Genomic DNA, 72,089 nt, shown 5'->3' on the forward strand with positions numbered 1-72,089 from the left:
GCTCAAACAACATATATACTTTTTGATGAACAACATATATATATATATAATAGAGAGAGAGAGAGAGAGAGAGAGAGAGAGAGTATAGTTGGTAGCCAAAGAAAATTGAAGATATTTGGAACTAATTCAGAGGTAAACCATGGAATGCCATGGCTAAGGATACATATTGGGGAAAGGAGGTGCTACCAAAAGGAGAACATGAAATCTTGGGGAAATAGTAGTGATAATCTACCTCTTCTCATCCAATATATAATATTTATCTATATATATGTTTTCAGTTTTTCTTCAATGTATCATAAATACTTTTACACAAAGTTAATAAAAAAAGAAGACAGTTGAAAATAGTGGCTTCTCTATCTCCAATATTGCCTCTCTTGCCTTATGCTAGCTAAATCTTCATAAAACCTCAAACCTTCAAGCCTGAAAAATCCCAACTGTGTGGTTACATCTTGATTCACTAGCATTGTGCATTTTGTTGGTCCAACATGAGCAGTAAGAAACAAGTAATATTGAAACCCCAATTACAACATTAGGCTAATTAACTCACTAGCTCTTTTTGTCTTTTGAAGATCTTCTTTGTGCTTTAGTCTAAGCAAGCTAGCTTAGATATCGAAATCAAAGGACATGGAAGCCTTGCCTTTATTGAGAAAGTCGGTAGGAACAGTTGGCAGTGGTGTGCCATTGTAGAGCCTTAATTGGAGAGGAGACTGAGACGAAGAAGAAAGTAGTGTTGAAGGCTGTGAAGGCATACTAGTATGAGCTATTGTGGTGGAGGACAATATGTCACATTCATCTGTTTCCGATATGGGACACTCCATGTTCACACCAAATAACCTCAATTTCTTGGCTGCTACTTTTCCTTGTACAACCGGCACTGACTCAAATACCATAGGTGTCTCTACCCCACTTCGCATCTGCACTAGTTGTTGCTGTTGATGCTGCTGCTGTTGTTGCTGTTGCTGATGATGTTGTTGTTGTGACACAGTGGCCGCTGATCTCAGATAAATCAGTGAGCCGGAACAGTACGGATTCACCACATTACAATAAGGAGTAGTGTTCCTATAAGGATGAGGATGAGGATGATGATGAGGATTGAGGTTGTTATTGTAATTAAGGTGGTGTGGAATATGAACCCGGTCCCCAGGTGGCGGCCGCATTTGCAAAGGACTCCATGCTTGGTGATGATAAGAGGGAAAATGATGGTGATGATGAAGAGGAAGAGGAAGTGAAAGATTGGGATCAGGTGCATCAGGTCGACGCCTCCAATCAATGAAAAGACGATCTTTACCAGGCTCACCAACGCCACGCTGAAACGAAACTATGTCACCGGCATCAAGCTTCTTCTCCTTCACAAAACGGCTCCAGCCTTTAGTCATAACATAGCTTTGGCTACTGTTCCAGTAAGAGTAACGGAAACGCCAAGGCTTTCCATTTCTGTCTTCAAAGTTCAAGAGGAGACCCTTCTCGTTTGTTGAAGAATCAAGTGGGAAATACTTCTCGGCGTGCTGTTTAGGAATGACTAACCGATTGAGTTTTCCCACATCGCTTGGAGTCACAACCTTGTCGAACATGTGCTCTCTTTCCATCATCATCATCATCATACCAGTGCTAGAACTAGTACCACTTGTGCTTCCACTTCCAGTTACTACAGCTCCAGTAGGAGCAAGCCCATTTTGTCTCACCTCATCAAGGTCATCCTCATTTCTAGGAGAGGATTCCATGAGCTCAAGCTGTTGCTTCACATCGGAAGCGTCATGGGAAGAAGAAGAAGAGTAAGAGAAAGGAAGCTTACCTCTCATCATCACCATATGCTCAGCTTCTTCACAAAACCCTTCTCTATGTGCTCCGATATTCATCTTTTACACCCTCCAATTTCAACTCTTCTTGCTGGATCTACAATAAAAAAAGAGCTGATCCTAAAAATTTTAAGGCTAAGGTTCGATTGTAGAAAAAAAAGAAAAGAAAAACGACCCAGATGGGGATTGTAACTAGTAAAGTCCTATGAGGGCACAGCAACACGGTCGGACCAACTATAGTTTGTTCTTTCTTCTTCAATTTAAAAAACAAAAAGAAGAAAAAAGAAGAAAGAAGAAAATTTGGTTTGATGTTACCTAGGGTTATTAGGATTAAGTAGAAAAAAAAAAAAAGCTGAGGCTGAGAGAGAGACCAAAGAGAGAGAGAAGGGTAGCTCTCAAAACAATGACGGTCGGTGCATTCTTGTTTGACCAAGAGACTCACTAACACGAAGCTAAATTAAGATACCCCATGGACGTTTCAAAGGAGTGTAAGATTCTTCTTGCTGTTGACCTTGGGAAGGGAGAGACTAGTTTCATTTGTGAGAGATAGAGAGAGAGAAAGAGAGAGTGTGCGCGTTTGATTATTATTAGTATTATTTTTTTAAAAAAAATAATTAAATTATACTAAGCTAATGGGTGAGGGTGTGATTTTCTTAGAGGGGGTGCCTCACTGGAACTTTCTCAAGTTAGGCAAATTTCCCATTCTTTCTTTCTCTATTTATTTTCTTTCTTGAATATATTTATATATATATATATATATATATATTTATATTCTTTAATTGTAGAGAGAAAGAGAGAGATGGAAAGAAAAAAAAGTATACGTAGGGACCCCATGTAATATCTGGTTGGGTTCATGTGAGCTTGTCACTATCATCATCCTGGGTGTTATTCACACTCTTTTCTTATTTCTATTTCTTTTTTTTTTCTTTTTTCTTTTTTCTTTTTTGTTAAGTTTAAAATTATTGAATTGAATAGTGAAATACTATAGTTTTTTTGTGATAAGGCCCAAAAAGACAGCTGTTTTAGAGGCCACGAGCCTGTAATTGAATTCCACAACTAGGATTGGAGAGGACCATTTTTCATTTTTCTTTTTCATCCTTCTTAATTTTGGAGTTTTCTTTTCAACTCCAATGGCTGCTTTTTTCTTTTATTTTTGGGCTTGCTGGTGGTTGGCTCGAAATGAAATGAAAGTACCATTTTTCTCCCAAAAGAAATGAGGTACTGTTTATTAAGAGTAACATTAGCTCCATAATATTTTCACAATAAATTTTATGCGATAAATTATTACTAGTTTTAATGTGGGCTCACCACTAATACCATTTTTTTTACCCACCATTAATAACAACTTATTACTTAAGATTTATTATAAAATTATGGTGAAAATATTGTTTTAATTCTTGTAAAAAAATATTATGAAATTTTGTTGTGATCATAGGACAATTTTTAACTTTTAATTTATGGTATGTAAGGGTTTTGACTTGCTTTCAATTATTCTGTACGGACCATCCCTCCAGTGACAACCAATCGGATGAAAAAAGGATTTTTTGCATTACAATTAGTAATGTCTTGACTCTTTTCCACTCTATCTTCAATAACTTTCAGTCGTATTAAGTCCATTTTTTTTATAATGCGTATTAGGTCCATTTATATCGTAGCCCTCTCCATTTTTGTATAAGAGTAATGACTCACTGCCGTATGCCTTTTTCGAAAAGATAAACTTAACGAAATTTGCACTATTTTCATTGAGTCTCCATCATATAGCATTGTACCCTTTTTTTTGTTTTTGTTTTCCAACTTTCATATGATCATTTATAATGTTTGGAGGTATTGAAGAGTTTTTTTTTTTTTTTTTTTTTTTTTTTTTTTTTTTGAGGAAGCGGTATTGAAGAGTTAATATCACATAGTTGTGTTGCTAATTAACCCCCACTCTTTATTCCACACACCCAAATTAAAGAATTAAAATAAAGCTTCACAGAGCTAATCAATTAATTGGGACCATCAAAATTGGCCTTCTCATTTCCTCACAAAAGAAAGGTGTTATGTAATGTAACAAGATCGTAAGTGACACTCGTTTAATTTTCCCTGCAATTCAAGGTGCAGGTCCCTTTGATTTCCATTCTAAAATGTTTGACTTTGGCTCTTGAATCAAGGTAGTTGATACCAGACTATCCAAATGCCAACGTTTTATATTGGTTTAAATATCGAGTATACTGGCCATATACTGGGCATACCGGTCGATACCAGGCATACCGGCTGGTACACAAAAAAAGCATTTTTTTTTAATTTCGTAATTTTTGAATTTTTGTAAGGGTAGAATGGTAACTTATTTGCTTTAACTTATTAATATAATTTGTTTTTTTTGTATACAATGAACAATTAAGATTTCTGTTTTTTATATTGTGTTTTTTTTTTTTTTCTTTTTGTTAATGCTAAAGCCTAAAACCATGAATAATTTATTTTGAATTAAGATAATATTTTATGGTAAACTTCTATATTTATTATAATATATATATATATAAATAACAGTAAACCCAAAACGGTACACTGGTATTGACCGGTACCGAAATATATCGTTCCACTAGTCAAACCAATACAGCTTCCAGTACGAGATTGACTCCCTTATCTTGAACTCAGCTGTTTCTCAAAAAAAAAAAAAAAAAAAAAAAAAAAAAAAAAAAAAACTCAGCTGACCATTATCTAAGTTTGCTAATTTCACTTATACGGATACATATATATTAATTAGTTGTCATCATCTATATCTTCTTTGGGAGAGAGGGGCCAAGTTCATAGAAATACTCCCCTTATCTTGTATAACAATGAGTCTCTCGTGTAGAATCCACCATTCATAGGAATAGAGAGAATCTTACCCCAAAAGGATTGGATAATTTTCTGATTCAATGTTTACATATTTACATGGATTGGCATAGACCATAATATAGACAAGCATGCAGGCCATTCAAGATCCCACAAATTAAACACCTTCACTTATCCTAGACGGCAAAATCAACATATATAATCTTGTTTGCTCAAATACACAAACCAGCTTAATTAACAACGTGGCTATGTGAGGCATGAGTGGAGAACTTAGGCACCAATTGTTTCGCTTGAAAATGAGAGGTAGGAAAATGATGGCAAAACTAGTTCAGTCGTACGTAGACATTTGATAATCCTTATTGTCCATATTAATTGTAATATTTGTGCATTATGGTTAATTACTCTGTTAGGTTTTTAGACATTGGTTGATTTTACAGCAGAATTAATCTATTTTAAATAATTAACCATTAATAAATTTAGATTAATTCCAAGTCAATTGTCACATATTGAATGTGTCACCAATAAAGCAATAACATAGTAAGTGTAGCGAAAAATACATAACACAGCAATATGGCTACCTAAGGAAAACCAATGGATTAGAAATTCCACAATATAAACCCAAGAGGGATTTAACCTATCAATCACACAGTAAACAGATTCACAAAATAGAATAGAAGTTTATATATTAGACATAATTTTAAATCTACTTCTACCTTATCTAGTAATTACTAACTAATCACACGCAACTCCGAATCCACAAACTCTTCTACTAATGAACTATGTCACACGAGCTCCCTACTTTGTGACTCCAAGAACATTTTGAAGATTTGATCTCCATAGTAAACCCTAGATGGCTCCACACAGTGGAAGATGGATCTCTATATGCTTCTGAACTCATGGATTGAATAGGTGGAGGTTAGGTTTTTCTCTCTGAATAGCATAAGCATTTTTGCCTTTCCAACCCTCTTAAAGTCCGATTTAAAGGATTTTTATATAGACCCTCCATTAGGGTTACAAAAACCCACATGTACAACCAACTAAATAAATCATGTCAAATTTGAAGAACTGAATCTATGATTCTCAATCAATCGTATTTATCTCGATTAGTTGAACTTGTAGGTAAGATTATAAAAAAGTTGTTTTTCTTTAGCAAATCTTGGTTGGTCTTGGACTTATAAATATACATCAAAACCTTATCAAAACTTAACATTTTTGTCATGGGTTGCTAACGTCTAGTCCATTGGATCTAGCACAATAATATAATTACTGTTAGGATCATAATTTTAGACATTGGCAAACACATTCCAAAATACACTTTTTATATATTTCGAGTCTTAAGTTTTTAGTGTCCAAAAATATATTGAAAATATATTTGAAGATACAAGAAAATAGCTCAAAATTTTACTTGAGAATACTGTTGAAATGGGTCTCTTAATACCTGTTTACTAATCACAGTTTACTGAAGCTCAATGCCTTGCTTAACACCTCTCGACCAATCGAGCTATGAGATTTCTAAACAGATACATTTGCTCTAGCCATCATAACACAGAAAGGAGACACATATACTAAGAAGCTGTTGTGACTTTGTGCACATAGGGTTTGTATCGAACTACTACTAGTTCATATTAGAACGTGTTGCTATGAAGAATTTTGCACCAATCTACATCAATCATGGATTGCTATAGGGGTTAGCCACTGATTCGAGATTTGTACACAAAATAAGTCTACTAAATAGAGAAATCCAACTGGGTTGGAGCTAAGTTTGGATAGATTAGTAGGTTCTACAGTAGGTAGGTACTTCGAGATAAGGTAAGATTCAATGTATTTGTAACCTCAATCTTTTATGGTGAATTCTTCATGAGTGGTGACCTAGATAATCACTAGCTAGGGTTTTTCCTGTGAATATTTTTCTCATTGTAACCATATTGCTATGTCGATTTAATTTCCACTATATTAACTCTAGATTGTCAATGCAGTTGTGTCTTGATTGAATATTGCATGTAACTAGATTAATTAATCAACTTGAGTAATTGATTAATTTAACTGGGGTCAACTTTTAACCCAACAATTACAAATCTTTTCATGCGATTTCAAGCCCCTAAACATCAATTAGTTTGTGTGGAAATATATGAATAAAAATCCTATATTTCACTCTTAGCTTAGTGTTTATATATATAGTGAATCACAGTATGTCCATTTTACATTTTGGTCACTTTGTTAGAAAAAAGAAATGGAAAAGAAAAAAAAAAAGTGGAACATTATTCGGTATGAAATACATGATTTTTATTCATGTATCGGCGAAGGGAAGGCGAACAGTCAGTGTGGGTAGAAGTCAAAGGGTCGTGGGAGCTTAATCGGCGAAGGGAAGCCGAAGCGTCGGTGTGGGTGGGAGCCGAAACATCGTTGGGGTTTGATCGACGACGACAATCGAGCAAAAGCGACGACGGCAAGCAAAAGCGACAACGGCAAGCAAAAGTGACGCAAGCAAAAGTGACGATGGCAAGCAAAAGCGACGATGAGCAAGCAAATAAGACGGCAAACCGATTCGGCGGCGACAGCAAGCAAAAGCAAAAGCGATGATTCGGCGGCGACGGTGAGTCGATTTGGCGGCAACGGCGAGCCTAATCGAAGGCTGAATCAACGATACGCGGATGGGCTGTGAGGGAAAGAGAGAGTGAGGGAAGGAGAGAAAAAAACCAGAAAAAGAGAAAAGTGAAACAAAAAAAAAAAAAAAAAGGGTTGAAGCTCATATTAGTATAAAACTTTTAGTGACGAACTCAGATTCGTCGCTATTGGATACCTTTAGTGATGAACTGGGATTCGTCACTGATAATGTACCAATATTTATGATTTTATTTTTAGCGACGACTTATTTTTGTCACTATATGTTATATTCAGCGACGAACGTTTTCGTCGCAAACAACTTAAACTTTTAGCGACGAAACGGTTCGTTGCTGTAGCTGAATTTAGTTTGGCACCAAAAATTTTCACTTGGCGCCTGAGTCATATTAGTATAAAACTTTTAGTGAGGAACTCGGATTCGTCGCTATTGGCTACCTTTAGCGACGAACTTGGATTCGTCACTAATAATATACTGATATTTATGTTTTTATTTTTAGCGACGACTTATTTTCGTCACTATATGTTATATTCAGCGACGAAATATTTTTCGTCACTAATAGTGTTCTCACTAACACCTTTAGCGACAAAACGATTCGTCGCTGTAGCTGAATTTAGTTTGGCACCAACATTTTTCGCTTGGCGCCTGAGTTCATATTAGTATAAACTTTTAGTGAGGAACTCAGATTCGTCGCTATTAGCTACCTTTAGCAACGAAATTGGATTCGTCGCTGATAATGTACTAATATTTATGTTTTTATTTTTAGCGACGACTTATTTTCGTCACTATATGTTATATTCAACGATGAAATAGTTTTCGTCACTAATAGTGTTCTCACTAACACCTTTAGCGACAAAAGTTTTCGTTGCAAAAAACTTAATCTTTAGCAACGAAGAATTTTGTCGCAAAAAACTTAATCTTTTAGCGACGAAGAATTTCGTCGCTGTAGCTGAATTTAGTTTCGCACCAGCATTTTTTGCTTGGCACCTGAGTGCAACACAACATATAGCGACGAAATCTAATTTTCATCGCTAAATATTACTAATTTTTTTATAAATAGCAACAAAATATAAATTTCGCCGTTATATAGTACTTTTTTGTGAGGAAAAAATTTTCCTCAATAAAATTCGTCACTGAAACTACATTTTATTGTAGTGTCAAAATAGAGAGAGAGAGAGAGAGAGAGAGAGAGAGAGAGAGAGAGAGAGAGAGAGAGAGAGAGAGAGAGAGAGAGAGAGAGAGAGAGAGAGAGAGAGAGAGAGAGAGAGAGAGAGAGAGAGAGAGAGAGAGAGAGAGAGAGAGAGTTGTTATGAAAGTAGGGCAATGCACCTGGATTAAAGTACGAGACAATTTGGCAATGGTTTACAATTAGGTTCAGATATAAAACTGAAATAATGGTTCCTACTAGCTTCCAGTTGGTTTTAAAATGGTAATGATGTTCATGAAATTGACAAGCAGCAGCATCTGAATGGTAGACATGAATGTGGGTTATTGAATAGCCACCCCAAAGGAGGTAATTGATGAACATCACCTACTCAAGTTGCAAAGATGGGGATGCCTTAATACATGACACTTAAATGTGAGGGTTTGGTTTCCCTCTAGTCACTTTCCTCCAGCTTTCTTCAATTATATATTCCGGCCTGATATTCTTTTCTATATTATTATTATTATTCTTTTTAAATTTTTAGACTGATTTTAATTTATTTAAATTAAAGAGATCCCAGCAGAGCTAGGCCGGTGGATCCTATCCTAGTAAGCTTTGCTTGGACAAACCCGTGACCACGATGGATGGAACACATAATACAGCATCATCTTCATCTTCAATATTAAGTGTTGATTTGAGGGGAGTTTAAGAATTAATGCCACGTTATGCTTAATTAATGATCCTTCATCAACTTTTTTGGTTGTTTGTGATTTCTACGACTCATTTAATATTAAAAAAAATTAAAACCCCGTTTCTCTTTCTTAGTTCTCACTTCTCAGATGCAAACGTGACAAATAGGAATTAAATTTCTTTAGATAATTTGAATGTTGTGATGCTAACATGTCTGTCTTGTGGTGGGGATTCGAAACTCGAAACTCTTCCACTTGGAGTATTGTGAGAGACCACACTAAAAAGTCATTATTAATTGTTTATATTAATATTAATATTAATATATAAGATAAGGGAGTCCAATTGTACTTATAAACAGATTACGCGACATTATCCTTAAAATAATTAATTAATTTAATACTTAATACTAATAGTAAGTGATTATCTTCCAACCTCAGTCGAAGGTAAGAGGTGGCTTTCGTCATCTCTCCTGATTACAGTGACGTTTACGTTTGTATTGAGCTAATCAAACAAGGGGAATCACATATTCTAATTACTCATTAATGTTGCTTAATTATTTTATATGTGTGTGTATGGTTGTTTTGACCTTGAAGAAAAAAAAAGGGCTTAGTACACACCCCTGATTTCTGAGCCAGCTTGCAACTTTCGCATCCCGAAACGCAACACCCCCACTTGTTTAAGAATTGAGCCATCCATCCAACAATGTTATTATTCTCTTTATATATTCAACTCTCTCTACTTTCTTAATTACTACTATTATTATGATTAGGACCCGAGTGACATATAGGGGTTCCTGGAACACGTTACTTCTCTTATTTTAGTAATATATATGAGTAAAAAATCAAGCTAGTTCTAGTAATTAATTAATTATTAATTCAAGTTTAGCTGTAGTCCATATATTTATAATATATATATCTGCATTAATTTTAACTTTCTCTTTAAACTGTTTCTCACATTGTAAGACTAACTAATTAATGTGGCTCAACTTACATGGTTTTGTGACAATAATTTGTCAGGTACCCGTGCTATACTATCTGAAATTGGAGATTCGTGTCTTAAAACAATAATGAAATTCTTTTCATTATTTTTGCAAACATGGATTTTCAAGGATTTAATTTGATGCTGTGGCATGATTAGAAATTAATGCCCTAGATATTATTAAAATGAAATACTAAGTCTCCCTCTCTGAGGAAAAAAAAAGCAAAAAACAAAAAAGAAGAAAAAGGAGGGCTAGCTGTGGGTAACTGTGGGACACATAGCTAGGCAAATAGAATGGAGGAAGTTGTTAATTATGCCAACTCTCTGGCAGCCAGTATATATGATAAAGGGATTCTTCGGTACACATAAAATTTGCTCCATGCCAAATAAAACAAATAATATATGTACAAAAAAAAAAAAAAAAAAAAAAAAAAAAAAAGGGTCCCACAAAGGAAATCCACGTTTCCCATCTTATACAATCAAGCCTTTTATTTATATTTAAAAATCACATGTCTTTAATAGTCAATTAGTCATCTTCCCCCTATGGAGACACTAAAAGCCTTACTATGCCTTTCTCTTTGTCCCCCACTCCTTTAATAAATCTCTCATTCATTTCCAGGGGTCATCTTTCCTTTTCAATTTTCTTTGGTAAACATTTGAAAGAAACCCATAAAACCGAGGGTAACTAATTTATCACAAAAGATGAGCTTTGGTCTAAATTTCTTAGCTAAATAAATTAATAATAAACTCGCACATAGCAGAAGGATTTTTTTTTTTTTTTTTTAATAGCTATTCAACAAAAATAAAACTTCATTACAGTTCACCAAGTGTAGTATATTAGATTTTACAATTAAATTAAAATATATAATTATATTGAATTTAATTGTCCTTCCAAAAAGATAACTATATGGTTGTATTGACTAATGAAACATATAAATAATGTAATTTTTTTATGGATAATTATCCAAATCTAAAAGTATATCCATTACCACATGGCACCTTTTATATTGTTAAATTCAGAAAATAAAATCTTATCTTTGAAATAAACTCCCATTATTTTGTATTAGAATTCTCTCTATTTAACTGTCATTGTTTCTTTTTTAAGATACTTCCTCCAAATTCTCTCAATCCCTTTCCCACCCTTTTTAATAAAATACCCAAAATCCAAATAAGTTTAATAAACCACTCTATTCCCTCTCCTTTTATTTGCTCCCTTCTCCTCACCCTCCATCCAAAAACATGCTGTTAGGAGAAGGAGGATTAGAACCTTGAACGTCTTTGTTTAAAATATCAAAAAGAATTAATTGAGTTATAAAACTTTTATAGAAAAGGGAAAAAAAAAGAATTAATTGATTTATATGCGGCCAAAATAAGCTCAAAAACTCCAAAAGCTGACTAATGTTATTGTAAGTAATTCATTCAGCATTGATTACACCTCAAACATGATCACACAAATCCCCATTAAGAACTAGAGAAAAAAGATTGGGAATGTGATTCTGATTAGGGATGACAATGGGGCGGGGTGGGGTCAAAGGATGGGGTTTTCATCCCTGCACCGCATGATAAGGAAAACTTTCTCACCCCATCCCTATCCCTTGGGGCCTCGCGAAGCCCCACCCCACCCTGTAAAACTCTATTTTTTGTTAATTTGCCCGGCAACTAGTACAATTTCTTTAATGAAATCTATTTCATTAATAAAAATATACTTAAAATTACAACTAAATTTATCCTATCAAATTAAATTCTAAAAATTAAATAATATATCCAAGTGTTTAACAAGACAATAAAAAAAAACAAAAAAAAAAACTCATAGTATAACACATAACAAAATAAAGACAGAGAATCATATTGGATAGAATAAAATAAGCTAATATTGATATGTTTGTTTAAATAATAAAGTTTTTTTCTCCAAAAAAAAGTAGGGTTTTAGGGTATAAAAAATTTACAATTATAATCCTTAACAACATAAAGCGGGAACGGGCAGGGGCGAGGCAGGGCGAGTCTAAAAAATCTAAACCCTTCCCCGCCCCACCTCGTGGTGCGGGGCTAAAATCTTACCCTATCCTCACCCCACCACCTTTTCAGGACAGAGAAGACCCACGCAGGGCGAAGCGGGGAGAGGCAAGTTAAGTAAGGCAGGGCAAAATTGTCATCCCCAATTTTGATTAGTAAATTTATGACCTAACAGCATCCATCCCATTTGTGAGGTTTAATTTAGAGGGTCAAATCCCCTTAATTACTTTACATATATAGTTACAGTTGTTAGACATCATTAGGCATTTAATTATATATAATCTAGGTAGGGGGTTTAGGTTCATAGTGTTGAATTAAAACGGTGAAATTAATAATGCCCATATACTCAATAGCGTGACTGTAACTCCATGCCATATATTTTTTAAATGGTCTTTGCGTTTTTCACGTTATTTTTTCCTTCCGTTTGACGTAGAGAAATAGAAAATACCAATTATTATTTCATTAAACAAGTGGCAAATATTATAGGAAAATTAGCAAGTGATCTAGCTGTAGCGTTATTGTTTGACTCCTTAAGGTCCATATCTTCTTAGGCTGGAGGAATATATAACTACACACGAGACTACTTAAGCCACGGTACTATACAATACTAAAATAGTTCATTGTTTCTAACTTTCTATATCTGTAGTCCACCCTGGATATACTCAGGGATCTTCCCACTTTGAGAGGTGGATTATCATAATCCTCACCATTTCTATACTTTAACAAAAACTTGTACTTATTTAATTAAAACTGAACTGAGTTGTAATATTCTATATATTTTTGTTAGGGCTTACGCCAATTCCCCTTTGGACTGAAATGGGTTTCACTAATTTAAGAGAAAATTGAGTTTCCAGCTTGAGAATCTACTCACTCGTTATATACTAAAACAGAAATAAACCAGCTAAGAGAGTTTCATTAAGCTTAATTAGAAGAGTTTTGGATACTCACGATAAGGGGAAAAGAGCAAGGATAGATGTCGTAAAGTATTTTGTCGTCAAATAAAAAATTTAATTTGAATCTGGCCTAATAAAACAAAAAACAAAAAAAAGCTAAGCATACGTGGATGGATTAAGTAAAACGTGGAGAGGGATGGGAGAGGTGGACTATGATGTCTCACCAATTGGAGTAATTACTGGACCCCTGTCTAAGCTCATTGACATTGCATATGCATATATAGGGTTTTAGTAGGATTCCATGTCTAGCCCCTTGCAGCTTACCAGTACTTGTCCTCTATTCTTCTTTTCCCCACTTTAAAAAGAAGGTTGGGGTTGGGGTTGCGTGGTAATTAATAGGGTCGTTTTAGATGGGGCTCTGTGGCTATAGGGTCATATTCTCTTTTATCCTTTTAATTCTTCCTTTCGGTAGGTACAACATGGAGATAATATACAAATTAAGTGGTAAGAAATAAGACAATCCTTAATGGAATAGGTTGAAATGAGTGAAATTGAGGTACAAGATCATTCCCTTTTCATTTGAAGTAGAGAGAGTCCATTTTGTATATTGTTAGAGAGAGTTTATTTTTATTTTTTTATCTAACAATAAACAAAATGCCATATGGTAATAGATATAGCTTAAGATGCTATGATATTTAATTTAAACAATGAAATGGGTTAGTTTGAAATTAAATATATATATAACTATATATATATATATATATATATCATCATCATCACTCAGTTTAGCCTTTTAGGTCAAAATCTCAATTGGTTGTGGAGTTGCCTTCCCTGTATTCACGAAGCTTTTAGGAGTTGGGGACCTCTTTCTTTCACCCTCTCTAATTAAAATTCTACCCACTTAGTTGAGCATGGGACTGTATACATGGAGTACTGAAAAGAAATGAAAAATCAAGACTATAACAGTTGAAAAAACACCACAGATGTGAATAATGCAAGAAACAAATGAAATGAAAGCTCAAGAGAGAGAAAAGGATGAGGAAGTAGAAAATATAAATCCAGTGTATATATATGTTCAAGTTTATCAACATATAATTAGTCAATAGCTCCTGGTTCCGACAGAATTTTGGAAGGAAAAAAAAAATGAAATAATGAAAAAACAATCAAAGAAAGATAAGAAAGTAAGATTTATGGTACTTTTGATCTTAGCTTAGGTGTATGTTGTTGTAGACTGTAGAGGCACAGGACCACAACCCCTCAAAACTCAATTGGACCACCAAGCACACCCTACCCTCCTCCAGTTGGCGGCTATCTTATCTTTACATTTCTGTTGTCTCTGCCTGTGTGTGGGTACCTTAGTATAGGGATTGCAACAGGCCCTGTTTCGACAACTTTTTCTAGGCCCTAACACATTTCCGAAGCCCCAAATCCCTAAACAGTTTTCGAAATTTTCTTGTTAGTAACTTTGGGTGGGGGGTATATTGTTGTTTAAACAACCATTTTTAATATTTAAATAATATTACACGTATTTCTATATATTTTTTCACTTACATGTATTTTCACAAAACAATAACAACGTTATTATAAATCTCTTATCAAACAGGACATTTGTTTTCCGAAAATCTTGTGTGTTTAGTAACTTGGTTGCGTAGGAATAAGGGTCTAAATCCTACACAACTATCCATAATATGAAAAAGATGATAAATATATCCGATATATGAGATAATATTGATATTGTGTCGGTGTCTTCGAGTAATACACTAATCCAAAGAAAAAGGTTACTAGTTATTGACTAGTTTCCACTTTGTGCCAGGTGTGACTATACAAATATATAGTTGTAATTCAAATCATTTTCTCCAACTTGAATAATCATGACATTAATCTTCAATGGGGAGAAGGAAAGTGACTTAGTAGGGATAAACAATACAATACAATACAGGGGGCTCTAGATCTAGAAAATTTTTAGATTGGGCTGGCGTTGTGTGGGCATTGGTGGTGTTAAGGGCGAGCAATAGGTATTTAGTAGTAATTAGGAGCTCCATTATGAGCACCTCTTGTGTTAATAATGTAATTTGGGCCCATAAATAATTGCATTTATTACTAGTTTTCAAGACTTGTAGATAGTTAACCGCTTCATGATGAAGCCAAAAAGAAGCAAGAACCTACATATATAATGCAAAACATGATAAGTGAGACTAGGTACCCTAGTGTTTGTAACTTTATATAATGTGATGCAAAACTTGAACAAGTCACTATGTCCCATACCAAAAGTCACAAGATTTGATGAGATAATGCTCTCTTTTTTTTAAGGGTAGCCCTTGAACATCCTTAAATTTTTTCCTCACACTGTTGGATTGGGAAAAAAAGGCAATTGTTTTAAAACTAGACAGCCAAACTAGAGCCTTATAGGACAAGATGACCTATTACAAGTTTAAGCTAACCAAATTCATCTTTATATAGCTGGCATTTGGCAAATAATTCAACCATTAACATGCATTGTATCTGTACTTAAGATTTGTAGCAACATAGCTATCCGATTCTTGGATTGTGCCATCTCTGAAATCTTTACACTAAAATTCAGAGACATACACAGCAAAAGATAACTTTCGAGAATTACGGCCATCCTTTTGATGCCATGTAAACATGTCTTGGTTCCATTCTCTATATATTGTGTCAAATGTACACACATGGACCCATGTTTTACACGTAAAAAATACGTTAATGTTCCTAGCATGCATCCTATTGTACAAAAACTCTATATACGGATGCTTGGAAAAAAAAAAGTCTAGGGGTGCTTGGAAATCATAAAACTAATTTAGTTTTATATCACTTGAACCAAAAAGAAAGCTAGTTCAAAATTAATTTGGTTTTTTTTTTTTTAATTTAAATTGAACCAATTTTATGAGAATATATGTGTCAATTTAAAACTAGTTTTTACGGAAATTTTCATATAAAAAACATAAATTTTAAAACTTGTTTTTAGAAGGAATACACAATTAATTAACTAAATTAAAAATTATCCATTATCAATTTTTCTGAAAACTTAAACTAGAAGAAAGGGTGAATTAAATTATTTAACTATAATTTTAACAATGGAAATATATTTGGTCTAGTTTTGAACTAGTTATTTGATAATTTTTTTTTTTTTTTAAATGTTTAAAATCAATTCTATGATTCCAACGACCAGGTTAAACCCACCGCTTGAAGGAATCAATTTTTACACCCATACAAACACATAACCAAGTTTTCCCTTTTTCACATTGAAAAAAAAAAAAAAAAAAAAAAAAAAAAAAACAGCTTTTCCCCTGGTAAGTGCAGCTCATATCTTTTAATAAATACGGGTTAGGATTTAGGAAACCGAAAGATCCAATAAAAAAATGATGTTCACCATGTCCAAAACCCAACCCAGTTGGGCCCATTTCAGCCTAAAATTCCCTATTATGATTAGGCCCAAACCTAAACCTAATAAACACAAAGATCTATTGTAGTTCTAGCAGTTGGGCCAGAACAAGTTGGACCAACCAGGCCCAGCATCGAGCAAAGTTAGTAACGTTGTACTGTTTGTATCGCTGTGCGTTTGGGCTTTTACGTTTTTATTTTTGACAGAGTTGGGGTTTAAGTCAAGTACTTACATAGGAACATACTCATACTAGGTTATTGTTCTGTCTAGGGTTTAGTAGTGGCAGTGCGTGGCTGAGAGAGAGACACACACACACACACAGAGAAGAGCAATGGATTCGTTTTCATCATCGCCGTCAAGCGGATCCAACTCTCAATTCCAATCCGAACAGTTGAAGAACCAGCTCAAGGCACAATTAGCTCAGGCTTATATTGAGCAGTTCATGGAGGTAAACTAAACTAAAACCCTTCCTTCTTTTTTCATTATCAATCCTTCAAGATGCCATCTTTTCATCTTCTTCTTCTTTTTTAGTCTGATTGGTAAAGCCTTACGCCTTATCTGGCTTCTGGGTATTTGTTAATTGTTTTATTCTTGTACTCTTTTGGGTAAAAATTGAAGCTTTTTTTTTTTTTTTTGTCAATTAAAGCCTCATCTACTGCAAATTCTTAGGTGCTAGTGCTAGAAGAGTTACCTTAGATTATATTGGTTGGCTAAATGAATCTCAAGACATGATGAAATCAATAGACTTTGACATTCATCACCCAGATGCAATGTGCCCATTTTGAACTTCCTAAGCTATTGAGTTGATGAATGTAATAAAAGCTTATAATTAGCTTCAAAATTAAGTTCTTTCCAATGATGCAATAAGTGTATTTCCCTTTTGACAGTAAAGTTGATACTTATTTTAAGTGAACGATCATGAAATAAGTAGGCATGCATGAAAGTTTCTTCCTGGGAAGACATTCCTTAAGCCATTTCCAAAATCCTTTTTAAGATTTTGTCTATGGAACATGTAAAGAAAATATTTTTTTATTGATACAAATGGGACTACAAGACAGTCTCCAAGGCAAGGTTGTATTTGAAGTTGAGCTCACTAAATTGCGTGTGTAAACTCTGCAACGTTATTTTAATAGTCCTAATGGATTTATATGAAAGAAATTATTTTATCTTCCAATAGCTTGGTGATTTGGGGTTATTGAGGTTCTCAATATAAGCATTTACAGTTTTAATTCTTCGCTCATAGCTTTTAATTCCTAGTGTTTATTGTTGATGAGCTCGAGCTCAATTGGCACCTTCTCCCCTTATAAGTGCTTGGTGGAGGGTGAGGTTGTGGGTTCAAGATCCACTGGGTGCGTGTGTAATAGTGTAACTTACAAATTTAAAAGGAAAAAAAAATCCTAGTGTTTGTTATGTTTAGCCATTTATGCCATAGGGAATTACATGTATAATTTTAACCATTTTACTTGATAAGTTAGCTGATGTTAGCTGTACATTAAAAAAATTTCATCCATATTTATGTGCACAGGATGGCCAATTACGATTATGTGGGTTTAGCAAATTGATCTTATAATGTTGCCTCGATTAGATGAATTGTATTTCCTATATTATAGAAGCCTTAGCTGCTATGGAGGGTGCAGGTACCTAATTTACAGGGTTGTTCACATTGCACAAAGCTTCTACTTTTTGTGGGGTTTATAGGAGGTTTTTAGTAAGTAAACTTGAACACCCCCCCCCCCCAAAAAAAGTGAGAGGTTGATTCTCGAACCCCAACCCAAACCTGTAACCCTTCACTTTTTGTGGAAGGCACTTGCCATGGCACCAAGACCCAACCTCTCATGAGTACCAAATATATACTCCAAAATATATAAAGTATTGCAAACTTCATTTGATACTTAATAACTATTTTTTACTTTGCTACCTAATTAGGTTTACCTTATTGACTGTGTCACACATTACTATCCTAAATTCTTATTTAAGACATAAAAATTGACATCTCTTGCTAGAGATTAAAAACTACTTTGGACTTTGCTAACTAATTACATTTAATTTATTGACTGCATCGCAAATTTCTAGCTTAAAATCTTATTTGAGAAATGCTTGTGGACATTTCTTACTAGAGAATAGCTTCTAGCTTAATTTCTTTTTGCAGTTTATATTTTACTTTCTTTGACATTTTTGGATTATTTTTTCTTTTTTCATGCAGACAATAAGCACAAAGTGCTTTGACAAGTGTATTACAAAACCAGGGTCTAGCATGAGCGGGAGTGAGAGTAGTTGCATCTCTAGGTGTGTGGATCGCTACATTGAGGCCACTGGTATTATTACCAGTACTCTCTTTAGCTCACCACACTAAAATTTTGGAGTGGAGGATTTCTTGAAGAACGTCAGAGTTGCTTCATTTCAAAGAAACTATAGATAGACGGGTAGAGATTATGTGTGGTATTGCTATCTCAATTCTGATTTTTATCATGGGGACAATTTTCTTCACGTTAAGTACTGATTTATGTACTTGATTTTTTTTTTCAATGCAAACTCTGTAACTCTCAGCATTTTGCTGCTGCTGTCTAAAGATTTAAATGCTTGAACCATATAGAACTGTTGTGCAGCTTAGATGTTTTACAAATGTTTTGAGCTGATAAGATTGCATTGGATTTGGAAGAGAAATGTTAGAAAATAAAAAAATAGTAACAAAAAACAACTAAGACGGTAATCTCAATTGTTACACAAAAACTGTCAATTAATGTTTCTCTGAATTGTTTTTTCTTCATCATCTCTCTCCTTTTCTTCTCATACTGATGAAAACCCTGTTCAACTTCAAGGTGATTTGAACTCTGCAAGCAGTTTAGAGCATGATTCAGGACCATCAAGCCCTTACTTCCACTAACACTTGCCCCTGTCAAGTCCTCCATTTGCATGCTGATTTCCATCCATTTTGGACACCCTTCACCTTCTGTCATCTTGCATCTAACAATTATTATGCACTTGGACAACTTGTGAGGCAGCAAGCTCTCCTCTACTGCTACAATGCTTCCAAAGTGAATCAAATAAACCCCATGAAAAGGCCAGGTTTTCTGTACTAACAATGGCTTCCAGCTTGAGAGATTAACACTTCTGCCGTTTTTCTTGTCGAGCAGCACCCAACTTAACCTGAGGCTCTCCATCAGCTCCATGCTGTAATCATGTCTCAAATTTTCATCATCAACCCCTGATGTGGATGGAAAGCCTCTTCCTTCATCATTGGCATCAAGGCCATGGCAATGATTGTCGTTTTCGTTGTTGGCATAGCTTTCATTGTAAAAGCCTGTGAATTTGTCATAATCAAGGCTCAACAGCTCTAGTTTAAATGGGCAATTTGAGTACCATCTCCAACAGTCGTTAGAGTTCATGTTCCAATTGTATTCACTATCTTTGGCATGGCTAAAATTCATAGCTTCAGGTATGCCATCTAATACTTTAGATAGAACACACTCTTTCCTGAAGTAGACATCTACTAGCGATGCAAGTTCAGAAGGGGAAACATGGGTTTTTAGTTCTGGACATTTGAAGGGCATAGGTTTGGTACCTTTGGCATGTAATATTAGGGGATAAGAGTAGGCATAGAACTTGTCAAAACCACCAATGGGTGAAGATGAAATAACATGTTGGGCTTCTTCAAGTGCAGTAGATGGCCATGTGGCCCGACATAACTGTCTCCATAAGCTTTGGTCTCGGGCAACATCATGGAGTTCACAACAAGCACAGGCAGCAGAAGCCAGGGTTGAACCATCAGTTCTAACAAAGATATCTGCCAAGATATCCCTGCTAAGTTCCTTTAAATGACACATATGGTGCTCCATTTCGAAAATAGGTTTGTGGGATGGGGTTTGGAATTTTTCTGTGTGGATAAAGAGTTCATGTAGTCGATTTTATATATAAATTTTGGCCCCCATCCCCCCCTAATGAATTCTCTTATATATAATATGGTTGAGCAAATTGTCAATCAGATGCATGCATTAAAATAACAGTTCCCTGATTGATTAGATTTTTTTTTTTTTTTTTTTTTTTTTTTTTTTTTTTTTTTGGAGAGTCACCATGATTGATTAGATTAATACAGCCAACTTTCACCAAATTCAAGGATCTGTAATAGACCCTAAAATATCAATATCTAGTCAGCTGCAATAGCACCAGCTGGCAATTAGGAATTTTTCTGTGGGGATAAAGAGTTCACGTAGTCGGTTTTATATATAAATTTTGGCCCCATCCTCCCCCCCCAAAATGAATTCTCTTATGTATAATATGGTTGAGCAAATTGTCAATCAGATGCATGCATTAAAATAACTGTTCCATGATTGATTAGATTTTTTTTTCTTTTTTTCTTTTTGAGAATCACCATAATTGATTAGATTAATATAGCCAACTGTTACCAAATTCAAGGATTTGTCCTAGGCCCTAAAATATCAATATCTAGTCAGCTGCAATAGCACCAGCTGGCAATTAGGAAGGTATGCCAAAGCTTTGGCGTACTTTTCAAATCTCAACATTTCAATCCTAATAAGTTAAGAGATGTTTGGTATATGTATTTAAAAATTAAAAATATGTTTAAAAATATATGTGGAAATACATGTGAGTGGAAAAGTATGTTAAAATATGTATAATATTGTTTAAAAATTGAAAACATGTATTTGAATGGGTGTACTATACGGACCTAAATATCCTTAATTGCTCTCTTAGTAAAAAGTTGGAAAATCATGTAATGGCGGTCACCGTGGCTATCAAGGCAAACGACAGGTCATTGCATGTAGATGTAGTTTAGTACAAATATTGTCAAACGATCATTAATATATAACATATCCAGAATGCAAGGTGGAGCACTTCCTTCCTCAACACATTCGTTCTTGGAAAGCAGCCAGTCATTTTCATCCCACGTACCAACGTGCGTGCATATATGAAATTCAAAGTACAATGAAAATTGATACATAACCAAATTCATTAAGTATCTTGGTATGACGACTGAGACAAAGGAGGTACCAGAGGGGAGGGGAAAGCTCCATAGGTCCAGAATGCTTAAGCCCTGTAAAGACGGGCCCGAGGGGTTCATTTTCATCACAACTAGGTTTGGCCCAAGACTATGTAACCCAGACGACCCTATGACCGACGAGACTGGTTGAGTTTACAAGTCTGGGGCAAGGCTACGAAATAGAATTGGATCAAAGAAGCCTACTTGGAGGTTGGTGGACCAAACTCCGCTAAGATCATAACCACCGTTTGCATTTATTACTTCCCACGTCTTAAAGTATTTGACCATTCATTTAGATGTATGCAGTCCTTCCTGTCCTACACACACCGAGTTATTATAATGAAAAATCTGTTGGAGTGGCCTTAGGATGCTAGTAAGAGATTTCGAACTTAGGATCTCATAGATATCATAAGGCCTTACGAATCACTAAATTAAACCCTTGAGATTAGGAAAGAACATTCTAATATCATGTTCCTTTAGCCAGCTTGAGGGGATGGTATATTGTCAAGCTATCTTCCTGACTTTATGCCACCACCAACAAAACCTATAAATATCACTTAAGACTTGTAAAAAATGTATGTATTCTTAACAATTTTGTAACTTAATTCACACTTCTTAGTATTTCCAATAGATACGTTCAAAGTCAAATCCCCTTCTCCCAACTATTGAATTTTCAAAGGAAAATGTATGCATTTTTATCTGTTGTTCCTCTACAACTTTTCTCTTAAGACTTCCTCTCTGAATTCCTTTTTTGATTTGATTTTTGGAGTGTCTCCAAGCAATCCCACTAGTTTGTCTTCGGCCTAAGTAGTAGGCCTCTCTCTTGTTACGTCTTCCTAATTGGTGGACTCTTGGGAGTTCGTAGTTCGAACTCCATTCTAGTTGGAATCCTTATTGCGATTCATGTTTTTAAATCCACTATCAACAGCTATAGTTACAATTTTGTCAAACAAAATTATGTAATACACCACAAAGAGAAAACCAAAGTTTTAAACCAAATTGGACGCTTCTGATGAAGCCAAAATCGTCAGTTGGGTCACTCGTCAAATCCGGAGCTTTAGACAATCTTGTAGGACCTGCAAGATAAAGAGAGATAGATCGAAGAGACCACCGGGTTATGCCCGATAAGGGAGCCTCCGATTCTTAAGTTAGTATCACCCCATATTTCTCATATTTAGATAGTGTTTTGTTGTAGCTTTTGACATACCTTAGCAAGTGAGACAGATTGTCCCTTTTATAGGTGACTTAGGTAGCTATTGGACATAAATAAGGGTGATTATTACCCTAATTGTAACGTTCTTTGTCTTGATAAGAGGGTTTAAGGCATTTGATGATCATTATTGAATGTATTGGATGGTTACTCATCTATCTTTGATGGCCTACTAATGACGCAATGACCGTCCATTAAGATGGACGACCTTAATAATTTTCATGGACTCATCAATTGCCCCCCATTCCCAAGTCTGATTTTGCTTTGTGCTAGTCAGGCTTTGGGAATATTCTTGACTTGTTTAGATTCAGACTTCTTTATCTTCAACTACTTTCTTCTTCAAGAATGGTAGTATTTTTGCAACGACTTCTTAGTATCTGCCTTTTGAAGGTCTTTTTGGACGTTCGAGGGATCATAGCTTGATCTTGAAAGTGAGCTTTGGACGATCATTTTTTTATCACTACTGAAGAGTAAGGTAATTTCTTTGGACAACCATTTTTTATTACTGCTGAGGAGCGAAGTGATTTCTTTAGACGACCACTTTTTATCACTGCTGATACTTCATGTCTAAGGCCTAGATCTCTTTTGCTTCAATTTTTTGAAGGCGTAAAAACTAGGCCACGTTTTTGCCTCCGTTCAAATGTGAAAAGTACAATTCTCGTTTGTTGACGACTAGAGGAATGGTCTATCATGATTGGAACTTTTTTTTTTTTTTGGGGTGTGCTTTGATGACTATGGTCATTGCCGTTTGTAATAGCAATTTCCTCTTCCTTCTTCTTTAATTGTACGCTTAAGTCACTTCAATAGTGCTAATTGCATGACAATGTAATGTGCAATTGCGTGCTATACAAGACGAAGTGCATTCTATATGAATCAAAGAGAAGTATAAAAATTGAAGCTATTTGACTATATGCTTCTTTAAACTAGTCTTTGTTAGGCGCTTGCACCGTATATGATTTTTAAAGCGATTTAAAAAGATTTTGGTGAGCGAAAATTTATTGAAACTTAAACTCATGGGCATATTGTGAACACAATCATCTAGCATTTTAAGTTTAGGAAACTTAATAAAACTTCTCAGATTCATGACAATGAAACATATGCTACTAATAATGTAGTCGTATTGATTGTGATAATTGTAAAAATTTTATGGCAATATTTTCAACATGTTCCACATACACATTTGTAATAATCATGCAAGCTTGATATTAGTTAGTTTCAATAAAATAATCTCATGGATAATTAAAAAGAAAGAAAGAAATGAATTACCTCAATAGAAGACCTTAAATCTCAATACTATATTGTACATACCTTGATTTTTTCATTGTTGTAGTCTTCTTGACGAACTCTTTGTCATTGAACTCTTACTTATAGAGCTCTTCCTCATTGGATTTGTACAACTCCATAATTTACAAGAGTTAAACTCGGCATTTGTGATGTAGGTGGAATTTTCACAACTTTTAGCTATATCTTTATTTTCTTCTTAAGGGTTTTTCTTCGTCAAATTATGACATCCCCTTAGAAAATTTGGAATATCTGTTTTTTGCATTTCTAAAGCTAGTAATCTAGCAAACCTCTTATAAGTTTACATATTATACAAAATTTTGGGTGAATTGATATAGCTTACCTCCAAACAATATCATTTCATGTAAGAGTATGAAAACTTAGTGAGGATTAAAGCCACACTTAATGCCATGCAATCAAACCAAATTGTCTTATTTTATGTATGAAGCACATGCTCTATAGGCAATTCAACCATTTCCACTTTTTTCTTTGTTTTGACGATAGTAGAATAGCAAAAGAAACGGACGAACTTAAGATTATTTGATCGGTTAGAGATCAAAAGTCTAAAATAGGTCGCACTATCTAGAGTAGATATTACTAATCAAGCCTTTTAACTTTAGCAAGAAATTATCTAGCATTTTGTGTCAATTGTGCATGTTTGTACTAATCTTGTGATTTAGGAATTTACCTTTCTAACAATCGTTTTCATAATCATTATCCTATTCTCATGCAACTAAATAATTCTTGGCACAAAATGTTTAAACTTCTTAAAGAGTGTTGGAATTCGGTGTGTTTAATGATATTTTCCTTTATGATAAACAGTCAAAATATTTATCATGGTAAATAGTTATGATCTTATTTTAAATTTATAGCTGGTTTTTTATATGGCAATAATGATATTTGTCATAATACCTAAAACTTGACTTCAAACGTTGTTGCAAATGAGCTAAAAGGAAAAGAAAATTTTAAATCTGACCTTAATGCCCAAGAATTGGGCAGTATCGTTGCTATATTTTGTTCCAACTATTTGAAGATGTAGATATATCCAGAGGGTTTGCCTCCTACTCAGACATGAAAGGTGCAATCCTTATCTGACAACGACCAAAGGAATCACCTATCATGGTTTGAACTTGTATTTTCCTTTCTTTGGGCTTAATCTTATTTTTGACGGGAGCGTTTTGACCATGGTCATTTAAGATGACTCACTTCGATAGAGTTAGCTGCATTTCGTTAGGAATGACAATATACAAATAGGCAATTGCATGTTGCACAATAATTGATGTCATTCGATAAAGCGTACTCTATATAAATCACAAAGAAGTATTATATGATGTATAAAGAATGAAGCTATACTATAGGCTTCTTTAAAGTGTCGAGACTACAGTAGAGATCGTCAATTATTTTGGATACTCCTATTCTTGACAGGTTTCTCTTTGTTTTTACAATTTTTTTTTTCTTTGGTAGGCTCACATTTAGCAATCTTTATAAGGCTATTTTCCACGTAGTTGACCTTTGTCATAAGATTACTATTAAACTTGGTAGTCCACTGGTGTTTCGGGTAATTCAACCAATTGGTTGAACCCCTGATGCACGTTCTGTTTGAATCTATATGAGGGTAGATATATATACTCCTTTTTGACCTTGCTCAATGGGTATTTAACTTTCAAAATAACACAGCATTGCAAATGTTAAAAGGAAAAAAGAGATGAATTATTAAATAACACAATCCATCACTTTCCGCTTTTGAGCACATCCAACAATCATCTTAGGATTTGGCTTCTCTTTCTTGACATCCATATATTATTATGGTATTTAGAGTAATGATGCCAAAGATTATGCAATGCCTTAAATATAAACTATATACGTTACACTTAACAATTAAGTTTTAGAAAGTTAATAGGAGGAAGAGTAAGGTTTTAATTACCTGTCAGCCTTAGAGACTTTTTTAGAAATTGAATATCTGAGCCCACCTTTGCAAGGATGTCAGAACATTCATGCTTGGCTTGGAACCACTTTGTGCACATGACAAGTGACTTGGATGTGTGTACTGGATTTTTGGTATCCTTTCAAGTTGATTCCTCTTCAACGAGCTTTTCTTTGTTGGGTTGATATTAGCTTTAAAGCTACTAGGGCTTGATTCGCCATTTGTGATGTCAAAGGAATTTTCACAATCTTTGGTTGTATTCCCCTTTTCCACTTAAGACTTTTTGATCTCTTTCTTGGCTATTTCTTTTTGACAAGTTCTCATTCTAAAGCTTATGAACTTAAGAATATAGGTACATTAAATAATCTAGTACTTTTACTGTGCAAAGTGTTAGACTGGGAGTAGCATTGTCAAGTAAGAAATTCACAAATATTATTAACCACAAATGTATAAAATTTGTTGTGGCTTAAGGACGGTATATGTTGATGCATCTATGGCATAGTTTTTAGCATAGTATCCCTTAGTGTGTTTACGTAACACAAATATGTATGTGCATAAAATGTAATTTATTTCGTACTAAGCATTAAAATTATGGGTCAATTTATGAAAGTATGATGCATAAGCATATAGATACCACCAAAGTTTTCATGAATACGTGTGGTGAGATTTGTGTATAAATGGAAAAATTTTCGTGCTCTATTTTCAAAGTCAAAGCAACATGTATATATACATGGAAAATTTTGAACAATAAACTTTGTTCATTCTATGGTAGAACATTTCAAGATATTGATTCTAAATATCTTTATATAGATTGGCATAAAATTTACGATTTTTTCAATCACAAACTTGCATTCCTTTTTTATGTGATATAGATAATCAGATCTTTTGACCCAAAAACAACATTTAACAAATTTGACTAAAGGCCCTAAGGAGCATTCATAGGAGGATCCTTAACACCCATTAGGAAATTCACTACCTTTCTTTAGGCAAAATTTTCTTTGAAAACCTTAGATTTAATTTCAAAATTCTAAAAATGCAACCAAATAACTTCTGGTTTTAATGCCTAAACCTGGGGTTTATAAATTTGGAAAGGCAGTAAGATTTGACTCCACCTCTTTAATGTCCAAAATTATGAGATAAATTTTGGTTTTGTTTTTTATTAATACTCAAAATTAATATCTTTAAATTTGGCAGAAAAACAAAGGTTAGGAGTTTTTACTTTAAACATTATTGTTTTTTCGTTTTGTCTTTGTTGGTAGATGTTTGCATCTTATTGTATTTAGAAACAACGATTTTATGCATTTATAATTTTTAAATACTATATGGATGTCTATTTAGATTTTTTTTTTTCTTTATACTCTGGCCCCTGCTAGTTTAAAATCCTGGGTCTGTCCTTACATCAAATGGATGCAAATTTATGAATGAATGTATAATTTATGTGATTATTTAACATACTAATGTTTTTTTTTTTTCTCAAATAATATAGGATCTTACGATCTATGATTTGATCATACGATCCACGATTCCACCTTCCTCCCACTATCCCACGTAAGATCCCGATTTCAACAACCTTGCTTATATGTATCTAATGCATAGAACTTGTGATCGAATGAACTTATTTTGCAATTTATTTAGCTTACGTGAAAAAATTTTAAAAACTCATTTTTTTATAGATATAATTTTTTAGAAATTTTTTTAATTAAACATATAATTAATTTAAGAATGTAACAAATAAATGTTTAAAATTCAAAAAGTAATAAATTAAATCATGAAGTTTCAAAAAAATAAAAATAAATCTCAACCCAATTAAATGGAATGGCATCATAATTTGTACTACATTTTCGAAATTATAGGATTTAATTTATTACTTTTTGAAATTTCAAAATTGAACTTATTACCTTTGGAATGAAACTATATAATTTAATTTATTACCTCTAAATTATAATGCTTATAAATATAATTTCCTCTGAGATAATTATATTCAATTTATTTTTCAAATAAAAATAATTAACTCTTCTAAATGAGATAGTACTTATCAAATATATGTATTCATTCTTTTACATGAAGATAGACTCTACACTTATAAGATTCACACCCTTTTTTATGTGAGAAGCTAAATACATATATAAGATATATGATAAATTTTCTTTCTTCCTCAACGCTGTCAAACCACCTAACGATCATCATTGCAGAGTGCCAAAGGAACACTTTCTAATTATTGCATTCGGCAGCAAAGGTAATATTACCTTTCCACTTATAGATTTGTGTACAACAGCTAAAAAGGTTGCACGGTTGGCTTTAACTTAAATTAAAGTACTTAATTAATTAGTTGATCTATCTTTCCATAGCACTTAAAAGGTGGGCATCCTTTTCAATTCCTTGAGTACCGACAATCAGAATTCAGACTTGATTCGCAATTTGATCATTTAACAAATAATAATAATAATAATAATAATAATAATATAACGGCAATGATTTGTTCCAGTTGTGAATCATGTTGCAACATTTTTTTTTTTAATTCTCTTCTTCCAAGTATAAATTTTATTCTAATCTCTTTTTCTACATTAAGCTAATCAACTTTGAATATATCACATGACATAAACCCAAAAAGTTTTTGACTCATGTGATTCCTTTCACTTTCTCCCTCTTTTAATTGAAATGCGATCCCTTTCTTTTCTAGAAACATCAATCATATTAAAATTAGTATATGGTACAATTAACCCTAAACGTGAAGTGTGTTGTGTGGTGAAGTTCCTATCGTTTGTTCTTGGTTGAAAGAATTTATCCTATAAAAGTAGTTGCTCTCTTTTTATATATTAAAAATAAAAAATTGAAAGCTTAAAATGTACTCAAACAAAAAAACGGATAAATTATATCTCCTTACGATTTGCCTTTATACAGAGCTCCGAAACCTTGAGACACTTTTGTAATTAAAGAAAATGAGAAAATAACCATGATTTTAAGTAACATTAATAGAATTAGAAGTACTATACCCTTATTTTATATCTCATTGTTGTTATATTCATCATAGGCATCTCACTCATGCTATCTTTTCAGCACTAAAATATACCCAAGTTAACCACAAGAGATATGTAACTATCACAAAACAAACTATATAGGGGAGATTCGTGTTTTAAGTTTTTTTTTTTCTTTTTTTTTCTCTTTTTCTTTTCTTGATAGAAGTCACTGAAATTTCTTCAATATATAAATAATAAAATATAAACAACAAAAACCCGTTCTCATGGACTTCGAAAACAATATATACTGTATTATTCTTTTCTTTTTCTTTTTCTTTTTTTTTTGCCCTCTGAACATGGAATTCTTTATTTACTAACTAAACTTGTTACAAACCATGGGAGGGGGTATGTTAATGTATCTGTCTTCTAAGATTAACCCCTTAAGTCCCATACAAAATTTTGCAACAAAAAACTTTGGAATTTATTCAATTCCACTAGTGTCAGTGTGTGTGTGATTGTGATCTTTCCCTCTTTATCAAAACGTTGGCACATTGATTGGTCTCACGGTATATGTGCCAAGGTATCACCCTCTATGGCCAGCTCAGTAATTCATTACAATCCAAAATCAAAGAAAGCCAACACAGGAAGAAAACAATTTCTATTAGAGGTGATAACATTTAGCACAATATAATAGAATCGATTTCCAAAATTACATTTCTATAACCCAGCTGCCAAGTCGTGTATAATCATTCTCTTAATTAACTGCCCTAAGTCTGCTTGTGGATGTTCCAATGTTAATAGCAAAGCCTTTGTTCCAATATCAATTTGCACCCTGAATAAAAAAAAAAAAAAAAATGGGAGGCCACTTGCCCATGGTTTTTCCCACACTTGCTCCCAATATCCATTTGCATCACTCACAAATAAGGGATGACAAATTTTATCCAAATCCATTAACCCATTGATTACTTGTCTAATTTAGATAAGTCTTGATTCAACCCAATTAAACATTTGGGTTAAATGGGAAAAGACCCATTATTTAAATGAGTTTTAATGGTTAAATTCATTGGGTACCCACTAAGCCATGTAAAATTTAAAGTTTAACACATTTAAATAAATAAATAAAAGATAAAACACTAATTTAACCCAGTTACAAACCTAGCCGTCAAACCAATGTGGTCAATACCGTACCGATACTGGCCGGTATGTACCATACCGGTATCGAAACACCAACATTTTGTATCGGTTTAAATACCAGCCGACGCAGTCGTACCAGCCATGTACTGGCCATATCAACCAATTTCGGGTAATACTGGCCGGTACATAAATTTTTTTTTTTTTTAGTTTTATAATTTTTGAATTTTTGTAAGAATAGAATGGTAACTTACTTGCATTAACTTATTAATATTATTTGTTTTCTTAGTATGTAATGAACAAATAAGTTTTTTATTTTTTATATTATGTTTTTTTTCTTTTAATTGATGCTCAAGTCTAAAATTATGAATAATTTGTTCTGAATTGAGGTAATTGTTTATGGTAAACTTTTATATTTATTATAATATATATGTACACACACACACACATGCATACATATATAAATATAAATATATATATATATATATTTATAAATATAAAAAATAACAGTAAACTCGAAACAGTACACTGACATTGATCGGTATCGAAATATATCGTTCCACTAGTCAAACCGGTACAGCCTCTGGTACAAGATTGACTCCCTTTTGTCAAATATCTCTGTTCTTCTTTCTCATTGATTTTCTTGGGGTTTTCTTCACATTTTCTTAGCTACCAAACTTCTCTCTCTCTCTCTCTCTCTCTCTCTCTCTCTCTCTCTCTCTCTCTCTCTCTCTCTCTCTCTCTCTCTCTCTCTCATTTTTCCAACCAAGAGACTTTCAGAATCTCAGTTTTCTCAGAAACTAAATAGTGGGTGAAAAAAATGTGGGTATTTTGGTAATTTTTCTTTTGTTTTTCTTAATTTTTTTGAAAACATATTGGTTTACTAAAAAAAAAAAAAATTAGTGGGTGTTTTGGTAATAATTCCTTTTTAGTGAATATATTTTGGTAATTTACTAGTTTTGGGTATTTGTAAGTATATATAAATCTAATAATGAGTTATATGGGTGGGTTGGGTCCCATCTAAATTATAATGGTTTGGGTGGGTAATAAATATTTAATTTATATTTATATGGATCATAAATGGGTGATTGTGTATCTAACCTATTTATGATCCAACCCAAAATTTACTCAACCCATCTAATTGCCACCCCTTATCACAATATAATTGATACTTGATAATTGAGTGTGTACCTAAGTATCTACACATTCATAATGTAATGTTTCTACCCAAAAAAAAAAAAAAAATACACATACATAATGTATAGATCTCACAAATGAGTAAGTTCCACGTGTTGATGATTGAGTGTGTACCTAAGTATCGAAACACCAACGTTTTGTATCGGTTTAAATACCAGCTGTACCGGCCATGTACTGGCCATATTAGCCAATTTCGGGTAATATTGGCCGCTACATAAATTTTTTTTTTTTTAGTTTTATAATTTTTGAATTTTTGTAAGAATAGAAGGGTAACTTACTTGCATTAACTTATTAGTATTATTTGTTTTTTTAGTATGTAATGAACAAATAAGTTTTCTATTTTTTATATTATGTTTTTTTTTTCTTTTAATTGATGATAAAGTCTAAAATCATGAATAATTTGTTCTGAATTAAGGTAATGTTTTATGTAAACTTTTATATTTATTATAATATATATATATGTACACACACACATACATACATATATATATATATATATATATATATATATATTGTAGGGCCGGGAAACTTATGATCCGGCCCACGCACTATCCGGGCTTAGGGCCCGTGCCGTGGACGAGTGATCAAAGGCCGAGGGGTTAAGGGGAACAGCTGAGGACGACCCTGTCCTCGGCACTCCAGGACTCTGATGAGAAGAGCAACGTCTTAGTGAAGGCCGCCCCCGAATAATCCCCTGAAGGGGATGTGAGTGGAATAAGGCCCATATGGGGGGGGCGGTGCAAAGTAGGTTCAAAGAAAATACGTCCCCTTCACATTAAATGCACTGGCCAATGTTCTGATCATATTAATAAGAGAAGACGCTTGGACGGTGTAACCTTGATCCTCACGACTAAACAGAAAAGTAAGAGGGGACAGCTGATGGGACAGGTACAGGACTAAGTACTTGCCTGACCTACAAGTGGATGGCTAGGATCAACCAAGAAGGACTATATAATGTAAAAGTGAGTGTGCAAAGAGGGGGCTGGGAAAAATGGCCAAAAACCAGAGCCTCCCAGCCCGCCTCCAGGAGAAAGACTCCTAAGGCGAGGACGACCTAACCATGTATGCATATCACGTAAAACCCACCGTTTGGCGACCAAGACCTAACCTTTCAAACCCACGCTCTACAAATGATGTTGTTTGGGCCTTTTTACGTGCGAACCCAACACTATTACGGTCCGCCACGAATCATGTCCTTACAATTGGCGCCGTCTGTGGGAAGGGCTTGTGTCTTGGCACTGGTGGTGGGTTGATACCATCCTTCACGTCATTTTCAGTAGTTGAATATAGTGTTTTAGAGTAAAGTCCCACTAGGGGCTACGTTTCTTCACTAGAGGCTGCGCTTTGTAGCGTCAATAGCATGGATGGTTCCAGGGCTAGGCCGAGGGGCTGGTCCCTTTAAACCAAGATCCTACGCCATAGCCGAGGGGATAATTCCCCCAACTACTTATCAAAACTAGGTTTTGGACAGAACCAAGGCATTGCATGGTCCTCGGACTCAAGCCTATGGGGAAACGAACTACTTGGATGAAAAAACTGAGTTTTGGACAGAACCAAGGCATTGCATGGTCCTCGGACTCAAGCCTATGGGGAAACCAACTACTTGGATGAGAAAACTGGGTTTTGGACAGAACCAAGGCATTGCATGGTCCTCGGACTCAAGCCTATGGGGAAACCAACTACTTGGAGAAAACTGAAGAGAAACATGCATGGTTTTATGGACCAGGATGAGAAAACTGAGTTTTGGACAGAACCAAGGCATTGCATGGTCCTCGGACTCAAGCCTATGGGGAAACCAACTACTTGGATGAGAAAACTGAGTTTTGTACAGAACCAAGGTATTGTATGGTCCTCGGATCATGCAATATTCATACATGGGGAAAACAACCACTTTCAGGGAACCTGGGCACTAAGCAAGACTTAGTAGCTACACGTGATATCTAGAATAATACCTATATCTTAGTTGAATGAGGGTTAGAAATGAGTCTAAAGACTCTCCGGGTGCAAATAAGCTAGGGTTTTGAAGCATGATGTTAAATGTATCGCATGCACAAATATTCATACATGTTAAGATAAATTAGTGCAGGATTCATAAACAACATTAAGTATCAGCGAGGACAATTATCAGTTAACCAGAAGGAAAAAGGAATGAAAGGATTTCATATATACATGTTCAAACGGTTTCAAATTATCAACAGATTAGAAAGTTTTCAAAAAAAAAAAAAAAAGCAAGTTGATCGTTAAACTCAAAATAAATACAAAAGCCTAGCCAAGATTTCTACTTTTTTAGTTTTGCGTCGGCCACATCCTGGGAAGAAGGAACAGGATCAACTTCGACGCCCTGGAGGGTAGTCCCTTCTTGGGAAGGTTGAACAGGGTCAGCATTGGTACTCTGGGGAACCACAGTAAGGGGAACTGCCTGCGGCGGCTGGGCAAGTGCGGCTGGCTCCTCAATACTAGACACCTGAATGCCAACCACGGGCTCAGTAACCTCTCTAGGTGCCTCAGGATCTGTATGCCGAGATATTTCTATCACATCTTGAAGTTCTCCCTCTTTGAGCATCTGGCCAGAAGAACCGCTGACCTGTAAGTCTTCCGACGGGGTGACCCCTTCCTCAGGTTGGACATCCATAGTCACGGAGCTGGTAGAAGTGGCCTCGCGGATGGCAGTAGGGTAGAATATATTCTCCGCCTTCCACAAATCAGATGAAACATCTACCCCAGCTCGCTTCAATGCCTCTTCCCAAACCTGGGAGCAATAGAACCTGCACACTCCAGGAATCTGGGTTTTAAGGATGGCTTGGGTTTCGGTCACCCCCGCATTATAATCGTCATCCTCGGCCGTTTCCTTGGCAATCTCTGCCACGTTTTTGGCAAACTCGGCCTCCTTCTTGGCCCTTTGGGCTTCATCACGGGCGTATTCTGCCACCCCTTTCTCATGCACGGCCGCGGCCAGTTGCTTATTTAAACCCTCGATCAGATCTTTGGCTATTCGCAACTGATCCTCGGCTTCAAGTACGCGCTTTGTTTGGTCCTCGGCCTGTTTTTGGGCGCTAGCTAGGCCCGCCGAGACGTTATCCCTCTCATGGATAGTTATTGTTAAGTCAGCCTTGACTTTGGCAAGTTCATCCTCAGAGGCTTCGAGAGTCTTCGAGGCCGTTATGCGCTTCTTGCGTTCGTTCTCGGCCGCCTTACTCCTGTTATTCACCTCTTCCTCCATTCTATAGGTTACCTGGAGAGCCTAGCAAGGGAGATGAGCGTGTAGTTAATGACAAACCGGTGACAAGAGTTAATAAGGTTTTAGGTTTCGAAAAAATCTTACCATGCCCAAGTACCTCTTAGTACTGAGGAAGACCTCCTGCATCCTAATTTTCCTCAGTTCATCCATGTCATTAGGGAGTAGCATGGTTCTCCCTAACGCGTCAGCCACGTAGCCACCCTCACCATCTCCAAGGTCCCTCAGGGATGCCGTTTCCAGTAGTGGACCCCCGTGAAGCATTGGGGCGGGAAGCCAGGCACTCGGCAGGGACTAGGCCTCTATCCCCTTTCCCTTGCCTTGGGTGGATTGGGCTTCAGCTTCTTTGCCTTTACTCTGGTGTCCAATCTTCAGTTGTTTAGTACGCGGGGCCTCCTCCTTCTCCTTGGAAGGTTGGGATTTTCCCCCGTCCATGACTCCCTTACCCTTGGGACTCCTCTTTCTCTTTGGGTCAGTGCCTTCAGGACGAGGAGGCCGGGCTGGTTGGGAGGAAGCAGGAAGTGCGGGGTGGGGGGATTGTGGCTGTGACTTGGTGGAAGATGATCTGGTCTGGATAGTTAGAGGCCGAGGTGGTGGGGAAGGAGCATTGGGTTGTGGCGTTCCCTGTATATCCTTCCCAGGTTGGTCCTCGAGGAGTTCGAGAAGGGGGGTCAGTGGTATTCTCTTGACTCCCATCTCGGTTTGAGAAGAGGTGCCTACTGACGACAATTCCGCCTCGGATAAGGCTGGGTCGCCTAGGTCACCAGAAGGATCCTCGGATTGGAGGGCTTGGTCAAATACCCCAAAACCTTCCTCGGGCCGATCTGGCTCGCCTTCGTCCTCTGCTACTTGATAAGACGATGAGGGGCCCACCAGTGGGGTGTTCTCAGGGACAGCTGGTTCCTGGGAGATTAAAAATCCCGTCTCAACCACGGTAATTTTTGGAAGCCAAGGGCAGCTAGCGCTGATCACATGCCTTGCGTCCGCAAATGACTTCTGAACAGGGGGGTACCCTAATATCTTGTGAGCAGCTCGGACTTGACCATCTCTGTCATTTACAAAAACTGCTGCTTGCAAAACGGTCTCCAAGTCCGCCCGATTGACTAAGTGAAAATGCCGTGTGTAGGCGTGTAGATCTACAAAAAGACAAACACATACGCATGGTTAGTTACCGAACAAACATTAGATTAGAATGGTGTAAAGGGTCATCTCCCTTCCATTCCCAGTACCCCACCTGGTTCTCCTTCTACTATGGGGCACGGGTCGCCATCGTGCCATTCCCCAGAGACGATAAGGAAATCCTTGTTCAGTCTTTTGTTGGAGTCAGGGAGGCACTGGATTAACCGAACCCTTTCGTCCCTCGACTTCAGGTAGTAGGTTTTCCCCTTCAATTTTTGGAGGTTATAGCACCAGTTCACGTCATGATGGGTCAGTCTTAACCCCATCTTCTCATTTAAGGCATCCACGCAACCCAGAATCCTCAAAACGTTGCCGGCGCACTGGGTGGGGGCTAAACGGAAGTGCCTGAGGTAACCCCTCGTCACTGGCCCCATAGGAATTCTCATACCTCCCTCTACAAAGGCGAGGACGGGAATTACTACCGCGCCCGTTTCCCTCTTGTAGTGCCATTCCCCCATCTTACAGTGCTTCAAACTTACGTTGGGGGGAATCCTATAATCGACGATGAACTTATTCATCGCCTCTTCAATATCGACTAATTTCCTCAGTCTCAATTTAGTCATCTTTGTGATTTTCTAAACAAACCCAACCCGCGACGAGAAAGAAAAGGGAGCCAAAAAGAAATAAACCCAGAAAAGAAAAAGCACAAGTTAATGGAGGTAGGGAACTTACACAAAAGAAGAAAGACGCTTCGGATAGGCTTTTTGTGCTGGAGATAGACTTGAATTTGGACGAAAATCCAGGTGAACCCAGAATATACGCGCTAGAGCTCTTAAGTGCAAAACTAAAGAGACAGATCCTTTCCAAAAAATCTCTTATACTTTCTAGGGTAACTGCACAAGTTTTCCCGCCCATAAAAACCAAGGGATCACGACCGTTCGATCTTCATCATACCGTTGAACGTGGGAAATACAAAACCGCCCGCATTTAATGAGGCCACGTTTCGCCTTCCAAGGGCTCTAAGAACGTATCTAGGGTAGATAAAAAGTCTCGGGAACCGATAGGTGACAAGAATGGACAAGCATTAGCAGATATGTGATGTCATCAAAACCCCCCTATCCGTCCGAGGAGTCGGATAGCAGGATTTTGAGGGGCTATTGTAGGACCGGGAAACTTATGATCCGGCCCATGCACTATCCGGGCTCAGGGCCCGTGCCGAGGAGGTAGTGTGCCGAGGACGAGTGATCAAAGGCCGAGGGGTTAAGGGGAACAGCTGAGGATGACCCTGTCCTCGGCACTCCAGGACTCTGATGAGAAGAGCAACGTCTTAGTGAAGGCCGCCCCCGAATAATCCCCTGAAGGGGATGTGAGTGGAATAGGGCCCACATGGGGGGGGGGGGCGGTGCAAAGTAGGTTCAAAGAAAATACGTCCCTTTCACATTAAATGCACTGGCCAATGTTCTGATCATATTAATGAGAGAAGACGCTTGGACGGTGTAACCTTGATCCTTACGACTAAACAGAAAAGTAAGAGGGGACAGCTGATGGGACAGGTACAGGACTAAGTACCTGCCTGACCTACAAGTGGATGGCTAGAATCAACCAAGAATGACTATATAATGTAAAAGTGAGTGTGCAAAGAGGGGGCTGGGAAAAATGGCCAAAAACCAGAGTCTCCCAGCCCGCCTCTAGGAGAAAGACTCCTAAGGCGAGGACAACCTAACCATGTATGCATATCACGTAAAACCCACCGTTTGACGACCAAGACCTAACCTTTCAAACCCACGCTCTACAAATGATGTTGTTTGGGCCTTTTTACGTGCGAACCCAACACTATTACGGTCCGCCACGAATCGTGTCCTTACATATATATATATTTATATTTATAAATATAAAAAATAACAGTAAACTCAAAACAGTAAACTGATATTGATCGGTATCGAAATATATCGTTCCACTGGTCAAATCGGTACAGCCTCTGGTACAAGATTGATTCCCTTGCATCAAATATCTCTGTTCTTCTTTCTCATTGATTTTCTTGGGGTTTTCTTCACATTTTCTTAGTTACCAAACTTCTCTCTCTCTCTCTCTCTCTCTCTCTCTCTCTCTCTCTCTCTCTCTCTCTCTCTCTCTCTCTCTCTCTCTCTCTCTCTCTCTCATTTTTCCAACCAAGAGACTTTCAGAATCTCAATTTTCTCAGAAACTAAATAGTGAGTGAAAAAACTGTGGGTATTTTGGTAATTTTTCTTTTGTTTTTCTTAATTTTTTGAAAACATATTGGTTTACTAAAAAAAAAAAAATTAGTGGGTGTTTTGGTAATAATTCCTTTTTAGTGAATATATTTTGGTAATTTACTAGTTTTGGGTATTTGTAAGTATATATAAATCTAATAATGAGTTATATGGGTGGGTTGGGTCCAATCTAAATTATAATGGTTTGGGTGCGTAATAAATATTTAATTTATATTTATATGGATCATAAATGGGTGATTGTGTATCTAACCTATTTATGATCCAACCCAAAATTTACTCAACCCATCTAATTGCCACCCCTTATCACAATATAATTGATACTTGATAATTGAGTGTGTACCTAAGTATCTACACATTCATAATGTAATGTTTCTATCCAAAAAAAAATACACATACATAAAGTATAGATCTCAGAAATGAGTAACTTCCACGTGTTGTAACCGAGAAGTTACGTTTATCGAAAAAAAATGATTACTTTTTGTGCCCTTAAGCTAAAAAACCAACTTAGTCATTGGAAAAGCTCTCTTAAAAATATTAATCCGAGACTGGAACTTTTCAAAAAGCCATTTAAACAATTGGTCAAAACTTAGTTAAAGAAGTTCCTACAATATAATGTTAATAAAATATATTAATAGCAAGTGAACAAGACTTCCATTACGTTCATCGGAAAAAAAAAAACAAAAAAAAAAGACTTCCATTACCTGGCTTACTCATTTCTTTTTTTCCCCCACCCCACCCTTGAAAATAGTTTGCTCTTTCTAGCTGAATGCTGGTTAGTTGGACCTAAAATTCTGATTTTTACCTACCCCTTTAGACATTGAATTCTTTTCCTTTTTTTTTTAAGTGAACTTTAGAGTTTAGACATTGAATTGAATAGTGATTTTTCAAAGGTAGTTACTGATTTGAACCTTAAATATTAATTTAAAATAGAACCTTGAATAAGAAAATTTAAAAAATGAGGTGCATCAATCTTACCAAAAAGAAAATTAGATAAAAAAAAGTACATCAAATTTATAATATTATAGTAGGTGAACAAGTTAGTTCAACTATTAAAACTTCTTATGGTTAAACAAAGGATTTAAGATGAGAACGGTCTATACCAAAAATCTTATAATAAAGTCAATACTTTACAAAAGAATCTTTTAAATATGCAATTTGGAGAAGATACTTATTATATTATTTGTGGTAGGAAAATTAGAGGGGTTATAAAAGAAAAAGTCTAGGATTACAAAAAAATTTACAATTTTATGTCACAACTGTAATGTAACAAAGTATGATTAATAAAAAAAAATAATAAATTTTTATATAAATGATGATTAACTACTCAAACAAACTATAAAAAAATTTGTGGAATAATTTGTCACTATAGAATTTAAGGAAATGGAAAATGGTTTACGTTTGGGTGAGTGATGTCATGTAGATTAGGTCATGAAAAGGGAATTCCCTATACGTCATCTCTTCTTAAAACGCGTGCCTAGTGACTACTGGGTAGTTGTAATAATGTAATCCAATTTAGATCCGTGTCAGCCTGACTCGTTATAATTATGTATATATCTTGTCGTTGATGAAGGATGGCCAGCTCGTACCGACTCCTCCGATTTATTCAAACGAAACGGCACCGTCCAATTACTCCAGTCAACTCCTGACAACTATATATATATATATATATATATATATTTAAGGCTCTCTCAAGTCTGAATGCCAATCAATCTTTATAGCAGTGGATAACACACGGAGTTATGCCGACATGATATGTGTCCGATTTTGCCACGACTTCCGATCGTGTCGACTCCTCATAGTCTAGACTAAAAACACAACATTTTTACAACAAATTACAAGTAATTAGTTATTATTTGTTCAAATTTGAACCTAACACTAAAATTATTTTTTTACTCCAACAATAACAATCAGTAATAATCTGCCACTTAAAATTTATTATAAAAATGTTGTGAATGTATCATTTTTTTTAAAACCATTTCTTATATATATATATATATATATATATTTTTTTTTTTTGGTGCATTACAACACATATGATATGAGATATATATGACTAGATTACCATATGACAGTACATAGAATATTGGATTTGGTTTCAATCACATCTTGTTTATATATTCTCCTCTCTCTCTCTCTCTCTTTTCTAGTAAAAGATTTCGGTTAATGTATGATTGATCATTCTTTTTTTCTTTTTTTAAGTTTTGTAAAAATAATTTACTAAAATATGCTCTTAAATGCCATAGTAAAACCTATAGTAAAAATATCTAAAATTCTTCAAATATTTAAAATAATTTGTAGATATAAAAAAAAAATCCTTTGTCTTTCTATATATATATATATAATTTCAAAGACATACGTCTAGAATTCATGTATTGGTTTTCTTGTTTATATTCTACAAACAATATATCCCGAGAAAGTTTGCTTCATACTATAAAGATTAAGTTCAGTACCACAACTAGTTTTATAATTTTATTACAATTTTGTCACGTGGCAACTTATAGTGGTGAAATTATGAGTCCACCATTTTTTTCCCACCACTTACACCTCATCAGGTAGACAAATTGCGGCAAAAATTTTAAAAATGATTGTGGTAGTAGACTTACTCAATAATAAATTTAAATTGGCCGGCAAGGAAATTTAGGAACATATGCCAGCGAGAGCTTGATCCAATAAAGAACTAATAAATAATACAAAACCACATGACTCCTTAATTAATTTAACAATTGCTAAATCATTCCACTTAATAATCAAAATCTTCAAATGACTCGCATCAAAAAAAAAAAAAAAAAAAAAAAATCTTCAAATGACAATACGTCTTAAGCTTTTAATAATTAATTTAAAGGCTTACTTTAAAAAAAAAAAAAAAAAAAAAATCAAGCTATTTACCCTATTTATTCATTGTCTTCTATACTTGCATTTGCAATTGTTTTTTTTTTTTTTTTTTGGGTAAATTTTACTAAACTACCCTGAGATTTGGGTTAATACCACTCAAGTCCACAACTTTTAAAAAGTGACCAACTTGGTCCTTGAACACCATTTAGTCTCTAGACGTCGTTTAAACCCGTTAGTTGTTCTCAGTCTATCCTCTCTCTTTCCATTTCTCTCTTCTCTCTCATCCCTCTCACAAACCCTTATCTTCTCTCTCATCCCTCTCTGACTCTCTCTTCTCTCTCTCACCCACAACGGTAAGCGACTGAAGACTTCCTCTCTTAACCTTTGGCCATGGCCGAACCCATGTTTTGCTATTAAGATCTTGCACACACTCTCTCTCTCTCTCTCTCTCTCTCTCTCTCTCTCTCTCTCTCACATCAATGCCATGAAGACAATTGGCTAAGGATTTTCGAGCTTCTCCTTACCACTATTGCTATTGTTCCTCGTTGAAGGCTCTGATTGAGTGCTACCAACACTAGCTTTGGTGTTCCTCAACAATATAAGAAAAAAGTTTGTATTTGTGCTTTTGTTTGGGCTTGGGTTTCTGCGCCAAACGTCAAAAAATTGGTGGAGACCCATGAGCTCTACCACTGCCACATGTGACAAATCACACCAGCAAGGCCACCACTAGTGGTTGCAAGTCTTTCTCCTCATTCTTCATTGGTTTGGGTTTTGGTGAATTTAGGATTGAGTTTTCTTTTTTTTCATTTGGGTTTTAAATAAGGGTTTTGGGTATGATCATTTGTGAATCTGTGGGTATTTTCTGATTTAAGTTTTGTATCAAAATGGGTCTAATATAGTGTTTTTTTTTTTTTTTTGGTATGTATGATCATGAATTTGTGTTTGTAATCTGAGATTTTTGGGGGTTTCAAGTTTTATATGGCTATGTGTGTATGTTTGTGTTCTATGACACGATGTAGCCATGTAGTGTGATTCTTACAAACTTAAAGATCTTAGCATGAGCTAGGCATTCAGTAAAGGAGAGAGAGAATGGGAGAGAAGAGGTAAGAGAGAGGAGATGCTAAGAATAACTAATGGGTTTAAACAGCGTCTAGGGACTAAATGGTGTTCAAGGACTAAGTTGGTCACTTTTTAAAAGTTGTGAACTTAACTGGTATTAGCCCAAACCTCAGGGTAGTTTAGTGTAATTTACCCTTTTTTTTTTGGGTGCCAAAGATTTAGATTGTGTTTACATGCCCTGAACTTTGCGGAAAGCATAAATTGGCCATGTATGCCATTGTGATTTTAATTGTTAGTCCTACAATAATCCCACTTTTTGTATTCTTGAAAGGGAAAGGTTAAGGGGGGCCAAAGATTTAGATTGTCTTTACGTGCCCTAAACCTTAACGAAAGCGTATATTGGCCATTTTTGCCACTGTGATTTTAATTCTCAATCCTACTCCAACCCCACTTTTTGTATTCTTGAAAGGGAAAGGTTAACGGGGGACCAAAGTTTAGATTGTGTTTACTTGTCCTAAACCTTATGAAAAGCATATATTGGTAATGTTTACCACTATGATATTAATTCTCAATCCTATCCCAACCCCACTTTTTGTAGTTTTGAAAAGGAAAGGTTAATAGGTATCATAAGATGTTCATTAAGGATGATTTATTGTGAGATTCAGCTAATAAAAATTGGTATAAATTAATGAGGGGACTGAAAAATCCCCACCTTTTGTATTCTTGAAAAGGAAATATTAACGGGTATCGTAAGACGTTCGTTAAGGATGATTTATTATAAGGTCCAACTAATAAAAAATTGGTATAAATTGATGAGGGGATTGAAATATTACTGAAATAGTAAGTGGAATTCAAAAAGTTAGTTTCATTGGCTCTACACCATATAAATCTAGTAAAATTTTTGATATAAAACAAAATTAATGTAACATAAAGTAAAGCTAGGAAAAATTTTGATATAAAACAAAATGATATAACATAAAACAATTTCTTAATGCACCTTACCTTACGATGCCCCACTAATACTACCCATGTGTTGGATTTGATGGATGGGGATGTAGGTATTCTCTTTTCTTGCATTATTACGTAAGCATATCTTTTTAGTAATTTTTGATATAAAACAAAATTAATGTAACATAAAGTAAAGCTAGGAAAAATTTTGATATAAAACAAAATGATATAACATAAAACAATTTCTTAATGCACCTTACCTTACGATGCCCCACTAATACTACCCATGTGTTGGATTTGATGGATGGGGATGTAGGTATTCTCTTTTCTTGCATTATTACGTAAGCATATCTTTTTAGTAAGTATCACATTTATTTGTAGAATCAACGAGTTTTTCATCATTCACACGGGAATCATAATAATATACATTCAATAAGTTTTGGAATATGACAGTTTTTACATTTTATTTTTATTTATATTTTTTTGTAATGGTTTTTATTTTTAATTTTTTTTCCATTTGATAGATTTTTTTTTTTTTTTTTTTGTAATGGTTGACATAATTAAAATGATATAAGTAATTTCTTTATATAAGTGATGTTGGACCAATGATAATTTATAACATTGATAACTATTAAAAAATTCCATCTCAAAAAAAAAAAATATTAAAAAATTTGTGAAAATTATTATGGATCTTGTATTGTAGTAAACCATCAATTGTAAATACATTTTATGAAAATTTATCAACTCTTCATACATAAAAGATGAGTTTTGAAGAAAAATTGTATTCCAATTTTTGAAAGTATACAAGGTGACAAGTTTACTCTATAGTATATACATGTACAAACAAATATCCAAATAGCATCTTTCATTTATGTTATACTTGACGGCAAATTTTCTCATAATAAAATTGCTTTATTATTGTCTATATAGTAATATTTTGAAAATTTTTATTTTTCTCTATAAATGACCAAATTGTCTATCAAAAATAGATAAAACATTTAATCTCAATAGAATAATGAAATTTTCAAAGAAAATTAAATTCAACATATGCCAATAAAAAAAAATTCCTTGCCTTCATAGTCAATGAACTACACCATCAAGTCATTTTCTCTATAGATGACTAAATTGTCTATCAAAAACAAATAAAACATTTCAATGGAATCAAAGTAAAACAACACGTGTTTACCAAATAAAAATGCCATAATAATTTTTTTTTTTTTAAAAGAAGGTTCCTTACCTCTATAGTCAATGACCTAAATCATCAAATCTCTTTTGAGGGGAAGGGGATTTAAGGAAACCTCTTATTTTCGAGAACCCAAAATTTTAATGGATAAATTTGTAACAAATTTTGAGGCAACGCCCATAATTGCTTGCAAGAAAGAAATCAAGAATAATAAAATATGAAAATTGTTAATTTATTTCCCATACTTATTGTTACTTAAACAACGTTCCCTTGTGTGTTGATCAATCGTACCTCCATTAGTGTGATGGATGATTAAGCTAATTTAAAGAGTTGAAATAAGGTTGGTTTGGGTTAATTAAGTCTAAGGTTGGTTTGGATTTTTTTTTTTTCTAAAAAAAATTAAGATATTTATTTGTTTAAAATTTTTTATAGTTTATTTTTAATACAATTATACTTTTTGTTAGTAATATTCTACCCAAGTACAACTTGCTACCAATTCATCTAATTAAGTCCAAGTAGTTAATTAGTTGGATTCATTAATACCGATAAACAATGAATAAGCATAATAAGAACAACCACACAAACACACAAAGAAAAAAGAAAAAGAAGAGGAATTGTTCATGAAGTGAAAATCAAACCCCAAAAAATAAACACTGTGACCTAGCCCAATCTCGTCAAATCTACTATGAATAGATTGTGATACAATTGAGACTTACATGACCTCCAATACATATAACCTGACTTGTATATAAGCTCCCAGCTTCTTATTGCAACCGCTTCCTCATACTTTGTCTTCATAGTGATTTGTCATCTTAAGTTAAGATGTTGACCATTAAATCAAGCTCTCAGTTACTTTAAGGGCACTTGAAGATTTGTGGTAGTCTTTATGATTTCAATGTCTCGCTCCAACAACACAAACAATGATCTTTGTGTTTTGAGTGATTTGATTATTATCTCAATGGTTTTATCGATTTAGTGAGGGTTGGAAGACACACTAGGGTTAAACGGTGTTTTCATTCGATTCTAGATGCCATCTTCCTTCTCTAGAGATTATAATTAAGGTATGGTTTTAATACAAATAGGGTTTGAGCTAAAGATTTGCACAAATCTTACTTTGGAAGCAAAGCAGGGAAATTCCCATAATTAGATTTTGTTCAACTGGGTGTCTAACAAATATCTCAGTCGCGAGAGTTTTTGCTAGACTTTTACTTGATCAAAAATTGACTTATTCCATTGAATTTTGATTTTGCTCGACCCAAATTTCGATTTCCCTCAATCATATAGCTTGATTAGCGCTCTTTTTCCAGTTCCAATTGTCACATTTATTACCCAAAACTTGGTACATGTAAAACCCCAAAATACATAAAAATTTACCAACACTAAATAAATATCCTAATAGTTTTTACATCCCAAAAAGTTACCAACACGAACTAATAAATATCTCTTGTGATCTTTCGGTGCGAGCATGTGCAACGACCAGTAAGATCTAGAATTGAACAATCAGTACAAACAAATTAAATACGAACTTTTCGTATCAACGTGGCATCACTATGAACAGAGAGCAGAATCTATCTCAGAAAAAAAAAGACAGCAGAATCATCTATTTTCTTCAACCTTTCGATTTTCCCAAACATTATTAGTATTTTATAAATAAAACAAAAATAGAGATTCTCAAATTTACTGCAGAAGAACCAGAAAAATTAGAAAACTATAAATTCGTATAGTATGCCGTCACATGTTCTATGTCAGAATGTGATGTCATTGTTGATTGTGCGCGTTATATGTGTGTGTGACTGTGTATCAGTTAGTTTATATATAGGTTCACAATGTTCCCTTTCCAACTCACAAAATCAGCAAATTTGCATCATTATAGATAGCATTACCAATTGGCAATTGGCAATTAGCAATTAGCAAAACATGGCAGCCACCACCACCACCGCCACCGCCACCAAAGTACTTCTAACCGACCTTGCTTCAAGTGTGAACCATGTTCCCTCAAACTACATTCGACCCATTTCCGACCGACCAAACCTCTCTGATGTTCAATCCTCGGATGCCTCCATTCCTCTTATTGATCTCCAAGGCTTACAAGGCCCCAACCACTCCAACATTATCAAACAGATTGGCCAAGCTTGCCGACAAGAAGGTTTCTTTCAGGTACTTACTCTAATCCTTTGTTATTATTGTATTTGAACTTCGTTCTTACATTAATATATATATTCTGCTGAACTTTTTGTCAGATTAAAAACCATGGAATACCGGAGACACTGATTAGTACAATTATGAACATAGCAAGAGAATTTTTCCGATTGCCAGAGAGTGAGAGGATGAAGAGTTACTCGGATGACCCAACAAAAACCACCAGGCTTTCTACTAGTTTCAATGTAAAGACTGAGAAGGTATCAAACTGGAGGGATTTTTTAAGACTCCATTGTTACCCTCTTGAGGACTACGTGAACGAATGGCCTTCTAATCCTTCTTCCTTTAGGTATGGTGGCCGGCTCACTCGGACTCATATGCGTCCTCGCGTTAATTATGTGTGCCTCTTTCCATTACTTTACTGTCAGTTTATTAATCAATTTAAAACTTGGTTAAAACTTAAAAATATGATTTTGATCCTTCCCCACATGTGAAGCCACAGGTTTCGGACTAGCTTATGTCTGAGCATCCCTAGATGATTGAGTCATTTTATCTCCTTTTCTGTTATTTTCTTATTAAAAAAGAAAAAAAAAACTTTTAATTTCGTACCTAAAGTATATATTATATTAATTTAGTGAGGCTTTGGGATTGGGACTGGTTGAATTTTTTTTTTTTTTTGGTGACATTATTTTATTTTTTCAAATAATTTAGGGACAGTTTGATTGAAAAGTTTGAGAAATATTGAAATATATGTGGATAAAAAAGTGTGTGAAAATGTATGTAAATTATTTAAAAATTGAAAATATGTTGTTTAACTACTCTATCAAACGGGGCCTTATATTTTAACTTTTTAAACACATTTTTAGAACACATTTAATATAAAAGTTACAAAAAAAATTAAATTTTTAATAAATACCATACAAATAAATGAGTGAAAACAAATAATTCCTAACATGCATTTTGTTACTGCTTTTCACTTTTTGCTTTTTGCTTCTTTTTTTTTTTTTTTTCCAATAATTTAAATTTTTTTTTTTTTGGTGTGAGAATAAGCTAGATTTTTTTTTTTTTTCCTTTTTGTTATACTTTAACATAAAACCTACTAAAAACTAGGATTGTAAAAAAAAATATGTTCATACCTGATTGACCGACTGGAACAGTTTTCTGAGGTATCCAGTTTGGTTCTCCATTTAAAAAAAAAAAAATATGGGTTTTAATTTGGTATCAGATTTACAAAAATAGTCCAAACCAAGCAAACCAATTCTATATACATTTTTTTTTTCATATTATATTATATATAAATATATATATTTTTAAAAAACCCAAATAATCTAACTCTCTCATTCTATTTTAATAAAATTGAACATATATTTGGGTCTTTAAAAATCAATTAGCTTCTTCTCAAAAAAAAAAAAAAAAAAATTCAATTAGCTATTTTTTTATAAAAAAAAAAAAACCCAAAATTATTTGCAAAAACTCGAAAAATTGGAAACCCAACAATACAGGCCCAAGATCAAAATTCGAACCAAATTGATCAGGACCAATTAGCCTAGAACCACTAGAAACCGATCAATTGTCTGGTCATTTTTTTTTTTAAGCTTTTCATAGACTGAACAGACAAATTTGGTCGCAAAAAATGCAAAAAAATTAGACTAGACCATTCCATTTTCACCCTTACCAAAAACTATATCTTTTAACAAATACAATGCAAATAAGCTTATTAAAACAAGCAAAAACTAAATGTAGTTGTGATGAATATTTTGAAAACTTTTCAATGTCGCCCTATAGTCCTTACCATACGATATCCCTTTATTTCCTATTGGTCCTTGTATTGTGAAAATGACACTATTTTTATTTTTTCTTTTTTATTAATAATCCAACGAGACACATTTTTTTTAGTAGAAGAACAAGACACGTTAAGTCACATAAATCCCCCAAAATTTTAAAACAGATAGCACTACCTACGCTACGTTACGCACACGCATGTAGCACCACATGCGTAATCGGTGACTTCAATTTCTCTAATTTTGTCAAAAATACTATGGCCACTGGCCAACACGGTACATCAACAATACTAGGTCGGTGAAAAAATACCCGTCACATCAAAAATGGTCCTTTGCACAGTAAAATTAATAGAAACATTTTTCAAATGGCCACAAGGATTATACAAGGCTAAAGAAGTTAGTGTACTGCCATGGTGCACCTTTTTTCGTTTATTAGAAGGAAAAGTTTATAATTGTAAAATTTTTCACAACTTTTTATCAAAACTGGAATGTGATAAAGTGTGATTGGCGGAAAAGAAATGGTGAATTCATATGAAAGTGATGGTTAACCATTCATAATCTGTCATATCAAAGTTGTGGCACAAAAATTGTGAAATAATTTGTAATTTTAGAATTACTCTTATTATGACGACTATACTTTAATTGAAAGTTCTAAAGAATATTCCAGTGTGAAAAAAAAACCATTATATTTTTAGATTTTGATTACAACTGATTATGTTGTTTTTTAATTTTATATAGGGAGGATGTGGCTGAGTATTGCACCAGTGTTAGAGGATTAGTGCTAAGGTTGCTAGAGGCCATATCAGAGAGCTTGGGCCTAGAAAGAGATTGCATTGAAAAGGCTTCAGGCAAGCAGGGTCAACATATGGCATTGAATTATTATCCACCTTGTCCACAGCCAGAGCTTACTTATGGGTTGCCTGGTCATACTGATCCTAACTTAATCACAATTCTTCTTCAAGATGATGTGCCTGGATTGCAGGTCTTAAGAAATGGCAAATGGATTGCTGTCAATCCTATTCCCAATACCTTCATTGTCAACATTGGTGACCAAATGCAGGTACAATTACACCCTTAGCTACTTTCTTAGCTACTTTCTGAGACCGTTGTCATTATTTTATTACATGTTTAATTGAACTTATTTTCATCTCGAAAATGAATATATACTTTTTTTTTAAGTATCAATTTTTTCGAGGGGTATTTTTATACAATAAACAAGATAAACTAATATGCGTCATACCCTAAAAGGATTAAATTAATCGAGTTATAATTGAGGTTTCTCATAGTTACTTAAATAATAAACAAGAAACTTTTCATTGCATCAGGTACTTAGCAATGATCAATACAAAAGTGTGCTTCATCGAGCTGTTGTGAACTGCAACAAAGAGCGAATATCAATCCCAACATTCTACTGTCCATCAAATGATGCTCTAATAGGACCTGCTAAGGATCTTATCGACAATGATCATCCTGCAATCTATAGAAATTTTACATATGCAGAATACTATGAGAAATTCTGGAACAGAGGACTTGCAACTGAATGTTGTTTAGACATGTTCAAAACATCTAGTGCTTGACTTATAATGTACAATTCCTAGAACATGCTTGTCCTTGTTAGAATGTTGATTTAATTACTTAAATTTATCATTTCTTATTAGTTTCAAAATTTTAAAATATGTGGTATTTATCGTGTCATTGGTCTGATCTTTGATTATTAAATAAAGTTGTAATCACTCTCAAAAATGAAAAAATTCCTTCTATCTTTCGTCTATTTGTTTGTTCAGTTTTAAAAGGTTGATCTTAAGTTCAGTTTTTAAACAATTTATATTTCTGGTGCAAATCTACTAAGTTGTACTTATGATGCATCTGAGTTATTAGTTCACCAAAGTTAAAATATCTGAGTCATTGACTAAAAGCTGAACTAATAACCAATATATCATGAGTTATTGCTTAAACCCAACATTTTTTCTCACCTTACTAAGATAGCAAGTTGTGATTGGAGCAAGATTAGTCTAATATCTATTTCTCATATGGTTATCAATGACATCATTTTTATTATGCACTAAGGGTCTGTTTGGATTGAACTTATTGTTGCTGAAACTAAAAACTGAAAACTGAAAATACTGTAACAAAATAATTTTTAAATGTATAAATAGTACCGTGGGACTCATTTTTAATATTTTTTATGAATAAAGTGACTGTGGGTCCCATGAACAGTATATAAACAGTACTGCTATAGTGTTAATTGTCCCTGCCTTTCTGCAGAACGCGTGAAATGAAAAAAAAAAAAAAAAAAAAAAAGCTGAAACGTGGACGCAGATGCAACATTCATCCGAATCCAAACGGCACCTAACAAGTCAAATTAACCTAACTGTGAAAAACTTTGTATCCATGGACTTCTTGATATGTTATTCAATTGATTGTGATTTTCATCTTCGATTTGCCATCCAACAAGCCTTGTCACCACATATTTTAATTAATTTTGAAGATTTAAAAATAACCTGGTGCAAGTCAAGCCGCCCAAAGACAGCGGAAGGGGTCAGAGCTGTGATTTTTTGAACACAAAGTTCTGATTTCATGGTAATCAATTAACAAAGTTACAGTGGTCTGGTTTTATCAAACAAGATCCTGCAGCTACCTAGCATACTCAACCTGGTTCAAAAGTTCTGTTTGACACCAAAACCACATCATGAGCTCCAAGGAAAGCCAGATTGGTGCATCCACCAATGAAGAGGACAGTCTTTCCCAGTATGCAATGCAACTAGCAACTGCATCAGTGTTGCCCATGGTATTGAAAGCAGCAGTAGAGCTTGGTGTGCTTGAGATTTTGGATAGAGCTGGTCCTGGAGCACTTCTTTCTAGTTCCCAAATAGCATCCCAGCTCCCCACTCACAGCAATCAAGACAAGTCTTTGCTTCTTGATTGTATGCTCAAGCTTCTTGCTAGCCACTCTGTACTCGCTTGCTCTATTGCCACCCATCAGCATGATGGCCAGGTTTCAAGGCTCTATGGTTTGGCACCTGTTTCCAAATACTTCATCAAAAACCAGGATGGAATTGGAGGATCACTTGCACCCTTGTTAGATTTGTTCCAGGACAAGGTCGAGATGAATACCTGGTATTACTATCTAAAGCTAACAATAGGCTAAAACTTTCCTTTAGTTTGTCATCAGTACCATCTTCTATTTAGTTCGTTGACTTATACTTCAATAATCAAATTAGTCTTTAAATTTTAATTATTGTCAACTCAGTCCAACGTTTTATCAAAATAAATTAATCTAGTCATTTTTGTCCAAATATGCTAGTAAATGGAAGTGTTTAAATATTATTATTATTATTATTATTTTAAATAATATTCATCAAACAACAAGACCTATTACATGGAGCATCTCATAAATGTTGTCATTTAAAAATTAATAAAAAAAATGTTTAAACAGCATTGCTTGTTAACAAATTTGTGGGGAAGGGTCAAATTGATTTATTTTCACAAAGTGGAAGACTAAATTGATAAAAATTAAACATTATGAACTAATTTGACAATTGAAATAGAAGTCAAGGGACTAAATTGAATTTTTGCAAAATTTTAATGTTAGGTATCACTTTAAAAATGTGTTTGGATACCACTTATTTGCTGAAAACTGAAAACTTATTACTGAAAATACTGTAACAAAATAAATTTTAAAAGTATGAATAGTGCCGTGAGATCCAAGAATGCATTGGTACGCACATTTTTATATTTTTGGTTGGGTCGTGAATAGTGTCGTGGGACCCAGCCAAAAACGCAAACGCTGGATTGCACATTGGAAACGTGCAATCCAAACGCACACTAAGTGTTTAACAAAAGGCTAAAACTTTCTTTATTATCATTATCATTTACCATCTTTTATTTTTCTTTTTTTCATTTTATAAAAATTGTCATGTTAAGTACCATCACAACAGGTACCATTTGAAAGATGCAGTTCTGGAAGGAGGACTTCCATTTTACAGGGCTTATGGAATGAATGCAGTTGAGTACATTGGGAAGGATGACAAATTCCGTGAAATTTTTAAGGGCTCAATGAAAGATTTTAACCCATTAGTTATGAAGAAGATTCTTGAGAAATACAAGGGTTTTGAAGGTCTGAAATTGCTGGTGGATGTAGGAGGTGGTGATGGCACCATCCTTAACATGATCATCTCCAAGTACCCTACCATTAAGGGTGTCAACTTTGACTTGGCCTCTGTTTTAGAAAAGTCACCCTCCTATCCTGGTATGAATTTCAATGTTTGGGTTTCATCAAATAACCATCTCCTTCTTTAATAGGAAAATGCTACTTCAGATCAAAATTTGATAGAAAATTGTGCATTTTTGTACTATAAGAGCTTGGGAACCTACTTGTGTCATGCTTTGATTTAAACCAAACCTAAAGTGGATTAATATGGAGTATGGAGTCTATGGACTTCATGGTGTACCAAAGCTATTCAGTGAGTGACCCGTAGATGTTCCTGCTTCATGGCAAGGCTAGCCCAAGACAAGACTTGTTCCATTTTAATACTAAGGGGTCATGTTAGGCTCTCAACCTTTAGTCAACATAAAAATAGAAAAATGGATTTGAAGTGTCAATTGAAACAATCAGGAGTCACTAGTATGGCATCTGCAATTTGCTCTTAAATTAATTCACTTCCATAATTTTCTCTGTTAATTCCTGGGAGGTTACTTTTGCAGGTATCAAGCACGTTGCAGGAGACATGTTTGTAAACATTCCAAAAGGAGATGCCATTTTCATGAAGGTAATCAAATCTAACAAATATTGTCTATATCCCTCTCAATGACACCGGTTTTTGAAGGTTTTATTCCCCCCCATAAGCACTAGTTAATGATGTATAAACTGAGTAGATTCTGGACAACAAACATAGATTACTAATTCTTTGGTTGTAGATTCTGGACAGTTTTCAACTGACATTGTGATTTGTATGAGACAGTGGATAGTTCATGGTTGGGATGGCAAATACTGCTTGAAGATACTAAAAAACTGCCATGAAGCACTACCAGACCAGGGGAAAGTGATACTAGTAGATATGGTGATTCCAGAAGCCCCTGCAACTACCGCTGCTGATAAAAGCTTGTTTCAGTTATATTTGTTCCTGATGAAGACAAACCCGGATGGTAAAGAAAGGACAGAAAGAGAATTCGAAAGTTTGGCAAAAGAAGCAGGATTTTCCAGCATTCAAGTGGCATGTTGTGCTTATAATTTTTCCGTTGTGGAGTTGTACAAAAATATGTAACATTTAGTCATCACATGTTCTGCAATTGCATCAGTAGACACATCAGTAAAATGTTCCCTAAAACAGGTCCAGTACAAGCAATAAAAATGCATAGAATATCTGCTGAGACTCTGTTACAAGCAAAAGTAGCAGGATTTTAGGGTATTCAAGTTGCATGTTGTGCTTATAATTTTCCAGTTGTGGAGTTCTACAATAATATGTAACATTTAGTCATGACATGTTCTGTTCTTGCACCAACAGAAGTCAGTAAAATGTTCCCTAGAGCATGTACCATATGAATGATAAAAATGCAGATAGAACCTCCCCTAAGACTCTTTGTCACTGGTGGATACTAGATAAGAATAAGATGATCATGCCACCGCATACTACAATACTAACCAGTATACAGGTATCTATTTAGTGATCCCCCGCTAAAGCCCCATTTCAGGGTTACAAACTTCAAATAAACAGCCTATTTTATTTATCCAAAAAAAATACAAAAAACATAAAACAAAAAACAAAAAACAAAGCAGCAGGCCCACAACTTATTAGTTCTACTTTTGAACAATTCAAACCATTCATTTCAATAGCTCTTATAATTTTGATGGCTGTAGAAGAATAAAAAAGATCTATTTCAGCAACTGATAATAAAGGCAAATGTAGAGAGATTGAAATTGTTGCACGAAGAGATATACTAAATAGCAATTCTCCTCTCTGCAATGTACAGATACTAAAAGAACCAGCCATATAGCAGACACAATCTTGAATATATAGAAGGAAAATTTTTTTTGAAACTTTCAAGACACGTCCAAACCCACCAACTGCAACATGCTACCTATATCATCAATAACTCTCTCAGCATCTACTGGCGTTCTATCTGAATAGTCACGTGACTGATCTTGTACTCTCTCCTGATATAGTCTATAACTTTGTCCAGTACCATATCAGCATCAGCATCGGGCTTAATTATAACATGGCAAGCCAATAAGACTTTCCCTACGGTTATGGCCCAAATGTGCAGCTCATGGATAGCAACTACCTCATCCATCTCACAGAGACCTTTCTCAAGCTTTGTGGCATCTATTTCTCTGGGTGTGCTCTCCATCAAAACCTCCAGAATGTTCCGCAGCATCCTGATTGTTGTGACCAACACAATTGCAGAGAATACAAGGGTACATATCAGATCAATAATCTTCCATTCAGGCTTATACCATATAATTGCCCCACCAATCATCACCCCAACACTCTGAATGGAATCCCCAAGTACATGAAGATAAGCCCCCTGTACGTTAATATTCCGTTGCTTCTTCTGTTTAGCTTCATCCTTTGGCTTCTTTTCACCTTCACAGCATTTCTTCAGTAGAGGCTCGGCGTGATCAGCTTTGTGATCATGATGGTGTTCATGGTCATTTATGGAGTGCCCCTCATCATGATGATCATGATGTTCAGAGTCCCCCTCATCATGATGATTGTGATGATGATGGTGATGATGGGTGGTAACAGTTAAACCATGGTTATGCAATTCATCATGACCACCATGGCTATGACCATGATCACCATGGCCATGAACATGTCCACCATGTCCATGATCATGTCCATGGCCATGACCATGACCATGATCGTGTCCCAACAAGAGAGCCATGGCAATATTAACCACCAAACCAAATGCAGAAACTACAAACATGAGAAAGCCCTGAACTTCACCAGTATCATTGATAATTCTAGCAATAGCTTCATAAACAAGGATCCCAGCAAGAAGCCATATCATCTGTATGGAAACAAGAGCACCCAATATTTCAATTCTGAAGAAACCGTATGACTGACGTGGTGTTGCCTCCCATCCTGATGCCCAAAGTGAGAATAAAGATATTGCAAATGCAGCCACATCGGACAATAGATGAGCTGCATCAGTCAAAATTGCAAGACTGTTGGCTTTAATACCTCCAACGACTTCCACACTCATAAAAATGATACACAGTACAACAGCAATCAAAAGTTTCCGCATAGATGCTGACCGTTCCTTGGCATCTTTGGAACTGGCTTTAGCATCTGAAAATCCACATGGTGCTTCCCCACAAATCTTACTCCCTGTGAAACTCATTGCTGCAGCTTGCACATCTCCACACACTTCAATTATATGACCATGTTCAGAATTTTGCACTTCCATCTGTAAATAAACGAAAAATGACAAACATGAATTCCTTTTCGGATTTAGTTAAAGCACATGCAAGCCTATCATTTTGCTATATACAAGATAAAACAACATCATAAATCTAATGCATCATTGGATTACTTATTAGAGACCGTGCAGAACACTGCAGCAGAAACAAGCTTATGCAGTATGATAGGAATCCATCAATGGAACCAATAATTCCTTTTCAACTTTACAGGTGAACTTCAGCAATGTAAGCCTTTGAATTGTCCCTTTATAGAAGCAACCAATAACGCCTAAGACAACATGTTTCTTCTGCTCATAGCTGGATGAAGGAATAGCTCTTGAATGGGTAGCATATTTACTTTTCTTTCTTTTTTTTCACCACATTTTACTCCTTTTCTTTACTTCATTTTATTGTAATCAATCACCATAATAATTGCATTTACTAATAATTTAGTCCTGGATAGGACCAACAAATAAGCAAGTACAAACAGACATCCCTACAATATATTCAGAGCCCTACAACGCTATTGTATTGAGAGCAAACAACAGTTTCACTTATTTTTCATGTTGATTGAAAGGTGTTTTATGCAGCTCAAACATATCCATCATCCTATGATGAATCTGCTACAATCAGTGACCCAGCATTATAATCCATTCCTAAAACTAAGGTTAGAAAACTAATCAGCACAAGTTAAATCTTGAGCAAAACAAACTCTCAGAACAGTAAAATCAAAACTGACAGTGATTGCATATTACTAAACGAAACACAATACAACCTATTACTTAATTAATTTGTTCAAAATTCTCAAAAGGAGATTGGGGATCACATATTTTGCACTCTAAATTTTCACGCAGAACTCAATGATTTAAAACAAACAAAAACACCCATTATACTATATCAACAGGTATGAAAGATGCATAGAATAAATATTAATATGGGTCCATCCGCACTGTGTTATCAACTGATTGCATGTTTATCAAAAATAAATAAATAAATAAACAACAGAAACAAAAATTAACCAATCACGGAAAGCTATTCTCAGCCAACAAGATCAATCCCACAAACAAATCAAGCATTGAACACACACATATATACATACCTCAACTATTCGAAGACCTCCAATTACAGTCAATTAATAAGACAAAACACAAAACCAGCCAAAACCCACTAATCCATAAACGAACTAATTCCAAATCTCCCCCACAAGAATCCAAAAATCACGAAACTCATAACGCATATAAAAACTTCATATCACGTTAATTATCAAACAGCCCAAAAAGGCAAAGCAACATGCTTTTTCCTATCAATGCATTAAAGGCACAATTTTTTCTTCTAGAAAAGGATTTCAAAGGGTTTTATATTATATTATATTAAAAAAAAAAAACATACAGCCTCATGAATCATTATCTTGAAAACCCAAAAGGCATTGGATTCCAATGGATACACTGAAATAAAACAAAAAACTTAACAGAGAGAAAAAAAGAAAAGAAAAGAGAGAGATACCCTGAACCTTCAGTCTGCAAAAGCAAAAGATTGAAACAACACAAAGCAGCTTTTGGGTATCGATTGGATGTGGTTGGTGGTGGTGGTGGTCCTCAGATTCTCAGAGTATTGGAATGAAAAGAAAGCAAAGCTACTCCTAAACTACACTAAGTTATTTGTGTATTTAAAAGACAAAGATAAAGACTAGTACTCCAAGGCAAAACCTCAAGGGCTCAAGCAGATTCTAGATTTATGTTCTGAGAGGAGTTTGTTTGGTACCAAATCAATGTCAATTAAGGACTCTGCAATTTTACCTTTTCACCCTTTTCGGCTGCCGGCGCTACCTTTATTAGTCCTGAGCAATCATTAGAAGTGTCAATTTTAATACTAATAGAATAGTAAGTACCTTTTTTGTGTGATTAAATTACTACTAATAGAATATACTTTAACCACTTTTAAGTACAATTCGAGGTTATAATTTTATTTTTTATATAACATTATTATTTATTGTTGATTCTCAAAAATAAAATATTTATTTTTTATTAGGTCGGTGATTCTAGGAAGAACAAACCATATTAATCCCACGACTTGAAAATTAGAAATATTTTATTAGAAAAAGTAATTAATTTTTTTTACAGCTTTTTATATCTCCCATGAAAGTAGGGTTAAAATTTTCCTAATTTGGTTTGTTAACAATTACTCTAAGATTATTTGTTAATATGACCCTAAATATTTTACTTTATATGTTGTTTAAGGAAAAAATTGCTTAATGAAATATTGAAAATGTTAAAACTATAAACTATTTTATAAATTTTTTTGGTACTTGACACTAACAAATTAATACATACACCCCTCTGGTGCATGATGAGTATTTACTATATATTTAGCTAGCATTAAAAAAAAATAATAAAAGAAGAAGAAGAATAAGTAGTAAAAGCTTTAATAAGGAATTCTTATTTTTGAGCTTTGATTAGTTTACATCCAACAGTATTCATAGTTATATACTTATTTACATCATTTGTAAAATTTTGACATTCTTAAAAAGGTGAATACATAACTTAAAAAAATATAAACATCGTAAAACAATAATTTCTCATTTCTTTCTACTTGCACATACTACATGAGCATATTGGGAATTATCTCTTACTTTGAAGTGTTGCAATGCAATAGCCCTTCTAATTGTCAGTACAACTCACAATCCAAAAACATAAACTTGGCAATGTGACATTCCATATATGACTAAAATTACCCAATGTGCATCCACTATGCCAAACATAAATCATTCGCTTAAATTTAGAGAGAGACAAAAGATATGACGTGGTTTTATGCTTAAAGGTCCTAAAAAGTAATTCTCTTAGCATCACATAGTTTGCCACACACCTTGTCATAACCAGCATATGGACCATCATTGATACTTGGTGAAAAATAATCCAATCATCATTTGATATATGTGCAAATTACAATAAAGTGTGACAAAGTGTGTCCCTAGATTTTTTGATCATAAAAGCGTGTGACAAAGTGTTCTTGTCTGTTGTTTTTTTTCATAATAATTATAGGAAAAGTCTAGGACCATCAAATTTTTCATAACTTCTTGTCATAACTGTAACGTGACAGAGTGTGATTGGTGAAGAAAAAATAATAAGTCTATATGTAAATGATAGTTAATCACTCATGGTCTACTATATCAGAACTGTGGCAAAAAAAAATTTGAAATAATTTGTGGTCCTAAAGGTTAGAACTACTCATAATATACCTCACTAGATATAATAAATGAGAGTTTTTGCCTTGTTTGTGGTGTAATAACACTCAGATGAGTCAAGAGTATTGTGGCGTACGCCTTCTGAAGTTTCCGTCGGTTTAAATCTCCCCTCTTCCATTGAAATTATGGAAATAAAAATCAATTGAAGAGCTTAAACGACTCGGTGTAGAGAGGGTATTTTGGCCGAAAGTCTTGGCTGGTCTTTTATACCTACAAGGCTACAATGGGTCAGAATCCTAAGGAATATGAAGACAATTGAAAATTTGTCAAGGAATTAGAAAATTTTACGGCGAGAATGATGAAAAAACAAACAAATAAGCAGGATATTCCAGGAGCAACTCAAGAATCTTGTTACTTGGATGTGGTTCAAACTTTACCGGATATATTCAGAAAAATAATTTTAATATTTGACCAGAGAACTGTCCATGTTAACATTTCATTGTACAAAACGATTTTACTTCATAAATAAAATAACTATCGCTTTTATCAAACAATATATATATATATATATATATATATATACACACACCAAGCTAAGTGTGTCCAGCCTTAATAATCTATATATATATATATATATATATATAAAACCGAAACCTTTGAAACTCCCACGATTTTCCACGTCAGCACAATATTTAAATAAAATTATCATTTTATTTAAATAAAATTATTTTTGTTTAATCCAAATTTAACAAAGAGTAAAATTTTATCTTTCTAATAAGTCCAGCTTAAACTCAAACTCATCATTATCTCCCCTCCTAAAAAGAGATTGTCTATCATTCAAATTTTAATACATCCAAGAAAGATAAATATTGAAATATATATAAAACCGAAGTCTTTGAAACTCCTACAATTTTCCACGTCAGTACAATATTTAAATAAAATTATCATTTTATTTAAATAAAATTATTTTTGTTTAATCCAAATTTAACAAAGAGTAAAATTTTATCTTTCTAATAAGTCTAGCTTAAACTCAAACTCATCATTATCTCCCCTCCTAAAAAGAGATTGTCTATCATTCAAATTTTAATACATCCAAGAAAGATAAATATTGAAAAAAATAAAAAGAGGTTGTTTATCATTCAAAGTCTAATACATGCAAGAGATAACATATAAATACTACTAATTTTCGGCTCAAGAAGAGCACAGCACATCCCACATCCACAAACACAATAGTTTTATGATTTATCTCCCAATCTCCTTTCATTCTCTCACTCTCACGCTTTTGCACAAACAGAAACAAACCCAGAAACTGATCTCCAATTCAGCCTAGACTACGATTGCATGAATGGGCAGTAAGTTTGAAAAAAGGGTCATAATTGATGGCCAAGTATATGAATATATAGCAAAGCGTGAAATGACCGATGAAGAAATCAAGCGCTATTATGATCAGTTTAATAAGAGTGGGGTAAGTCTTTCTTTCTCAATTTCACTACAATTTTTCACATCAATATTATTTGAATAAATAAAACAAAAAATTCTGATAGGACTAAAAAAAAAAAAAAGGACTCACGTTGAAAATAGGACTCAAAAAACAATTACCACCTTTATATTATTATTAATAGAATTTCAATTCAACATATGTGGATATTTGTTTATATTGTTAGTAATGAATTTTATCTTTTATGTCAAATTTCTTATTTGCTTTCACATGTGCATGAACTTTTCTTTCTATCTTATTCTTTTATTATGCTTAGAATTGATTTTCTTTTGAGCATTTGGGTTAATCTCCACATTTATATTTACATTGTTTTTGTGGGTTTGGTTTTTGGGTTGGAATTTCTATTAATTATTTTATATTGTATATGGCAAATAAAGCATCTCTAATTTTTTGGAGAAAAATCAAAGCTGCAACCTATGTCTTTTGATAAATTTTTATTTGGTATATTATATATAAATTTGTTGAACTTGGTTGGTTTTGAAGTAGAATTTGGGGATTCTATAAATTTTGAAGTTTTAGGTTTGAAGTTTTTAGTATTTGCGTTTCAGTAGGTTGATCTTAATTCTTCACCTTAAATGTTTTTTATTTAGGTTCATGTGATTTTTGGTTGATTAATTATTTGTTTGGATTAATTTCAATTAATTATTCCTCAAAACATGGTCTTTGTTTATATCTTTGCAGTTTATATTAGTTTTGAGTGTGTCTATATATATATACATAACTATTGGGAGTTTTGCAAAAGTATAGAAGTTAAATATTTCTTCATTTAAAAAAAAAAATACTAATTAGCAAAATGTCTAATTATTCATTGTTGAATTTTTTTTTCATAGTTAATAACTTTTCCGTACATCGCACGGGTTAGCGACTAGTTAAATACTAATATAGTGCTAAACTTGAAAAGTATTTATATTTACGTGTATTTATTGACAAAAATAGTACAGTGAAGTGGGTTACAACTTAAAAGTATGATTTCCATTAAGAAAAGGCTATCATTGTCATTCAAAATGATGTTCCTAGTTGTGTCACATTTTCCATGTTTTCGCTGCCGTCCACTAAACTCCAAACCTCATAATTGGTATTGGTATTTGGTAGTAAAAATTAGTCAAGGTCTGCATTGACGCCCTGAAGATATTTTCTACGGATAATAATAATTTAGAACCCGACCATGGTTCCTTCGTCAGACCAAAAACGACTTGTCTTTTTTTAGCAGAATTGACCAAAACCTACTAGCACGCTCGGCCTTTTCCATGTTATGCGTAATCCATAGAAGGATGCATGTGTCATGTCTACATCAGCATCAAGACTGGTGCCTTCTCTCTGTCTCTACTCTCTAGCATGGGAAGATGTCAACTTCAAAGCATAGCTGATTCTTTAGTCCTATGATTTCACTAAGCCCAAAATGGTAGAAACGTGTTCCATTTACATGAACCTGGTTGGGATTCATACAAGTGTTGACAAAGTTTAGTGTCAAAATGTATCAAATTTGGATTGCATCAATAGAATTAAATTAGGATTTAATTTGGTGCAAAAATCAAAAGTCGTTCAAAGACAAAAAGGTTATGATTTATGATGAATTGCAAATCATCAGTTTTTGTAAGTGCGTCCAGATGAAGCTGAGTCCTTATCCGTGTCTCTACAAATATAGTGAGATAGCTCCCTCGAGATGGTCACCAGTGTGGTGCCTACCACAATGCCTCTGATACCAAAATTAGTATAAGAAAGCCTTTAAAGAATAACACAGAATATCAGAGTAACTATGAGTGTTTTTTAGGTGTGTCTATGTACCTGGTTTGTCTCTGATCAAAGTATATATATATAGTTTCATGGTTCCTAGTTGTTGGAGGCCTTAATTGTGGCTTTAGTGCCCTTTTTGTAACACCTCAGGATTCATGAATATGGGTTTTGATGAGGCCCCAACGGCCTGCCTACTATTTGATAACTAATCGAGGTATTAAATGCTCTAATTAATGGCTCTCCTGTGTTCGTTCATGTCGTGTCGAGGTGGACGAGTATATTTGGTGAGATCGTCCAAGGAAGTTGAACTCGTCAGTTCCATCAGCTGCCCCCCAGGTTTTGTGGTCGCCATGATGTGCTATGATGACCATCAAAAGGTGAAAGGTTTTCTGACCTGGACATGGCTTTTGGGATTTTGCTCCACATTTAATGCGTGGTGGTGGCGCCACACCCATCGTGGCCACGTGGCGTATTCTGATTAGTGGAGTTAATGCTCCAATTGTGTAACTCTTGAATTTCCCATTGGATTTCAGTTTTTGTGCCTTGGTTTTAAAACTTCTCTTCTTTTCACTTTCCCTTTCACTTTCTCCAACTCTCAATCATTGCTCTAAGCCTTTTCTTCTCCAACCTTTCTCTGCAATTCTTCTCAGAGCTGGTGTGTGGCCGAGCTTTCTACATTTTTCTTTTGAGGTATGCTTTTCTTCCTTCTTTCTGCTTCTTTTTTCTTTTCGGCGTAGATATAAACTATGATAAATTTCTAATTTTCCCTCCTTTTTTGTGTTTGTTTTTGGTTTTCGAGGTTTTTAGTATTCATCTATTTCCCTCTGTTTTCTTTTTAGTTTTCATGGTCAATAGCTCTGAGGTTAGGGTAGTGATGGAGATCAAGCCACCGCTTCGAAGGATCTCGTTCAAGTACCAATTGGGTCGGTTACAAGAGCACGAGCAAAGAAGTTCAAGGATGTACTTAACGAACTCATCCAAGAGTTATGGGTTCAAGCAAACTCATGGAGGCCCATTGAGCATGATCCACGTGGGCAACAAAAAATCGTCATCTTGATTCAAGTTCTAGAAGGATCCGGTCAAGGCTAAGAGTTGGCATGAAATATTTTAGGTCTATGTAAAAAACGTTATTCTAGGTTTAGGTGATTTATTTCCTTGTTTTTAGGTGCATTTAATGGTTTTTAGGTGCATTTAATACTTTTTAGGTCAAACTTTATTCCTAATATAGTTAGGTATCAATTAGGAGTTATTTTAGAATAAATTTTCTTGTCTGTCAAGTTTTAAGAAGCCCTTAAATAGTCATCTAAGTCTGTAAACGCTTTTCATATATTTTTTGATAAAAACTTGTGAGGTTTATTCTCTTTGGTTCTTTGAAGAACTACTCGAACTTATTGGGTTCCCGTGGCGTTCATCTCGACTTATCAAACGGAGTTTCCACCACCATTTGTGGCATCTTTCTCATACCGAGGTTCTTGTTTGTCATAAACAATGGGTCGAGGTCTCCCATTTGAATCTGTTCATAGAACGATCTTGGGTTCCCTTTCGTTGTTGGGTCTCATTATTCTTGACGGGGTTCACATCAGGTAGTATGCCCCTCGATTTCCTTTTTGTTTGCTCGTTTGGGGGCTTCCTTAGATACTTTCGTGCTTTTCTCCTCTTGGTTGGGAATTTTGTTTTTAAGGGTAGTGGTTTAGGTATTGCATTGGGTGAGTTATTTCTTGTGCTTAGTCAATCAATCAATTGATTTAAAGGTTTGGTGGGTGAGAGGGAGAGAATGTCTGAGGTTAAATCTAGTGATCTCGAGACTGCGTTGTCTTCTAGCGACGACCCGGTGGAGGGGGATACCGCTGTCTCTACCCCTCGAGAGGTTAGGGCTTTTCATGCCATTGAAGAGGTGTGTGGTTTGGACGGAGATACACTTTCTAGGTTTAAGGATAGATTCCAGTTCCCCGATAGGGTTAGGGTTCGTCTACCCCGTGAGGAGGAATGAGCTTGCCACTTCTTCCCTGGGGAGGTATGCTTCTAGGCTGCCTTCATGTGTGGACTTAGGTTCCCCGTCCACTCATTTATTATAGAGCTTTCAGGCCGTTTTGGTATTGCATTCAAGCAACTTATGCCCAATTCTTAGAGGATAGTGGTCAGCTGTATACGGATATGGCTGGCTACTACGGATGGATACATGATTAAAGTGGACGAGCCAGTCTACTTGTACCATTTAAAGGAGTCTGAGGAGCACGGGTATTATGAGCTGGTGCCTTGGGAGAGGAGGACTAGGATTGTTCGGGACTTGCCTTCGTCCTTCAGATACTAGAAGTCCCGGTTCTTTTTTGTTTCCGAGGATGATTAGGAGACTCCCTCTAACGAGGTTTGGGGTGATCTCCCAAGGTTGCTCCGTCGGTAGAGAACCCCTCACTAACTCCTTTGTCCATTGTCTTATGTAGTTAAGAGACGACCCAAGCTTAAAAGCAGGTACAAGAAACGCGTTGAGAAGGCCATTGAGTACATGAGGATGATCGAGGATTTCGACAATTTAGTGGACCCGCGAACTCTTGCCTTTTATTGCCTTGGTCTAGAACCATCTGCCTTCGTCCTATGAAATATTGAGATTGAGGAAAAAAAGAGTAAGTGTTAGGCTTGTCCATGGTGATTCTTTTGCCTTTTTTTTTTTTTTACAAGTGTTTTCCTCTTGCAGGAATGGTGACTAAGTTTAATCAAGACATGTATGCGAAAATGAGATCGAAGAAGAACGAGCCACTGTCCAATCTCGGGAAGAGGACAGTGCGCATTACAGGGAAGGACCCCCCCGTTACTCCAGCTGCTCGCATTACTTTAGTTGTCCCCGGTACTAAGACAACGAGGACAGCCTCTCCGGCCACTTCGGTTAAGGAGATCACTACTCCTATCTCCAAGAGGCCACATTTGACAGACAAAGGGAAGGAGAATGCTAATTCCCATGCGTCTAGTATCTAGGATGATGCTGAACTTGCGGTGGAAAAGGCACATGAGGTCGTCACTACTGAGGACCTGAAGGTTTTCTCGGGTATGCCTTCCAACGAGGTGGTGGCTCGTCATGTACACAGACTCGTTCAGGTAATGTAATTGTGCAATTTTAGTCCTTTCTTTTTTTCTTTTTTTTTTTTTTTTTTTTTTTTTTTTTTTTTTTTTTGAAGGCTCCAATTTTCTTTTTAGGTGTTGGGGGAGAGTCTTCACATCACAACAGAGTACCTCACTCAAGAAGCCAAGGTCGCGTCTATGATGTCCAGGATGGAGGCTCTGGAGGCGGAGAACTCCAAGCTAAAGAAAGACCTACTTGTCGCCATGGATGAGGTCAATACCCTTAAGGAAAAAGCCAAGACCTTGAGTGACAACCTCAGAGCCGAGCAGCAACTAACTTTAGAAAAAGACGAACAACTTTTGGCTGCCAAGGAGAAACTCAAAAATATTGCTGCTAAAGCCGTTGAGGCCTTCCAACAAACTAGAGAGTACAACACAATGCTCTTCAGTTGGTATTTTAAAAGTTTTAAGTTCCTGAGAAGGTACTTTGTCAAGCACCCCACCAGAGTGGATCTGAAGAATTTGGATCTAGAAGAGGTGGATAAAGAGATGGCCACTGATGAAGCCTCCCAGTCCTCGGCTCCTGAGGGAGATGCTCCTGAGAGTGCTCCTACTGGTGGTGACGATGCCAACAATGCCTGAACCTGTCATTTTTCCTTTGTAATCTCTATCTTTTTTTCTTTTTAGGTGCCCAATGTGTTTTAGGCTCTTTAATTCTGTTTTGAGAACAATATTCTAATTTGAGAACAACTTTACCCAGTGTTTATGGGTTTATAATGATAACACAATGCTGGTTGCTCGTTGTCTTTGGGCCTTTACTTATGTTTGTAATTCTGCACTTACTTGTTTATATTCTTATCTCTGTCTACTTTGCTTCTTCTTCATCAGTAGCTTGCATTGTTGGTACTTGGTTAAAAATTTTGTTGAGACTTGCGCTCATTGAAGGAATATCGTCTCGTTGGTAACTTACATCCATCTAGGCGGAGTTTACTTAGCTAATTTTATGTTTGACTTACACCCACTTGTTATTTTTGACTTCATCAATAACATACATCCGTTTAGGCAGAATCTTATTACTTAGCCAATTTTATGTTTGACTTACACCCATTTAAGGGATCTCGTCATTTTTGGCTTTGTCAGTAACTTACATCCGTCTAGGCAGAATCTTGTTACTTAGCCAATTTTATGTTTGACTTACACCCATTTAAGGAATATTGTCATTTTTGGCTTCATCAATAACTTACATCGTCTAGGCGGAATCTTATTACTTAACCAATTTTATGTTTGACTTACACCTATTAAAAGATCTTGTCATTTTTGGCTTCGTCAGTAACTTACATTTGTCTAAGCGGAAACTTGTTACATAGCCAATTTTATGTTTGACTTTTAAGTTGCTAGGTTCGCTTGCATTAAGACATTGGCTGAAAAGTTCTTTTATTGCTTTCAAGAATGAATACAATCGTTTGTTACATCTATTGGTGGTACTTCTTCAAGTGCTCAATGTTCCATGGTTGTGGAAGCCTCTGTCCATCTAAGGTCTCCAGGTGGTAACTGCCTTGTTTAGAGTAATGGACGACCCAGTAGGGTTCTTCCCAAGTTGGGCTGAGTTTCCCTTGGGCAGGGTTCTTGGTTGTCGGGGTGACTTTACGTAGGACAAGGTCTCCTATGTCAAGTCATCTAAGCTTCACTCTCTTGTTGTAATAATCAGTCATCTTTTGCTGGTACTTCGTCATCTTGTTAAAGGCTCCGTCTTTGACTTCGTCCAGACAGTTCAGGTTGACTCTTAATTGGTCGTCATTGCTGTCCTCGTGGAACATCTCTCGTTTGATACTACTCATTCCCACTTTGACCGGGATTACTGCTTCAGTACTGTAAGTGAGTCTGAAGGGGGTTTCTCCTGTTAGGGTTCTTACTGTGGTCTTGTAAGCCCACAAGGCATTGGGCAATCCTTCTGGCCAGGCCTCCTTAGCGTCATCCAGCCTGGCTTTGATAATCTTGAGTAGTGTTCGATTAGTTACCTCCGTCTGTCCATTTGCCTATAGATTTCCCGCGGATGAGAACTGGTTCTTGATCCCCAGACTTGAACAAAAATCCCTAAAGCCCTGACTGTCGAATTGCTATCCATTATCTGATATGATCATCTGTGGAATTTCGAACTTGCAAATTATGTTCTTCCATATGAAACTCTGGATTCTTGCTTCAGTGATAGTTACTAATGCCTTCACTTCAACCCATTTTGTGAAGTAATCAATATTGACTAGTAGGAACTTTACCTGTCATTTACCTTAGGGCAACGAATCGACGACGTCGATTCCCCATTGTGCAAATGGCCAAGGGGAGGCTATCGTCGTCAGTCTCTCGGCTGGAAGGCGTTGGACATTCCCAAACCTCTGGCACTTATTGCACTTCTTGACGAGCTCCCTTGTGTCTACTTGCATAGTAGGTCAGAAGTAACCTGTTCTGAAAACTTTACTTACCAAGGATCTGGGGCCTGCATGGTCTCTGCAAACCTCTTCATGAATCTCTTCTAGAATATACTTGGCTTCCTCTTCATCTACGCACTTCAGGTAGGGCATGGAAAAACCTCTCTTTTACAGGGTGTCATTCAAGATCGTGAATTTGGCTGCTCTCTTCCTGACCTTTTTGGCCTCCTTGACGTCTTGTGGGAGGTGTCCGTCTTGGAGGAATGATATGATCGGGGTCATCCAGCTACCTATGCTCTGGATTGCAAATGTAGAGAATTCTTCAATGCTAGGGCGCTTCTGAACTTCCATCTCCGAGCCCATGCTCGTTGATCCTTCTTCTGACGATGCTAACTTCGCAATTTCGTCTGCTATCATGTTTTGGCTCCTGGGAATCTGCACGAATTCCACCCTATCAAACTCCTATGTCAAATGCTTCGTCAGCCTGTGGTATTTTTGCATTCTTTCGACCTTTGCTTCATACTCCTTCTTTATTTGCTCTATTACCAGCTTAGAATCGCTCTAAAGGAGCAAGTTTTTAGCTCCCAGAGCTTTTCCGACCCTTGGCCCCATCAATATTCCTTCGTACTCGGCTTCATTATTGGTGACCAAGAATTTTAGTTGAACTCCATATTTAAGCATTTCTCTGTCTTGGGTGGTGATGACGACCCTTACTCCTCCCTTTTTTTGGGCTAACAAACCATCGGTTTGTATCGTCCACTGCTCTGTCTCATCGGTAGGGCTATCCTCGTCTAGAAGAGTGAACTCGGCGATGAAGTCTGCCAAAGCCTACGCCTTAATGGTTGTCCTAGGGTGGTACTCGATGTCGAACTGGCTAAGCTCAATCGCCCATTGGACCATTCTCCCTGTTGCCTCGAGCTTGTTCATAGACTTCTTGATGGGTTGGTCTGTCATTACTAAGATAAGGTTCACCTGAAAATAAGGTCACAGCTTGCGCGAAGCTACTATCAGCACAAACGTAATCTTCTCAATCCTTGGGTACTTGGCTTTTGCCCCTTGGAAAGCTTGGCTGACATAGTAAACTGTAAGATGTTTTTTGTCCTCTTCTCGAACCAAGGTTGCACTCACAGCAATAGCTGAGACTGCCAGATACAAATATAAGTTTTCCCCCTCCATGGATGGACTTAGAAGGGGTGGATTGCTTAGGTAGTGCTTGAGCTCTTGAAAAGCTATCTCACATTCGTCAATCCAAGTAAAAGCTTGCTTCAACGTCTTAAAGAAGGGTAAGCATTTATCCGTCGCTCTAGAGACAAACCTGTTAAGTGCTGCTATCCTTTCTGTGAGCTTCTGAACTTCCTTGACGGTATTTGGTGACATCATATCGAGTATGGCTCGCACATTTTCTGGGTTTGCCACTATCCCCCTTTGGGACACCATGAACCCCAAGAACTTTCCCGAGGCTACTCCATATGCACACTTACTGGGATTCAACTTCATTTGGCATTGCTTGAGTGTCACGAACATTTATCTGAGGTCATCCAAGTGAGCAAGCTCTTCTTTACTCTTGACGAGCATGTCATCCACATATACCTCCATATTTCTCCCGATCTGCTTGCTGAACATTTCACTAACCTCTAGTAGGTTACTCCTGCATTTTTCAATCTGAAGGGCATTACCTTATAGCAATAGAGCCCTTGGCTTATGATGAAAGTGATTTTCTCCTGGTCTTCTTCAGCCATCTTTATCTGATTGTATCTTGAGAATGCATCCATGAATGTCAGTAATTTATGCCCTGTTGTGGAATCTACTAACTGATCTATCCTTGGTAGAGGGAAACTGTCTTTTGGGTAGGCTTTGTTCAGGTCTGTGAAATCTATACACATCCTCCATTTTCCATTTGCTTTCTTCACTAGGACGACATTGGCAAGCCAATCTAGGTAGTAGACTTCTCAAATAAAACCTGCTGTCAACAGCCTGTTAACCTCGTCTGTAATTGCTTGATTCTGTTTTGGAGCGAAGACCCGTCGTCTCTGCTGGATGGGTTTCTTTTCGGGGTCCACATTTAACTTGTGTTGGATAACCTTCGTGGATAAACCTAGCATATCCTCGTGACTCCATGCAAAGATGTCTAAGTTCTTTTTAAGGAACTGGACGAGTCTCATCCTCATCTTGGGACTCAATGTTGTCCCTATTCTAGTCGTCCTTGTTGTTTCTCCTTCAACCAGCTTCATTGTCTCTAGGGCTTTCAATTTATTTTCTTCCTTCTCCTCTATCATCCATATATGGTTTTCTTTGGCAGCTAGCACGGCCTGGTAGCATTCCCTGGCCAATACTTAATCTCTTTTTACCTCGCCCACACCGTTCTCTGTTGGAAACTTTACCTTCAAGCAGTAGGTGGACGTGGTTGTTTTCCAACAGTTAAGCATGGGTCTCCCGATGATCACATTATAAGATGAAGGACAGTCTACCACCAAGAAGTCCAATTGATGAGTCAGTTGCCTCGAGTGAGTCCCCACTATAATCGTCAGTGTTACTATGCCCTTGGGATACACCCTGTCTCCACTGTAGCTGACGAGGGGGGAGTCAAATAGGCGAAACCTTCCTGGATCTAACTTCAACTGCTAAAAAGCGGAGAGGTAGATGATGTCTACAGAGCTGCCATTGTCCACGAGGATTCTCCTAGTATTGAATCCTTTTATCGTGAGCATTATGACTAGGGGGTCGTCATGAGGCTACTTCACTCCTCTAGCATCCTCTTCCGAGAAAAACATGTCACATCTATCCGTCTTTGCTTAAATGGGGGCATCCTGTGGACACTATTCACCTACCTCTAGCATGCTTTCCTGAGGGATTTGAATGACCTACCTGTGATCGCCTTTATCTCCCTAATCACACTTGGTGGGCGCTGGGACGTGTGATCCTCATCACTAGGTGAAGATTCAAGCTGGTTTTTGTTGTCACCTCTGAATCTACTAGATTCCCCCTTTTTCACATACTTCTGTAGTTTCCTTTTCCGTATAAGCTCCTCTATTTGCTCTTTCAGGTCCCTACAATCCTCTGTGTAGTGGTCGTGATCCTTGTGGAACCAGTAGTACTTCTTTTTGTCACGCACGTTGGGTGACGAATGTAATGGCCTTGGCCATTTAAGGTAGTACTCATCCTTAATCTACAACAAAATTTTGTCAACAGGCATAACTAAAGGAGTGAATTTTACCGTTCGAGGAGTTTTTTCGTCTTTCCTTTTACTCCCGTCACTAGTTCGATGATCTGGATGCTCCCTTTTTCGTCCTCTGCGATCGTCCTACTTCTTTCCCTTGTCTCCTGGCTTTTCCATGTCCTTTATGGCGACTAACGCATTTTCAGCATTCATGTACTTCTGTGCCTTTAAGAGCATCTCTACCATCATCTTAGGAGGATTCTTCACGAGTGAAACCATGAACTCTTTGGACTTCAACCTCGCTTTAAAGGTTGTCAACTACATCTTATCGTCAGCTTCGTCTACCTCCAGAGTCTCTCGAATAAAGCGTTTTATGTACGACCTCAGGGTTTCTTTTTCCTCTTGTCTAATGGTGAGTAAATGGTCTACTGGCCTATTAGAGCGTTGTCCCCCGATGAAATGGTGCAAAAAGGCATTGCTCAACTGCTCAAAGCTGTCGATAGACGATGTTGGTAACTTTGTGAACCACTCCTTTGCAGCTCCTTTGAGAGTGGTGGAGAAGGAACGACACAGTATTTTGTCAGGAGGCTGTTAAAGGCCTAATGTCGTCTTAAAGGTGTTGAGGTGGTCCTAGGGGTCTTTAAATCCATCAAATGGCTCAAGCTGAGGCAATTGAAATTTTAATAGTAGAGGGCATTACAAGACTGTCGTGGTGAAGGGCGAATCTGTTGCCCTGACCATTCTATCCAAGCTTCGGTCTATTTTCCCCTTAATGGCGTTCCTCAGCTTGTCCATCTCCTTTCTCATCTCCCGAAGAAGATCTGAGTTTTGTTCATCTAGGGTAGTTGGTCCTCGATGGTTGCTCCTTTTATGGCTATCTCCCTCATCCTCTTGATTGGCTCTAGACTAGTTCTCCTCCTATTGAAGCCGTAGCCTCATTTCCTAATTCTGTCTGGTGAGCTCTTCGATGCTAGCCGCAAGAGCCTAGACTTGCAGAGCTAATGCTGCAAAATCCTGGTTGGACTCCATCTGAATGTAGAAATTAATTGGAAACTACGCTTTCAAACTTAAGTACAAAAATGTCGTCCCCACAGACGGCGCCAAACTGATGAAGTGCAAATCATCAGTCTTTGTAAGTGCGTCTAGATGGGGCTGAAACCTCGACCGTGTCTCTACAAATATAGTGAGATGACTCCCTCGAGATGGTCACCGATGTGGTGCCTGCCACAACACCACCAATGCCAAAGTTAGTATAAGAAAGCCTTTAAAGAATAACACAGAATATCAAAGTAACTATGAGTGCTTTTTAGGTGTGTCTATGTACCTGGTTTGTCTCTAATCAAAGTGTATATATACAACTTCATGGTTCCTAGCCGTTGGAGGCCTTAATTGTGGCTTTAGTGCCCTTTTTGTAACGCCTCAGGGTTCATGAATATGGGTTTTGATGAGGCCCCAACGGCCTACCTACTGTTTGATAACTGATCAAGGCATTGAATGCTCTAATTAATGACTCTCCTATGTTCGTCCGTGTCGCATCGAGGTGGACAAGTATATTTAGCGAGATCGTCTAGGGAAGTTGAACTCGTCAATCCCATCAATTTACTCAAAGACTATGAGTTGATGATCTTTTTACCCACGTCTTTTCCATCGTAACAAATTTTTTAGTGACTTGTGTTTCATCAAAAAATTAAACATCTACAATTTCAAAATATGGACACAAATTTAACCCAATTTGAATTTGAAATTAATGAAATATGACGATTTGAAGTTCAACACAAATGTGCAATCTCCAAGAGTTTGATTGACTCTTTACTCAATTCTCGTTCAAGCGAATTGCGACAATTTTATCTTTGATTTCCTCTTTTTGAATCTAACCATTTGTCTAAGATTTTTGAAGTTTCCACTTTTTTGTATTAGTCCAATTACTTCTCACAACCTTTAACTTTTACCATCCTTCTTTGTTGCTTGGAGGATATTCCTAGTCAATAAGGTAGGGGAAAATCGGAAAAAGAGTGGGTGGGGGAACCTTAGTGCATATTCCTCTCATT

The 72,089-nt window shown here is 35.6% G+C and overlaps 6 protein-coding genes across 9 annotated transcripts; 3 read left to right on the forward strand and 3 right to left on the reverse strand.

Annotated features, from left to right (window-relative positions):
- Window positions 1-215: 215 nt before the first annotated feature.
- Window positions 216-2,383, reverse strand: LOC115975148 (B3 domain-containing protein Os03g0120900-like). Its single transcript, XM_031095831.1, has one exon. It carries the CDS (start codon window positions 1,854-1,856, stop codon window positions 603-605), a length of 1,254 nt encoding a protein of 417 aa, XP_030951691.1. The 5' UTR covers window positions 1,857-2,383; the 3' UTR covers window positions 216-602.
- Window positions 2,384-16,585: 14,202 nt separating this feature from the next.
- On the forward strand, window positions 16,586-18,953 carry LOC115975150 (mitochondrial import inner membrane translocase subunit Tim13). The gene is made up of 2 exons (XM_031095834.1): window positions 16,586-16,796; window positions 18,552-18,953. Exons 1-2 carry the CDS (start codon window positions 16,680-16,682, stop codon window positions 18,699-18,701), a joined length of 267 nt encoding a protein of 88 aa, XP_030951694.1. The 5' UTR covers window positions 16,586-16,679; the 3' UTR covers window positions 18,702-18,953.
- On the reverse strand, window positions 18,862-20,312 carry LOC115975149 (probable F-box protein At2g36090). The gene has a single exon (XM_031095832.1). The coding sequence runs from the start codon at window positions 20,182-20,184 to the stop codon at window positions 19,015-19,017; it is 1,170 nt and encodes a 389-aa protein (XP_030951692.1). The 5' UTR covers window positions 20,185-20,312; the 3' UTR covers window positions 18,862-19,014.
- A 25,186-nt stretch (window positions 20,313-45,498) lies between these two features.
- Window positions 45,499-49,287, forward strand: LOC115975151 (protein DMR6-LIKE OXYGENASE 2-like). Its single transcript, XM_031095835.1, has 4 exons — window positions 45,499-45,829; window positions 45,913-46,160; window positions 48,331-48,652; window positions 48,918-49,287. Exons 1-4 carry the CDS (start codon window positions 45,590-45,592, stop codon window positions 49,167-49,169), a joined length of 1,062 nt encoding a protein of 353 aa, XP_030951695.1. The 5' UTR covers window positions 45,499-45,589; the 3' UTR covers window positions 49,170-49,287.
- Window positions 49,288-49,863: 576 nt separating this feature from the next.
- LOC115975154 (caffeic acid 3-O-methyltransferase 1-like) lies at window positions 49,864-53,165 on the forward strand. Its single transcript, XM_031095840.1, has 4 exons — window positions 49,864-50,709; window positions 51,531-51,841; window positions 52,297-52,361; window positions 52,554-53,165. Exons 1-4 carry the CDS (start codon window positions 50,282-50,284, stop codon window positions 52,854-52,856), a joined length of 1,107 nt encoding a protein of 368 aa, XP_030951700.1. The 5' UTR covers window positions 49,864-50,281; the 3' UTR covers window positions 52,857-53,165.
- A 279-nt stretch (window positions 53,166-53,444) lies between these two features.
- On the reverse strand, window positions 53,445-56,733 carry LOC115975152 (metal tolerance protein 1-like). Of its 4 annotated transcripts, none has more exons than XM_031095837.1 (2): window positions 56,505-56,733; window positions 53,445-55,002 (listed from the first exon to the last, which is right to left on the reverse strand). In XM_031095837.1, exon 2 carries the CDS (start codon window positions 55,000-55,002, stop codon window positions 53,698-53,700), a length of 1,305 nt encoding a protein of 434 aa, XP_030951697.1. In that variant the 5' UTR covers window positions 56,505-56,733; the 3' UTR covers window positions 53,445-53,697. The 4 variants fall into 4 exon arrangements, with proteins under 4 accessions (XP_030951697.1, XP_030951696.1, XP_030951698.1 ...); XM_031095836.1 differs by having other exon boundaries at window positions 56,498-56,733; XM_031095838.1 differs by lacking the exon at window positions 56,505-56,733 and adding an exon at window positions 56,094-56,353.
- Between the last annotated feature and the right edge of the window lie 15,356 nt (window positions 56,734-72,089).

Source organism: Quercus lobata, chromosome 2 (assembly GCF_001633185.2).
Source record: "Quercus lobata isolate SW786 chromosome 2, ValleyOak3.0 Primary Assembly, whole genome shotgun sequence".
NCBI lineage: Eukaryota > Viridiplantae > Streptophyta > Magnoliopsida > Fagales > Fagaceae > Quercus > Quercus lobata.

Excerpts from the sequence above, each read along its gene's own strand:
- LOC115975148 (XM_031095831.1), bottom strand. The coding sequence starts at position 1,856 with ATGAATATCGGAGCACATAGAGAAGGGTTTTGTGAAGAAGCTGAGCAT.
- LOC115975150 (XM_031095834.1), top strand. The coding sequence starts at position 16,680 with ATGGATTCGTTTTCATCATCGCCGTCAAGCGGATCCAACTCTCAATTC. Across the intron at positions 16,797-18,551 it reads ATATTGAGCAGTTCATGGAG|ACAATAAGCACAAAGTGCTT; the intron begins GTAAACTAAACT and ends TTTTTCATGCAG.
- LOC115975149 (XM_031095832.1), bottom strand. The coding sequence starts at position 20,184 with ATGGAGCACCATATGTGTCATTTAAAGGAACTTAGCAGGGATATCTTG.
- LOC115975151 (XM_031095835.1), top strand. The coding sequence starts at position 45,590 with ATGGCAGCCACCACCACCACCGCCACCGCCACCAAAGTACTTCTAACC. Across the intron at positions 45,830-45,912 it reads GACAAGAAGGTTTCTTTCAG|ATTAAAAACCATGGAATACC; the intron begins GTACTTACTCTA and ends ACTTTTTGTCAG. Across the intron at positions 46,161-48,330 it reads TCTAATCCTTCTTCCTTTAG|GGAGGATGTGGCTGAGTATT; the intron begins GTATGGTGGCCG and ends AATTTTATATAG.
- LOC115975154 (XM_031095840.1), top strand. The coding sequence starts at position 50,282 with ATGAGCTCCAAGGAAAGCCAGATTGGTGCATCCACCAATGAAGAGGAC. Across the intron at positions 51,842-52,296 it reads AAAGTCACCCTCCTATCCTG|GTATCAAGCACGTTGCAGGA; the intron begins GTATGAATTTCA and ends TTACTTTTGCAG. Across the intron at positions 52,362-52,553 it reads GAGATGCCATTTTCATGAAG|TGGATAGTTCATGGTTGGGA; the intron begins GTAATCAAATCT and ends TGTATGAGACAG.
- LOC115975152 (XM_031095837.1), bottom strand. The coding sequence starts at position 55,002 with ATGGAAGTGCAAAATTCTGAACATGGTCATATAATTGAAGTGTGTGGA.